This window comes from Caretta caretta, chromosome 1 (assembly GCF_965140235.1).
Source record: "Caretta caretta isolate rCarCar2 chromosome 1, rCarCar1.hap1, whole genome shotgun sequence".
Lineage (NCBI taxonomy): Eukaryota > Metazoa > Chordata > Testudines > Cheloniidae > Caretta > Caretta caretta.
This window is the reverse complement of record NC_134206.1, coordinates 159,588,176-159,649,123: the sequence shown is the minus strand read 5'-3', so window position 1 is coordinate 159,649,123 and position 60,948 is coordinate 159,588,176. Positions and strand designations below refer to the sequence as shown.

At 41.7% G+C, this 60,948-nt stretch overlaps 1 protein-coding gene across 2 annotated transcripts; it reads right to left on the bottom strand.

Annotated features, from left to right (window-relative positions):
- Positions 1–2,892: 2,892 nt before the first annotated feature.
- On the bottom strand, positions 2,893–56,991 carry C2CD2 (C2 calcium dependent domain containing 2). 2 transcript variants are annotated; one of them, XR_012670044.1, is made up of 15 exons: positions 56,228–56,991; positions 53,169–53,267; positions 40,247–40,366; positions 39,282–39,386; positions 34,962–35,087; positions 34,514–34,634; positions 31,156–31,264; positions 27,731–27,792; positions 24,770–24,897; positions 23,887–24,058; positions 19,476–19,589; positions 14,621–14,748; positions 13,092–13,404; positions 10,168–10,302; positions 6,405–6,506 (listed from the first exon to the last, which is right to left on the bottom strand). XR_012670044.1 is itself a non-coding variant. In XM_048865980.2 (14 exons), the coding sequence occupies exons 1-14, from the start codon at positions 56,492–56,494 to the stop codon at positions 6,280–6,282; spliced, it is 2,091 nt and encodes a 696-aa protein (XP_048721937.1). In that variant the 5' UTR covers positions 56,495–56,987; the 3' UTR covers positions 2,893–6,279. The 2 variants fall into 2 exon arrangements, 1 of the variants encoding a protein (XP_048721937.1); XM_048865980.2 differs by lacking the exon at positions 10,168–10,302 and having other exon boundaries at positions 2,893–6,506; positions 56,228–56,987.
- Positions 56,992–60,948: the final 3,957 nt, after the last annotated feature.

Here is a 60,948-nt window from a genome sequence, read left to right as displayed (position 1 = left end):
CAAGTGGTGGGCGGGGGAGGGAGAGCCAGCGGGCTGGTGGCGGCTCAGTGCAAGTGGAGCAGGCTGGGGCCTCTTCTGAGCATGGGCCTGGCTCCATTGTAAACCCACTACTGACTTACCTGAACATGCTTAACCCTGATGTGAAACTGGATGTGCTGGCTTTTTGGAACAGTCATCAAGACACTTCCCAATTTCAGCAAAGTGACATGGTGAGCTCTGAGTGTACCCCGTGGGTGTCTTGACACAGGGTGCTTATTTTCAAGGGTGGACTACCTCCAGGACAGCAAGAGGCTCAACAGGAGTGAGGATGCTTTGAAGAAAATTATGTAAGTGTACGCAAATCAGGATTTCTGGAAAAACTATTTGTGCCAAGTGAGACAAAAATATCTTTGTACATAAAAAATGTTTCAATTATACTGTAGTAAAATGTGTATATTATGAATGTGTTTTTCTCCCCCCCCTTTTTCTGTTTTTTAAAACCCCAATTTCATCCAACTTTTAATATTTGGAAAATGAACATTGAAAAATTCCAGGATTTTTTTTTCCCTCTCCGCACACAAATAAAAATTAACACACACAGAACACTCAGTATCCTTTAGGCAAACAGCTCCATTCAGTTCATCTAAACACCACTGCATCTTGACATCCAATACTGCTCCACTACTACATATACATAATCCTGCCTCAGTGCAGGGGGCTGGACTACATTATCTGCCAAGCCCTACTTTTGTAGGATTCCACACAAGGTGACATCTGGACATTCTGTTCTGCTAAAGGACCTTTTCTGACAAAAAATGGTGAAGTGATAGTTGGCTTTGGGATATAACAAATTGTCCATTAAGAGCTGGGCATGTTCATGAACCTGGACAAACAATGCAAACATCAAATCTTAGGCTCAAATTATTCATTCGTCCCTCAGTCCCCTCCAATAGGCTGCCTCCCAGCACAGTTTTAGAATGCATCCCAATAGCACAGCAAGGGATCCTTCCTAGATGGGCTCAGGCACAATAAGAACGGAGCAACACAGGGTCAGGCACAGCTAGGAGGAGCTTGCTGCTAAAAGAAAACAGGTAAAGAGGCCCTGAAAACATGGAGTCGTCTTATTAATGCAGATGAGCAGACAAGCAATGCGGTACACCTGGAAGACCAAGGCATATATGACAGGATACTACACAGAGACAATCGGTGTTTATTATTTTATGTACAGCAGTAGTTCTTTCTTTTTAAAAAAAGACGACATCCTCTTTTCATGCTTATTAGTGATAGTCTAATAAATCTGTACAGCATAGTCCTCTTAATTACACCAAGTTATTTTAGTGTACAAATTTAAAAAAGTTATCACAGCTGAGTGCTAAGAGTAAATGTTTCACCCTGTTTGGAATATGCGAGCATATTACACCCTTGGTAAACAGCTACACTTTTTATATAGGGATGTTAAATAACAAGATTGGCAAGATAACCAGTTCCATATACGCCAGCTACTTTTGCAGCTCGCTAGTAGCTTGCACAACAGCAGTATAGCTGTCCTGAGTAATACATCGCTCACCCTTAACTGAATGGTAGGAAGATTAACTGAATGTATTCAGAGTTTATTTATCATTAAGTCCCTGATTCAGCCAGGTACCTAAGCACATGCCTTACTTTAAGTACATGAATCGTCTCACTGAAGTCAATGTGGATGTCAAGGAGTAAATGTGAGGCCATTGGTTGCTAAAAGCAGTTTAAAACAACAACTCTGCTCTTTACATCATAGCTTTTCCAGTAGGGCAGCTACATCTAAATATGGACTGTACTAATAGGCTCTGTTCCCTTCGAGCAATCATTTAATCCTATGCTATGGTGTACTTGGGTTTATGATGATACCCTGCTCGCACATATCTTAACTTTCGGCTTTATATTCAATGAGACACAATCAATAAAAAAAAGAAGTCACATTTATATGATTCCTCCTCTACCCCTCAAACCCCATAGTACTATTGCTCTAACATCTAAGGGATCACTAGAACTGAAAGGGACTATTTGGCGTGAGGGTGGGGAGTTGAAGTGCTGTCAAATGCACAAAGTATAGTTAGTTTCACCGTTTCCTTCTGCAAATTTTACATAACAATAAAGAGAAAACACATGGGGGAAAAAACAAATAAACCAATCCCTGTATACTTTCTTTGGCTTACAGAATGCACGGATAAATAAGAATTAAAAAAACCACCACAAAAAGATTTCATGAATTATTTCCACAATACAGCTTTGAGATTATATGAGAGAGAGAGAGAGAAAACGAAAACATAATGCAAAGGTTTTGATACGTGATGTGATATTCCTTCTCAAATGCTGAACTACTAAAATCATTAAGGTGTGTGTGTCTAAATTACAACCCCTGCCCTTCCCCAAAGTTAGGGAACCATGCTGGATCTGATCTTGCAAGGTGCAGTGCTGCCCCAGTGCCCATTGATATTCTTCACAGATTGCAAAAAGAAAAGGAGTACTTGTAGCACCTAAGAGACCAACCAATTTATTTGAGCATGAGCTTTCGTGAGCTACAGCTCACTTCATCGGATGCATACTGTGGAAATCCGATGAAGTGAGCTGTAGCTCACGAAAGCTCATGCTCAAATAAATTGGTTAGTCTCTAAGGTGCCACAAATACTCCTTTTCTTTTTGCGAATACAGACTAACACGGCTGTTACTCTGAAACCTTCACAGACTGTGGCAGGAAGCATTTAGCACCTGAGAGGATTGGACCCAGTGTTAATGTTAAGTGCCGTGCCCAATCTTGCTGAACTCTGTGGCAAAACTCAAGTTCACTTAAATGGGAGCAGGCTGTAGGTGAACTACTGGTATGTGCCCATCTATTCCCATAGGATTGAGTGTTGCTAGCTCTTGCAATTTTAACGGTGAGCTTTCCAATATGAGATTTTATTTAAAGCCCCAGTGCCTGGAAACAAAATTACATGAGAATCTCAGCTTTCATTTAAAAATAAGAGTAAGTTCCTAGCCCTCATGGTTGCAGAAGAAAGCTTGAAAAACATGACTAAGTTCACCCTAAAGGCTCAGAAACCAGAGGGCATATAACCCCCTCACATTTATTTTTAATCTCATAATTTTGGAGGGTCTGGATCATGATTTTGAACATTTGAAATACTGAGGATTTGAACTGTCAGTTTGGGCTCACAACTAATGACTATGGCTAACATGCTCTCAATGCTATCTACAGTGATTTCTAGAAGAGGGGAAAAATTACCTAGCCACATGCGGCAAATCTTAAATCACTATCCATCTGAACAGGGCTATTTTGGAGGGGCCCATTGAGAAGCTTTTAATTTATTAACAAAAATTAATCTTTTATCCCAAATGTCTTTGTCCCCTCCATCTTGAGAATAGGCTACACTCCACCTCAGTTCCCCACCACCAAAACTCAAATTTTGGCAGTCATCCAAGACTTCCATAAAAATCAAGAGTTACTGGTCTACTGGGGGTGGAGGAGAGAGCCTCCTGCTTGCATTCTGCCAAGATGAATGTAATCCCTCACACCAATTTAAAAGATGAGCCACACAAGGTTTTGTACACAAAAGTCCCAACTCAGTAATTTAACAGACTTTACATGTTTAGTGTCAAATGTTTTGTTCACAATCAGTGATACTTTTCACTCATCAGGGCCTAATCCTGCACTTCCTAGGTTCTTGTATACTATGGTGATATGCACCTAAGGAAAACTTTAGTTTAGAAAGGCCACGACATTTAGGGTTTAATTTTGTTTTTCCTCCTTTCAGCAAACAGCATCACTAAGGGCAAGTTTACACTTAAAACGCTGCATTGATGTAGCACTGAGTTGTGTCACTGTAGTGCTTTAAATAAAGACACTCTAAACTGACAGGAGAGAGCTCTCCCACCAGCATAATTAATCTGCCTCCCATGGGGGGCAGGATGTAGGGTGGTATAACTACATTGCTCAAGGGTGTGGATTTTTAAACCTGAGCAATATAGTTATACCAATATAAGTCTGTAGTGTAGACCAGTTCAAAAACTTTAAATAGGGAAGGGATCTCTCTTTTACCTACCATTACATGCCAACACCTAACGAAATCAAGGGGAATTGTGCGTGCACCAAAGGAGTGCAGCCTCAGCCTTTTAGTGCTGATGGCATCAGCTGTTGTACAGTAGATATGGAATCCTAACCTCCGTTTTTTTGCAAGTTAGTAAAAAAGGAGAAAGTCTCAAATATGTGAAAGTAGGATTTTAACCTAATCCCAAATCCATAATGATTTCGGATTTAAAAAAAGACAACCCAAAATAAAAAACCCACAAAAGCTGTAGAGTGTTGCATAGTTATATTACAAAAAACTGCAACTGCAACAAACTTAAGATTTTTTTAAAATAGTGTTTAAAAATGCCTGCAGGTATTTATAACAACAAATACAGCAAGACTGTTGACAGTACATATTTTTTTGCAAAATGGTATGCATGACAGTACTGCCACAGTGCTATTACTAGGCCAAATAAAATGTATTTGGAACTAGAGGCTCAGTTAAAAGCATTTGGTGGTTCATTTCTTTGGATATTTGATTTTTTGCTGAAGATTCCCCCACCCCAGTTTTATACCCTTCAGTACATCTTTGCTAAGGAATCTGGAGCCTACCAAAAGTATTGAAAGCTCTTAGTTCAATTATTCCAGAGTTTCAATTTTTGGAAACTATAACTTTAAGGCTAAGGCACAATGCTGCCATCCTTACTCAGTCAAATGTCTTATTGAAGTCTTTGGGCCAAATTCACTAGTGACAGAAGCAGGCACAACTCTGTTTACTTCAATGGAATTGTATCAGTTTAGATTCGTGGTGATACTGGTGCAACGCAAGTGTCTGCCTGGGTAAAGACAGCAGGATTGGGTGCTATGTTCTCAACAGGGAATGCATACATGGCAAAGGAATGTGTAAACAGGCATACATGAGAAAAATACGTTATCTGTAAAATGCATATAGAGATTGAAGTTTTATTCCCCTCTTCTTAGACAGTTTAACTAAGTGAGAACTATAATTTTTCTTTTACCAGATTTTAAAGAAAGGAGCCAACTGCAATGTATTTTAAACACACACTAAAAACCCAAACAAACCAAAAAACTCCCTTACCATAGGACAAAACTTGTAAACTTGTAACTGAAGGAGGGGAAAGAGAAACTTTTCAAAAATTCTGTTTTCCAGGCTACTGGTAACTGGCAAATCAGACCATGAACTAATACAAATCTAAGTAGGATTAAATGTGATCTACACAAAATTTATTGCTCCTAACTTTGCTTTTGATACGACTGCTAGTATACTGGTCTACAAAGTACTGTAGATAAGGGAGTAGAGTCCCCAACATAACTTTTGCATTAGCACTTTTAGCTTCTCATATAGTGGGGAAATAAAAGTAACAGTAAGATCTTTTAAATACTTTGTTTGCAAGTGGGAACAAAGTAAACCTAGAAAAAAAGGGTTTTTAGCATAATATATGCACAGAATTAAATATTCTAGGATACGTATTTGCATAATCATCATTATGGCTAATATCAAAGGTACATGTCTATCTACACTGATTTAGCAGTTATTACAGCAGGATGTCTTAATCAACATTTAATTTACTTTTTCAGAAACAAAGCAGTTTCCAAATTACAACAGGAACCAGATCAGGGTCTCTCGGCTTCCACTTTCAGCATGTCTAGAAACCCAAGTTGAGATCTGCACTGCTACTATTGTTTCATATTACAGAAGCAAAAACCACAGTGGTACATTACCTCTTCACAGTAGTCCAGTCATCTATCTGGAAACCAAGAAGTCATGTTGTCTAGAAGTTAAATGTAAACTAGATTTAATATTCTAAAAAAAAGGTGAGCCTCCCCAGTCACACCACTTCTACAGTACGACCCATCTTCTCTACCCCCATCCCCCCCAAAATAAAAATATCATCACTAGGAGTGGTAGATTCAAACCTTCTGCAAATCAGGATTGAATGCAGAGTGACAACTTGGATTGGGGTGGGGAGGCGGGGAACATGCTGTCAACATACAATCAACACTATTTATGCTAGGGGTAGGCTGGTGAGGACGGGATTCTTCTTGCTTAAAGGCTTTTAAAAAAAAAAAAAAGTGTTTTGGAAAAACGGAAGCCAAGCTTTGTCTGCTTATTCCAGAACCACTGCATTTGTGAATATCATTTTATGCATGTCACAATCTGTGTTTACATCTTCTAGTATGGTTTTGTAAACAGCTGATCAATTGATGTGCAAGTATCATTCAGAGAGCATTAGGTTTTATACACATGGCTCCATGGAAGTGCAATTCAGCTTATTCTTGCTTTTGTTCTTAGAAAGAATTTTCTTGTGAAGGATGCGTGTTAGCGTTGCTCCCTTCCTTCGTGTTTCATCAGACGTTGGCTGCTGCAGGTAAACAAGGTCATTGTGCGACTGGCTCATTCCTGGATCCTTCTGATGATGCCGCCGACGGAAAAACAGCTTTGCACTTTTTTTCAAAATTCCACCTACAGAGGTGAACGAGATGGAGAATTTAGATATAAATACGCTTTTCCCGATGGATCATTTTATTTTGTTTTTAACATTCTATTAAAAAATAATCGTCAGTTTTAAGTTATGCCCTCTGAAATACTTTAAGTGTGAAAGAAACTAGGAAACCAAGAATGTTCTGTACTGGAGCAAGAATATTATGAAAGTTCTCTAGGTTAGATAACATCGATGCTCTATCCAAGTTCTGTTTTGTAGCTAGTCTCAATAAGTTAAGTTTGCCTGTACACGATCTGTACTGTCAACTAGATGCTCACGACAGAATGCATCTACATTGTATGCTACTGTATTTCCAGCAACATTCAGACATATCCTCCCTCTGCCCCAAAATGGAACAATCTTGGGAAAGGTTTCAGAGTAACAGCCGTGTTAGTCTGTATTCGCAAAAAGAAAAGGAGTACTTGTGGCACGTTAGAGACTAACCAATTTATTTGAGCATGAGCTTTCGTGAGCTACAGCTCACTTCAGCGGATGCATACCGTGGAAACTGCAGAAGACATTATATATACACACAGAGACCATGAAACAATAAGGAGAGTGGTCAGTTTGGATGAGCTATTGCCAGCAGGAGAGTGAATTTGTGTGTGTGTGTGGGGGGGGGGGGGTGAGAAAACCTGGATTTGTGCTGGAAATGGCCCACCTTGATTATCATGCACATTGTAGGGAGAGTGGTCACTTTGGATGAGCTATTACCAGCAGGAGAGTGAGTTTGTGGGGGGGGGGGGGGGGAGGGGACGGAGGGTGAGAAAACCTGGATTTGTGCTGGAAATGGCCCAACTTGATGATCACTTTAGATAAGCTATTACCAGCAGGAGAGTGGGGTGGAAGGAGATATTGTTTCATGGTCTCTGTGTATATATAATGTCTTCTGCAGTTTCCACAGTATGCATCCGATGAAGTGATCTGTAGCTCACGAAAGCTCATGCTCAAATAAATTGGTTAGTCTCTAAGGTGCCACAAGTACTCCTTTTCTTTTTGCGAATCTTGGGAAAGTCTAGCCTCTTAAGTTAAAGAGCGTGTGTGTGTGTGTATTTTTTTAAATTTTTTTTACTTCCCCTCAACACCATGGAAATAGCACTTTTCATTCTAACCTAATCACTCAGATTCATGAGGACCTACAGCAATTAGAGATCTCTATCTATGCACAGACACTTACAGGTAATAGAAAAGCCAAGGAAGAAAATATTATCTGAAGCAATGTAGGCATTCACTGTTATCGTTAAGAGGAGCACTAAAGAGAACGTCAGTTTTCCTTCAGTCCTCGAAAAAAAGAGCGTGGTTGAAAAGGACAGAGATGCTGTTACAGAACAAGGTACAGATGAGAATTTGTTAATACTGGAGATCCTTTGAATTCTCCAACTTTTCAAGGCCAATCCACGAATACTGTAGACTTCTCTTCCCTTCCATTTGCTTAGTTTCAGTTGCTCTCTTAAAGCCCATGATACATGCATAGCATTCACTGTCGGCTGCAACAACATTCCAGGATCTTCGAGTTCTCACATCCCATTCAGGTGGATTTAATCCTTCCAATACACTAGGAAGGACAGTATGTGGTATGGGGGAAGAGATATGCAATGAATGGGTTTCAGAGGAACAGCCGTGTTAGTCTGTATTCGCAAAAAGAAAAGGAGTACTTGTGGCACCTTAGAGACTAACCAATTTATTTGAGCATGAGCTTTCGTGAGCTACAGCTCACTTCATCGGATGCGTGTCCGATGAAGTGAGCTGTAGCTCACGAAAGCTCATGCTCAAATAAATTGCTTAGTCTCTAAGGTGCCACAAGTCCTCCTTTTCTTTTTGCAATGAATGGGATGACATGTTCAGAAATACACACACACTCTGCCCTCTTCCCCCCAGGTATCTAGTGCATGGATTGCTGCTGAAACATCAAGGAAGCTGGGTGGGTGGGTGGGGGGAAGAGTGTATACAGCTAGTTTATGCACAAGATGAAGTTGGCATTTAAATTCCAAGTTCAGGATCCCCATTGGCATCTGTAAAACGCTAATCTATTAAGAGCGCTACCTACCATGTGCCTTTACAAGTCAGTGTGTATTATAGATGGAGCTGGTAGTGCCACCTACAGTTAAGTTGCCCAACACTTGCCATTATAAGGACCTGTTGTCAGGTGCTTATAACTCTGCCTAACTTTAGCTGACTGGGCATGGCAAATTTCCAGCAGGTGTCTGCCTCAGGCTAAATGTCTTCGTTTTTAAAATTTCGGCAGAAAGGATTCAGCTGTTTCAGAAAATGAGGCTAGGGAAACATACATTGTTTTTAACGTGGGCAAAACAAACATTCTTGCAAGTGTTTAAGACACTCTAGTGCCTTCGCATTTGGCAGGGAGCCTGCTGTCAAGGATGTGCCATTTGCTGTTTCCGTGAGGGGAAAAAAAGCCCAAATCTGGACTAGTAATAAATCTTTGAAAAATCTCAGTTTGCACCTGCTCAGACAGACTTGTTAGAATTTAGCCGCCAAACTCTTCAAAATTCCCCAAACAGGGTTTTTAAAATGAACAGACATAAGTAGTTATGTAATAAATTAATACTCCAGGATTGTATTAGTAAAAGTATTTTTCATGTCATTGATGAAAAGGCAACTGTGTCATGTGTTATGCGGTCATGCCAACTACAGCCTGTCTCTCTTCAATAAATTTGCATATGCAACACAAGTCATCAGTAATCTTTTCTTTCTGTAAGAAAATGGATTGCTTTTGGGAGCCAGCAGTCCCCCACTTTTAAGAATTCTCTCTTCTGTATGTGATCCTGTTTTGTGTGTGCACATAGCCTTAACTGTGAGGCAGAAGCATGGAATTAGTCAGTGACTGATACAAAACCCTGAAGTTAAGAGGAGAGGTCAGCCTACATTGGTATTAAAAGGATAGTCTAGCAATATAGATTTAAAATGACAACTTGGTTTTGTGTACAGTGGGGTGGTGGCATTTTCATCTCCTCTAGAGGGTTCATGCAGATGGGAAATTGGCAGTGAAAATGAAGAACTTGGAGGGGAGTGCAGCTTAGGACCCCAAACAGTGAGCATCAAGTAGTCATGATCTTCCTCTCTGGAGCTCACACTAGTACAAGAGAACAAAATGTGGTCTCCATTATTAACTTGCCAGTGCTGTACCTTCCCACTAGCTTGTAACCACACCACTATCTCATCTAATGATTCTAGCTAGGTTCTTTTATTGGCACCCATCACCATCTTGATGCCATTCGCTTTGCTTTGTTGTCATTACCTATGAATACAGAAACCAAGGCAGACGGGGAAACTTTTTACATTATACTGTCCTGGAAATTGGAAATGGCTACCATTATTGTCAATGGCATCTCCTGTCAAATGCATCATATAAAGATAAACCCTAATGAAATTCAGTGCAATATCCTTACTGTTAATACCAGAATAGTTGTTGTCCTGTACAACATTGTTCCCCACTCCCACTCAAATTGGTTATTGAAGAATTGTGTTTAAGTACTTTTTTTTTTTTTTTAATTAATGAGTTTCCTATCCCATGTCTCCACACTATTCATGGCTTCAGACTAAAGCCCCTCCTTCTCCCAGTCTTCTCTATTTCACAAAAGTAGCTTTCATTTAAGAAGTGCAATATAGTTATTTAATACATGCCTCTGCTTTCACTCTGGTAAGGCTTATACTTTAATGTTCAATCTACACTTCTGGAAGCAGGAATATCTTTCTTTCAGGAGGAGCTGCTGGTGAAACAGCCAGGTTAGCTAGGCATTCGGATGGACGGACAAGTGACTGGAAACAGGTGAAAGCAAATACGAAATCAGCGTGTATTCTCATGCAATCCTTTCGTTATTTCTGGCAAGAGAAAGGGAGTGGGGCACGATGAATCCTTAGCAAGCACTCTGAAGGAGTTCAAGTCACGTTCAAGTCTTAATTTTTTGCTTGGCTCCATAAAGGCAAACAAACGTGCACTATGTATGTAATGAATAGTACGGTTTTTGAAACAATATTGCAATATTTTAAATATAAAGATATTATAGCTCAAATAATTGAGGATTGTTAGGAAAGCGTAAGAAACCCATAAACAATTTGTAACACACACACACACACACACACACTATTCATGTAGGGCTATGTAATCATCTGTAGTTTGCACATGCATGTCTTTGGTAGGCTCCTAGTTACTACACGAATGAATGCCATAGAAATATCACAAGATGTCAGGAAAATTGCAGTAATTATCCAAGTTTCCCCAATCCGTTATCTTCAATCTGGACAGAGGAGAGGGGAATCTTCCCTGCCCCAATTCAATTATTTGTAACGGTAACACACCTACAATTAGAATGACTTGCTACTACAGACTAAGCTGCTAAGAACTCTCTACATAAATGAAGGCATTGCGGAGAGAGGGAAAAAACCCAACCCTGACACAGGGAAGAGGATAATAGGTGAGAAAACAACGAAAGTTTTGCTTCACTTTTGCAATAAGTGTCTCTCGGTAAAGCTACATTTTCTTTAATAAAAGTAAAACAAAAATAACTTACTGTGTAGGCAATTAATTCAGGTTGGCATAGTAGTCCTCTTAAGTTTACAAAAGGCATGAGTAAGAAAGATGAAGTCAGAAAGGTAATAAGATGTAAAAAGCAACACATGCAAGAGCAAAAGTAATAATGAAAGACAGTACAAATTGTGAACCATTAACATTGTACTTGAAGGATTTTTTTTTGTTAAGTAGAACATTTGGCAAACGCTTCCCCTGCAAAACGAATGCAGATATGAGTGTTTAAACAAACATCTTGTACTAGCGTAACTTAGCCAGGGGCTGATGAGGGAAGGAGGAAATATTCCTATCTTGCTTCACAAAAGCCACGATGCTGTCAGAGAACACAACATACAAGAGCCCCACAGTTAGACTGTGAATATCTTTTTTTGGACAGGCTTTTGCGTAGAACAACATTGTGCTATTTGTGGAATGTGACACAAACATCCTCACAATATGTAAGAATCGGACACCGGATGTATTGTGTTTTTTTTGCACTCTTGTATTGCATCATGAACTCAGACTGTTTCTACTGAAGAGTTAGGAGATGGTGAACACAATTATTTTAAAAATAGACGAGAGAGTAGCATTTAAGTCTGAGCAGTCAGCTTGTACAGAGAAAGAAAAGAGAGTCTGTTTTTAATGTAACTGCATTTTTAACAGCCATCCCACCCAAACAGCTACTCAAATACAAGACTGTTTTCCAAGGTAAATGTTGAAATGAGTCCAGAGGCTTAGTGACAGTGCCACCCTGGAATCACGTATTTCCTAATATTCAGGTCTCAAAATATGGGACAGTTAAGCACAGACAAAACTATAATGCACTTCTTAATGGCCAGCTTATGGACACATTTGCCAAACTGCTCATTTACCTCGACAGCTTCAGGTAAGTTGCTAACAATAAGTGACTGCCAGGAAAGACAAGATGGGAAAAATCACGACAGAATGAGAGAAACCTCAGCACGTAAAGATCCACGGTATATTTTACGGCAGAGATTATGAATTTAAAGCACGAGAGATAAAAATTTTGTGGTGGGGTTTTCAGTACTATTCATGAAGGCCATTAAAAAAAAAAGGCAGAAGAGGTCTTGAGGGGGATGGCATACATAAGAACTTTGGCAGCTACTGGACAGTGGCCCTTAGACTTGCCTCTCTCCTACACTAGTAACAGGCAAGTGGGTGAGTGGAGTCCATTGAACAGAGTGTTCCCAGCTGGCTTCTTTCAGGTTCAAAATCCCACCAGCCAAAGAACAGAAGAAGTGAGACTCAAATGTGTCTCCAAAGTTAGTTTGAGGACAGGGGGGAAGAAAATCTAATGAGCCACAAGACATGCCCAAGTCATTTGCAGCCTGCAGACACACTCAGGCAAGTATCAGTTGTGATAACAAAACAATTTGTCCCTTATTTAAAGAAAACAATCACATCCTGTGTGTCACTCTCTTTTGTAAACACTTGTATTATTGAAAGAGGCAAGAGGGGAGAGGGACAAACTGTTCAATGGGTAGTTTAATATGCACAAAGAGTAAAAAGTTAATCAGAGACACAAATCTCCTTTTGTGGGGAGGGGAGGAGGAAGGGGAGGGGTTGTGCACAGAGGGGATGATGGAGGTGATTGTGGATTTGTACTGGTTTTCTCTCTTTATTTGGGCCCTCACTATTGATCTTAATTTACCAGAAAGAATTTGCATCAGTGGATTCGCAGTTTGGTCACTGATCGCCTCAGAAGCCAGATGACTGAATGGATTTGGAGCAATTTACCCTCTCTCTCCTGGAACAAGTCTTTCCATATCGTGATGGAGGGGCACAGTGTGGGGAAGCCTGTACTGTATTTTTTGTGGTTAGCTAGAGGATTTAATTCTTCAGGGTTATCAGTCAGGCATTTTTTACCAGCACCAAATCCACTTGAAGTTTAAGAGGGGAAAAGAAGGTAAGAATAGAAAAGAATCACCTGATAGTACTGCTTGACAAAGACACTGAAGTTCAGCTATAGAAATCAGTACTTCGATACAATTCTAGGCAAGTGTCAAGAGAGCTCATATACCTTTAGATTTTTTCACACTCCCAGATTCCGAGACACTTAATGAACTCCCGGTCATCTCTTCACAGTCCTGGTCTAAAATTGCATTGCTGTTCCATTGTTGGCTGCTGTTATCCAAGTCCCACACATTATGGCTATTTTCCTCTAGGTCAGTTGCAGGTAGCATTTGTGAAGCAGATAGTGGTAGTTTTTTATTGGAGGGGACTTCTGTGGTAGGCTCCCCCACCAAGGAAGGAGCCTCCTCTTTACATGAGTCATCCATGGCTGCTGCATAGTCCATCATCAGTGTAGCTTCACTGTCCTGAGATAAGGAGGTCTGCCACAGTGAAAGAGATAAAAAAAATAAAAAAAAGACACTATTTGCTGGACAAACCAGTCTCCTCCATTCTTTGCACCGTGTCTGCATTGCCCAGATACTGCCAGAAATCCACATTATTGCATATTCTCTTTGCTCCTTTTCTTAGCAGAGCACAGAGCTAAATCAAATTTGGCTTTAACAAAATGATTTGGGCTTGATTTAAAAAAAAAAAAATTTTTTTAAATCCACTGCAGTAATCACTACTGGTCAGTAGAAGACCTTCCTTTGCAAGTAAGCATCTGTGTGGAAGGAACTAAAAAGGTATCAACTTCCAGAAAAATCTAAACTTTGGTTAAAAAGAAAGAAAGAAAAAAAAACAATGTTTTAGGACCTTATGGTGGCAAAGGAACCTTTATGAAAGTCTGCTAAATGCAAGTCTATGTAGTGCCATCATCCCCATTTTGCAGACAGTTTCAATGCTGCTGCTCCCAGCTTTCACGCCAACACAGCACAGTGCAGACAGACAAGGGTCATGTCAGCTTGCACTGCTTCTCCTCAGAATCCTTCAAGTAGCTGTGAAAAATGACAAAACAGCAGTAAATTTCACTGCCCGGCAGCTTGGAAAAGTGAGAAGCAGCAGAGGCCTTGGAGCTATTCGGTAGGGAGAATGAACAAGATGGGGGTTGGGGGAGAGCAGCCAGGTGGCTATATGGGGATAGGGAACATAAAGAGGCAAAAAGCTTCTTTTCTTTTCCAGCAGCCAGAGAGAGTGGTGGGGCTTTAAAAAAACCAAAACCAAAACAAAAAACAAAACAAAAAAAATACGACCTCTTTTACAGGGAGCTCGGTCTGAAAGATGAAGCCCCCATTCTCAGTCTAGGGACTATAGCTTGGTAGGAATTCCAACACCATCTCTTGGACTCGCAGCTGGAATTCTCACCAGGCTGCTGAGTCTGGACAGGTCTTCCCCAACTCCAACCACAGCCCCACCTCCTAAGAGAACAGCCTCTATCTAGTAAAGTTAGTCATCTGGCTAAATTGTGTCTGATTAACTCTCTGCTTTTAGGCTTAACTTGCAACACTTAATTTCTGAAGCAACAAGGATATAAAACCCAGCTTCTGCAAAAATTGTCAAATGGGAGAGAGTAGAGTGCGAGTTCAAGTATCATACTCAGCAAAGCAAAGCGTCTCTTCAGTGTCGCGCATTAAAAACATGTGTGATTTTGAACTCTACCTTGGACACTCCTGATATGATAATGGTGCTTTTCTTTCTTGGAGATTTCAGCTTCTGCTTTGCAGACTCACTTAACTGTCGAATGGCTGCTTCAGCAACTGGATCAGTGCCATTCAACACCAGCAGCTCTGAAAAGAAAGGAAAGTGCTTTAAGATAAAAAGTATGTAAGGGTTTAAGTGCTGAGCAAAGCGTAAGAGGAGGAAAAGGAAGACAGCTTGAATTTTAAACACAAAAATATACAGATCTACAGCAATCATGGAACTAAACACCACATGAACCAAGTATAAGCCAAATGATCATTTTACTATTAGTTTCCATTCCATGCCCACATCCTTCCTTTGTATCCTGGAATAGGTATATCATTCACTCTTCCAAGATTGTACATGAAGCTTCAGAGTCTCTCTGGGCATAGAATAATAGAATCATAGAACTGGAAGGGACCTTGATGGGTCATCTAGTCCAGTCCCCTGAGCTCATGGCAGGATTAAGTATTACCCGCTCAGTGGTCCCCAAACTTTTCACAGTTGCTCCACCCCTACCCCCGCTTGAGCCAGGGACAGGACACGGACAGGGTAAGGAGGCCAAGGCTGAGGGCAGGTTTGGGACCAGGAACGGAGCCACAGCCAGGGGCCAAGGCTGGGGCCAGGAGTGGAAGCCACGGTTGGGCTGCAGTCGGGGACTGTGATAAATGAAGGCGGGGGGGGGAGGGGGGAAGGTAGCTCCCTTTTATGGACACCCAGCCAGCTAGTAGCTATAAAATCCTGTTAAGTAGCTGTTCTCTAATTGCTCTACCCGTAAAGTCTCACTGCTATGCATAGGTAAAAGGCAGTGAGTGGGCACCTGGCCAAAAGTGCGAATGGGAAGGCTAGAACATTTTAAAATTGAAAAACGACTCCCCTTTTGTCTGTCTGTGGTTGTTCTCCAGTGGAGAGGTGGACAGGGCAGCAGCTATCCTGTAAGAAGCTTGGGCCAGGTATGAAAAAAAAAATCATCAGTATCCTATCTAGAAAGTACTCATTTAAAAACCCAGATATGTAAATAGATCAGGAAATGTCTAGGAAGACACAGTTAGGTTTATCCCTTTTATTTCTTTATGGCTTGTGGATTCCTCTGTGCTAACCCCAAGTGCTTTTGTTTTGCTGGTAACCTTTAAGCTGGACCTCAAGAAAGCTATTCTTGGTGCTTAATACTTGTAGTGCTCTTTTAAGATCTAGCAATAGCCTGAATTACCAGATGTACTTCCTTCTTTTTTTTAAAAAATAAAATTTTACCTTTAAGAGCAGAATCGGATTTCTGTGTCTTAAGAGGTTGATGCACACATTGTTTAATTAGCTGGTGGAACAGCTGATTTCCCTTGCGCCCCGCCCCCCCCCCCTTCTCAGCTCTTCCCCTGGGGTGGGGTTTGAAGGTACCCCCACAGGAAGTAATTCCCAAGTGCGCCTTCCTGGGCTCTCAAAGGGGTTCTGCACTTGAGTGGTAGCAGCATCTACCAATCTCAAGGTCAGAGAAAAGCTGTAACCTTGGGAGTTTAATACTTTCCACTCCAGGCTTGTATTAATTTTTAGAATCCTTGCAGGCCCCCACCTTCTGCACTGGAAGTGCCAGAGTGGGGAATGAGCCTTGACAGGGGCCAAGGCTAGAGCGGGGACAGAGCAGAGCTGGGGATGGAGCAGGGCTTGGCTGTGCTCCCTCACCACCCCCCATGGGAGCTAGCCCAGGCCCCCCCCCCGAAAGGTTCCTCCATGACCCCCTGGGGGGGGGGAGGGGAGAGAGCGCCCCACAGTTTGAGGTCCCCTGATCTAGACCATCCCTAACAGGTGTTTGCCTAACCTGGTCTCAAAAATCTCCAGTGGAGATTCCACAACCTCCTTAGGCAATCTATTCCAGTTCTTAACCACCCTGACAGTTAGCAAGCTTTTCCTAATGTCCAACCTAAACCGCCCTTACTGCAATTTAAGCCCATTGCTTCTTGTCCTATCCCCAGCAGTTAAGGAGAACAATTTTTCTCCCTCCTCCTTGTAACAACCGTTTATGTACTTGAAAACTTATGTCCCTTCTGTCTTCTATTCTCCACACTAAACAAACCCAATGTTTTCAATGTTTTCTAGACATTTAATCATTTCTTTGCTCTTTTCTGGACTTTCTCCAATTTGTCCACATCTTTCCTGAAATGTGGCTCCCAGAACTGGACACAATACTCTAGTTGAGGCCTAATCAGCGTGGAATAGAGCGGAAGAATTACTTCTCATGTCTTGCTTACAAGACTCCTGCTAATACATCCCAGAATGATGTTTGCTTTATTTGCAACAGTGTTACATTGTTCACTCATTTAGCTTGTGATCCACTATGACCCCTAGATCCTTTTCTGCACTTCTCCTTCCTAGGCAGTCATTTCCCATTTTGTATGTGTGCAACTGATTGTTCCTTCCTAAGTGGAGTACTTTGCATTTGTCCTTATTGAATTTCATCCTATTTACTTCAGACCATTTCTCCAGTTTGTCCAGATCATTTTGAATTTTAATCCTATTCTCCAAAGCACTTGCAACCACTCCCAGCTTGATATCATCTGCAAACTTTATAAAAGTGTACTCCTATGCCATTATCGAAATCATTGATGATGATCTTGAACAGAACTGCCCAGAACTGATCCCTGCGGGCAATGTTCCCTCTATTTTCTCCATCCACGTGCGGAATGAATTTTGTTATGTGCACCAATATCACGGTAATGTGCGGATGTGCGCCACCAGTAGAAACAAAAAACCTAGGTATAATTTTTTTTTTTTTAAAGTTACCATAGGGATAATTACTCCAGCCAGGACAGGTTAGGCATTTTAGAACTCACTACTACTCAAATAATTAAATTTAAGCATGAGAGAAATAAAATTATGAAATGCACAGACCAGTCAAAAAACGAAAAGAATAAAATTACAGAGAATATGTGCACATTTCAGGAAGTACCAAGAAGTAACAACAACAAAAGTATGTGTTGGAAGGTAAGTATGAAAGAGACTGTGTGTGTGTGTGTGTGCGCGCACTGTCTCTTTAAGGCACTCACTAGAAGGCTCAGACCACAGCAGCTGCCAGCAGCTCTACTGCTCCTGTGCCCTGTCCCCTCTCCCCTGCTCTGTGGAGATGGCCTAAATGGGCCGGGGGGAGGTGGACACCCTGACATCAGTGCCTCTCCTTCTCCCACCCTCCCCAGTTCTGCACAGCAAGCAGGAGGGTCCCAGGAGCCGCTGGAGGAAGGAGCAACGCGGCTGCAGAACAGTATGGAGGGGCACCTGAACACACACTGACATGTGTGGTTCTGCTAATCAAGTGCGCGGCACCCAATTCACTCCTGGACTGCCACGCGACCACGCAGCTCAGAGGGAACACAGCTTGCGAGACCCCAATCGATATGTCCTTCAAGCTTGACTGTGAACCAATGATACCTACTCTCTGGAAATGGTTTATTCACCCACCTTATAATAGCTCCATCTAGGTTGTATTTCTCTGGATTGTTTATGAGAAGGTCATGCGAGACAGTATCAAAAGCCTTACTAAAGTCAATAAATACCATGTCTACCGCTTCCCTCATCCACAAGATTTGTTACCCTGTCAAAGAAAGCTATCAGGTTGGTTTAAATGTTACAAATGAAGTAAACAAATAGACCTTAAAGAGGCCTACGCGAAAACAAACAAAAAAAATATTTAAAGTAATCTGCATGAACTCCAGTCCCTGCATTGATGTACAACAGCCTACCTACCATAGATCTTTATCCTTGGGCCAGCAGAACTTCATCATCCAGCAAACCCTCCGTCTGTCTCAGGAACTGTGTGAATTGGCTCCAGAGAGTGTGCCGTGTGCTCTAATCTCTACCCCAAAGGAGCAGTAAACTCCACAGCATGTGCCATTTAAAGATGACATAATGAGTCTCTACAATTATTAATTTCCATGATACTATAGTTCCAAGAAGGGAGTGATGTTCACTGTGACACAAGGAGTGAAGGACACAAGGACTGTGGATAAAGGAATTTTTTTTTTTCTTTGAAGTGCATTTTGACTATTTTCAGACTGCAGGAAGACATCCACAAGACCATATAAATAAGGACACTGAAGATTCAAAATATGGAGGGGGAAAAAAAAAGTGTTTGCACTTATATACGCTTGAAAGGTTTGGGTCTATATTTAAATACATTAAAAAGCATATGTAACCACATGCCAAAAGTGAATACAAGAAGAACGGTTCTACCACCATCACTACCTAGTATTTTAAACACACTTAATCTTCTATCTACTGGGTTATTTACAAAAGGTAGAGAAGCAGGCACAGTGAGATGCTTAAGGTCACAAAGTGAGTCAGTGGCAGAGCTAGAAGAGAATCCAGTCTTCTGACTTCCGTAGGCCATCTTTCTCTTCCTCTAATTTAGACACAAGGGAGAGCGCACCTCCTCTGACAGGAGGACTCAGCAGCAGTCCCACTCACAGGGCTTTTGTGCACTGTCCCCTCCGGTGGAAGAAGTTTAGGAATTGTGGATTAGGGAATCTTTGCACCTTCCTAATCCCATGGAGCCCAGGGATGCATAGGAAAGAGATATTCAGTTGACAAGTAAAGAGGAGCCAACCTGGCTGCTGCTCCATTGGCTTCCCTTCTCTCCCAACAGCACAGCTCCTTGGCAGATTTTCAGGAAGTTAGGAATTAGTTACACTCAGACTTCTACACTAACTGTAATATTTGCTAACAAATGCTAGGATACCTGCCAGAAGGCATTAAGGCATAGGTCCTGCTGTTAATTTAATGTTTTAGGATAATCTATGGCATAGGAGAGAAAAAGGGATATAGATACAGGCTTTGGAAGTTTCTCTCTTACCTGTATCTGAAGAGGATAACACTTTGCTGACCGGAGCACCTTGACAATGGATTGCTTGAACTGAGAAATCCTTTTCAATCACCTTCACTTTAGCTGGCGTTTTCACAGGAGAATCTGAGAAGCAAGTTTCTCATTTATTATCTCTTACCTAGATACTCTGGTGATGAGTATTTTAGAAATGTGTATAACAAAAATAATGGGCATCTGAAAAAGTGCTTTTACGGACACAAATTAGCATTTGAAAAAACCTGTCTAGTATAATTCTGAACAAAAGTTCTGTCACTGGTAAATGCCAAATCTTCAGTCTTAAAATGAGCTCATTTTTCTGTTTATAATTTTGATTTTAAAACACTCTAGACAAAAGAGCCACGTAAATAAAACTAAAAAAAGTTTGTACAATGATTTGACGACTGTAACTCATATCTACATTTACACAAAGAGGGTTTTAAACTTTGTGCCTGTCACAGAAGGGCTAACAACACTAGTTACAGCAAGGCACAGTCTGGACCAGCACTGGACAATCTTCCTCCCACAACACTGCCAATCCACTTTAGAGATAGTTATAGCGATCAGGATTAGAAAGAGCCAGTCAGGTCTGTACTAAGCACAGACTCTGGCAGTCTCATCAAGTTGTATGGTAGTGTTGTAATTTGGACAAGTACCCACCAGAAGCCAAACTCATTTCCATTGTGATCTAAGCCAAAAAGTCTAATATTATAAATAAAGTGTAGACATTATTGAGTGCTCTGAGAGCAACAACAACTAACCTAAGGTAAGCGTCACAGGGAGCTCTTGGTGCTGACTAGCAGAATATTATACGGTGTTAAAGGGATTCCCCTGGGCTGGGTATCTGCATAATAATTCACCGAAGGGTGGTATGTGAGGTCTCCACCAAGAGTTGGTAGCCCACTGGTCATCATAATCATTGAGAAATGTATGTGCAGATAATAATTAAAGGAGTTATGTATTTATACTGAAAATAATGTTTTTCAGGTCTTGGAGTTAAGGGAGGTTACCAGGAGGTGACATACCTCAGAAATATTCCCTTCATGCAGGAGGTAATTAACACCTACCTCCCTGTCTGTCCTATTGTGTATTGTAAGCAGTGAGGTTGCACTATATATGATTTGATGAAAATATGCTAATGAGTGAGAATATAACATAACTGGAATATACTTCATGCAAAAGGTCTCTTGTAAGGTATCTTTACAAAGCTTATAATCTACTGAATGTGGTCATCCTAATTGTATGTATGCATCATTCTTGTATCTTAAACTAGAAATATGAAATATAACTCTGAGGGCATATTATAATTATGCAAAGTGTGGGCCATTAATGGTGGTTTGGAATCTTGATGGCTCCCATTAACCAGGACAATTGACTGTAGATGGCTCTGTTTACTTGTAAGTCTTCCTGTATACATGTATGCAATGAAGTCTTACAGTAACTTGTGATCATGTCACCTGAACTGGAATCCATCTTTAACCTGTTGTTTTTCCATTTAGAAGGAGGGGTGGGAACCCAGAGAGGGACAAAGGATTCCCGCCTTATGCAAAAGATATATAAGGGGGTGGAACAGAACAAAGAAGGCTGCAGTCATGAGAAATCCCCTAGCTACCACCTGAGCTGGAACCAGGACTGTACCAGGGGAAAGGATCGTGCCCAGACTAGGAAGGCGTTCAGTCTGTGAAAAGCTTATTGAAATATCTCTGAGGGTGAGATTTTTATCTGTATTCAGTTTTCTTACTGTATTAGGCTTAGACTTGCGTGTTTTATTTTATTTTGCTTGGTAATTCACTTTGTTCTGTCTCTTTTTGTATTTAATAAAATCAATTTTTACTTAATTAACCCAGAGTATGTATTAATACCTGGGGGGGCCAAACAGCTGTGCATATCTCTCTATCAGTGTTATAGACGGTGAACAATTTATGAGTTTACCCTGTATAAAACAGATTTATTTGGGGTTTGGACCCTGTTGGGAGTTGGATATCTGAGTGCTGGAGATAGGAGCACTTAAGCTGTTTTCAGTTAAGCCTGCAGCTTGTGGGGGACATGGTTCAGACTTGGATCTGTGTTTGCATCAGGCAAGTGTGTCTGGCTCAAACCAGGCAAGGGACTGAAGTCCCAAGCTGGCAGGGAAAACAGGCTCAGAGCTAGTCTAGGCACATCAGGTGGCATTCCCAAAGGAGTTTCTGTGATCCAACCCGTCACATATGCCTCATGCTGTAGGCCTGTTTGTAGACTCAGTCCAAATTGAGAGATTGTGAAATTGAAGAGAGGAAATCTACAGGAAGAAACAGTAGGGGGTGTCCTGTTTATGAATAAAGACCAAGGACCGGTTTGGTTTATCCTGAGCCAGGTCTACACGTACAGACCTGCATCGGTACAACTATCTCACTCAGAAGCGGGAAGAATCCACTCCCCTGAGCGATATAGTTATATCAACCTAACTCTTCATGCAGACAGTGCTAGGCTGACAGGAGAGCTTCTCCTGCGGACACAGCTACTGCTGCGCAGGGAGGTGGATTAACTCCACTGACAGGAGACGCTCTCCAAGCGGTGTAGTAGCATCTTCGTTAAAGCGTTACAGTGGCGCAGCTGCATGAGCACTGTACAGGAACACAAGCCCTTGGAGTGCAAAAAAAACACACCAAATTCTTCAGGTAGACGGCAAACTGACAGCATACAGGTCTCATTAAAGAAGAGTCAGTCAAAGCCTGTCTGGCTGTAAAGTGCTGCACGGATTTTGGATGAGCAATACTTTATTATTAGACATGAGAGGATCTTGTTAAATAAGTCCCGTCTCCAAAGTGAGAGAGTTATGATTCTATTTTATATGTAATCATTTGTTTATAATACTTCTCTTTGCTACTACCTGAATCTCTATACTTGGTTAAATAAACTTAGATAGATATGATCTCAGCATAAACCTAAGTGCTGTGTGTTTGGCAGAGCGGTGATCTGAGGTGGAAGTGGTAAGATGGCATATACTGTTTTTTTGGGAGAAACGGATTTGTGCATACTGCAAGCAACCAGTGGACCAGGGGCTGGCCGCTCCAGGGAGATGCTCAGTGGGTTTAGCGATAGGCACAGTCCAATCCCTGATCAGCAGAGTACCAGCGGTGCCTGTGAGGCCTAGAGGGGACGGCTTATGTTGCCCGTGGCCAGCAGAGTTAGGAAGCTGACCCCAGCCAGGCACAGACAAGGCTTCTTCATGCTAAAGGCAGGGGGTAGCGAGGTGCCTCTCAACCTCAGGTTACCCCTGGGAAGCGTCACCACGTAATCAAACTGTTTAATAAGGAGGATCCCCTTCAGGTGTGAATGGTAGCTTAGAACAACACCAATCCATACTAAAGAGTTGGGGGCAGAGGAGATAAACAGATCAAGAAATAAAGAAGTCAGAAGTTAATAGTTTTAAAGCTATGAAGTGAGCTGTAGCTAACCAATTTATTTGAGCATAAGCTTTTGTGAGTCTTTAAGGTGCCACAAGTCCTCCTTTTCTTTTTGCGAATACAGACTAACACGGCTGCTACTCTGAAACCTTTCATATAGGTATTATCATTTAACTTATATCCTCTCTTGTGGGTACGTATGCATATGAGGATGTGGGAGGGATAAACTGGGTGGAAAAAAGTGGGTGACTCCACATTTTATTCCCTTCCCCCACGATCAACAACAAAAGTAATTACACTGAGCTTCAAGAAAGCATTATGGATGTTAAAGCAAGGTACCCCCACAATTTCAATTTCTGCTCTGGTAATTCTGTCCTGTGTCTTTTGCACTTGGTCTATTTTTTTTTTTCAACTTTTCTATACAGAAAATCTGACATGTCATAAGAGCGCCTACTTTAGCAGCTTGTTGCGTGATTGTAGAGGATCACGTGCCATCTTTTTGCAAGGGCAGATGGAGAGATGATCACCTTGACAGGGTGCAAGAAACGCTCCAAATACAATGGATTTATATATTAATAGCAGCATCATACTATCTACTCTACCCCACTCAGAGATTCATGTTTTCAAAGGGAATACTCAACACACACACACACACACACACCCCCCAAAGAGAGACACCTAACATTCACAGTACCAAGCAAAGGAAATCATGATCATTTCTCACTTTACTTACCAGGATGCTGATTCTGCTCCCACTGAAGTCATTGGCAAGACTTTCATTGACTTCAGTGGGGCAGGATCTGGCTTCACACAAAAGAAATATTTTATCCAAGACTACACTAAAAACAAAAACAAAAAACCCAAAATACCCCTGCCCCCCACACCTAAATAGATCTACACAATGTTCTTTTTTCTTTCCCTGTCCCCCATTGGAACTATACTACTAAAAACCAGCACAAACAAATAAACAAAACAAACAATCTTGGATTTGCATTTTAAAGTTTCACTGATATCTTCACCTGGGCTCAGTGCAGAAGGTTTCCCTTCGAGTCGAGGTTTGGTTTTCACAGCAGTGACAGTAGTGACTACAGTCCCACAAGGCATTACAGTGCACTCCTTTTCTATTTTTGTGGCAGGAAGCTGAGCAGGAACTTGCCAGGATTTTGACTCATTAGGTTCCACGTAAGAGAACTAGAAAGAGAAAAATTGGTAATTAAAGTAATAATTACACCTTGAAAGGAAAGAGACACCACTTTGAAACAGCAGCTGGAATTGTAGAGCAGATTAGATCAAAGCACACTGACGAGTTGTTAGTGCATGTTAGCAAGGTACCCACAGACCTTTAAGCATACACCAGGGTAGTGTGGGGCAGACAAACCCCAGCTTGCCACGAACTAAGTGTTCATGTAGACAAGCCCTTAGAAGACCCAAATTATTCCTTAAAGCTTTGCCCATAACAGTCACAGCTTTTGCTTTAAGTAGGTAGGGTACGATTCACTGTTTGACTGCACCTTATGCAGTCACTTACACAAGTACAAAGTGAGTTCACAACACTACCATTTTGATTACGTAGCATAACACACAGTTGGCACTTCTGTAAATTGTTAAAAAACATGCAGGCAACAGCGTATTGGGCCTGTATTCTTAAAATGGACAATCTGACCATACACATTGTAAGGAGAGTGATCACTTTAGATAAGCTATTACCAGTAGGAGAGTGGGGTGGGAGGAGGTATTTTTTCATGCTTTGTGTGTATATAAAAAGATCTTCTACACTTTCCACAGTATGCATCCGATGAAGTGAGCTGTAGCTCACAAAAGCTTATGCTCAAATAAATTGAGCAGTCTCTAAGGTGCCACAAGTACTCCTTTTCTTTTAACCATAAACTAAGAATGTGATACCTCTGCATTGATCGATCCTAACACAGGGCTATGGCTGTTGGACCTGCTCTTCAGTGCAAAGCTTTGTTGTCCAGAAGGCTGTTTCCTGAACAAGTCTAAAGGTACAGTTGCCCATGCTGAAAAAGAACCTAAAATAAATGAAAGTGACAAAGTAAGGTCTTGTCTGAGCTGTTAATATCTTTGAAGTTATTTTGAAAAGGCGCAAAGCAGAAGCCATTGCTACTTCAAACTGCTGAGGCACCTAACATTGCAAGACATTATCTCTTCAGCACAATAAGGTATTTACTTTATGAAGAGACAGGATTATTTGCAGAGAAAATTTTTGAAGGATCTATAGTTCTTGAAGGCTAGGTTTTTATAATAGTTATAACACTGCTTGACAGAAAAGAAGGCAGATACTTAATCACAAATAGTTCAGCTATTTTTCTTTTTTTAAAATAACTTTTCCTCTGCATCCTGGACACGTGGAGGAAAAAAAAATAAACAAACCTCTAGAGATTCTGAACACTGATTAAACTGTTCAAAAGACAGTCCAGCTGAATTCTTTCATTTTTTCCTCTATTGCCCTTGTCTTGTATTTCGTAGAGGGTGCTACCTGGATTCATTTTGGATTGGCATAGCCAGCTAAGAGTACTTCCTTCTGTGGGTCTTAGAGTGCAAGTTTAGATTCTCTCTCTGATATCTTATAGTTAATGTTAAAGAATTCTATTGTTAACAAAATTAACACGATGCTAAAGCTTTGTTATGCAGGTCCATGCGCAAAATCTTATCCCCTTTCATGTTAATGGGAGTTTTGCCACCGATTTCAATGGAGTCAGGATTTCACGCCACTAAGTATTAAGAAGTCAGGATTTCCATATTTCAGAGCGACAAGCATTTATGATTCTCCTTACTATTGTGCTAGAGCTTAGCTTCTTCAACTGACATAGAAAGGCCCTTTTAGATTAGTCTACTATAAAAGACGCTCACAACACTGACACCCCTTCTATCCAATAAGCCCCAGCCCACGCAGAATGTTCACCGTGAGAAGGGAGAGCCATTATTTGTCAGTGTTGTTATCTATTTTACATGAAAGGCACTCAGATGCCATGGTAAAAGGCAGCAATATAAAACTCTACGATAGATGGACCTACATTTAAGTTAGATGACTGCCAGCATTTCCCACATTCCTCTTACTAAGATTTAACAACCACCACCACCACATATCCAACTAAATATTACTTTTTCAGAAATTTTAAGTCTGTTATTTTATATTTATTGTTAGACTCTTAAGCAAGTCAAATAAAGTAATAAAAATGTGCCATTAAAGGTGTATGGTATGTGTAGTGGTTGACATCTTGAAAGACCATTATTAAAGACACCCGGGCAGGACAGATTTTTTGTAGGTAAGTGATAATACATACTTTTCCCCCTTACTGAGAGGTGTTATTAGAATATGGCTCTACATTAGAGCGGTGTGAAACTTTTTTATTTTTTTTGCCATTTCATTCATTTCCATCATCCACATCTCTGTAAATGTTTGACACAATGGCTATTTTCCCCCTCACATTTGTTTGCTGAGAAAAAAAAAAAAAGTTACTGATACACAACCATTTCTCCCCCAAAACTGGCTTATTTCCACTTAAAAATCTGTGGCCCAACAGAGCTTTTAAAAACAGCCCCAATTACCAGAAGTGTAATGAAATTCAAAACTCACTCACCCTTGCATGGTTTTATGATAGTTTTGTAATTCCTTTTTGCCAGCCTTGAATTTCAAAACACATTCTGTGTGACTAACATAGCACTCTAAGTTATTAAATATGGCATACATAAGTTATATTGGATAAGGGCTTAGTTAATAGGTAGGAGGCAGAAAAAAAAAAGTCTGCTCTTCTCCTGACCAAGTAGAGAGTTACTCTGCAACAGAAACATCCTTTCTTGTAAGTAGGGATAAGGAACTCTAAGCTGGGATGGTAGAATCAGGTATAGTAGTTTACAATTCCCTATAGTCAAAGTTTGATTATACATAAGTGGGATTATGTGCTTAGAAACAGCCAGTTTGGGGCAGAAAGGAAGTCAGGATTTCTTTCTATTCATTCACTCAGAAGCGATGGATGTATTTTTCTTTTCTCTGGTACAAGAAGTTTTATTTGAAGTTTTATAAACACAAGACTATTCAGAGTTGTTAAGCAGTTCCATACACAAGTGGCAGAAGAGTTTGTTTCTGGGCTATGGTAAGCAGTCAAACTTTTGCACTCTGTGTAGAAGTGCAGCACTGTTCTGCTGACCCGCCAAACAGAAAGTGGGTCTCATAAGCCCATTCAGGAACATTAAACATGGGAAGTCTAAGGCAAGAGAATATTAGAGGGTGGAACCATAAAAAACACCAGCCAAGCTCAAGACAGCACTCAGACTCAAGTCTGGTTTGTACATTCAGTCCTGCCTTAGGGCTTTGTTAAAGAATAAAGCAAAACCCAAGAATATGGAAAAGCATTTGCACAATGTCATCCCTCGTGTCAATGTTTGGGGACAGAAGAAAACAGTGAAAAACCCATACCCACTTTGCAGCAGGAGGTCATCTAAAACTGCCACTGGAGTTAGCCTTTGATCTTTAATTTAAGTAGCTAAGCCCTAAAGCAGAACTGGGCTTACAGACATTTAAAAAAAAAAAAAAAGGCAACCCAGGAAGAATTTCAGAATTAATTTTTTTTTTTTAAAATGGTCCAAGCCAGCAAAACTCCTGGCTCCTCTTTCTAGGACTTTCTTTCCCCAGCGACTATCAGCCTTCTTTGTTCCTGGAGTTATTGAAGCGTACCTGATCTGGCTACCAAGGTTAGTCAACAGAACAGGTCTACATTAACTACCAACTTCTGACAGCTTCTTAAATGATCTTATTCAACTGTGTAAACGAGAGGATTTGTTTCAAGATCTCAGTAACGCCCATGAGTGGACCATGCAAAAGAATTCAGTTGCAGTACTTACTATCCAATTTCCCATCTTCCAAGATCTGCAGTTGTAACTCTTTTGATTTGGCATTTAATTCACTGTGGAATAAATAAAATGATGTCAAGCCTTCAAAGAGTTTTCATTCCTTCTCCAGTTATTATACTGGGAATGTTTCTCACCTCTTCATTTTAAAATTACTCTTTACACAAGGCTTTTATTATGTCTCACACCTTGTATTTGCAGATTGCACCACACAATGCAGTTTTATTGTTCAGCCAGTGGAAAGTGTTAGACAGCATTTACAGCACCCTCCCTTTCAAATACTGGAGAGAAAACGTGTGCCACCTCTTGAACTCAATTAACTTGAGGGAAGGGAATGCTGGGGTGGAGCCTAACCTTGGATCCATCTAGCTTCCTCACTAGATTTAGGATTGCTGAAACATTTCCATTATAAGAGTGCCTTTTTTCAGTTGGTTATAAACTTTGCCTTTCAGGATGAAGTTTTCCATGTCTGTTCTCTACCAGAAGACTGAGAAACAATTCCTTCTGCGTACAGCTGAGACAACATTCCCAAATTCATAAGTCTGAAAATGGAATAGATCCAGTGGTCTATTAAAAGTGGAGGTGCATCCTGCCAATGTAAGATTTTAATAAAGGAGGTAAATATTAAATAAATAGTTTTCTGGCATAGATATCTGACCACTGACTGTGAAACTTCCCGATTTAAAAATCATTGGTGCTTCCCCCTGGTATTTTCTCTAAAAAGGATCCATGTTACAGTATTTTGGCACAAAGTTAGATTGAAGGGACACTGTAAGAGGATAAGAGTAAAGAACCACTTGCTACATGACATGACCAACACGAATCATTAGACGCAACTGCTTTGGTACAACCTATGGTGCTTGATGCAATAGACAAAAAAAGACAAACAAAAACACCACATCCAAATCTATCAACTAGGCTGTTAAAGCATATGGATATTGTGCCATTTCCTCTAAACTTTATACTATTCCTTCTGCAATAGGTATAAGAGTTCAATGGAGAACTTTAATATTGGAAACATGTTTTAACACTATGCTTCTATTCAGGTGGGAACTTTCTCAGCGTTGAGCCGCAGGAGACTTCCAAGGAAGACACAGGGCGCAGCAGGAAGGGCAGCGGTGTTGACAATTCAGTAGGTGGTACTCTTCCTATTGAGCCAATGCCCCAGCCTGCTGCTAGGGACAGTGGTCCTGAAAGTGTTTTCTTTTGGAGGTGAGGGAAGATGTACAACCAAGGCTAGGTCTACACTAGCACTTTAGTCGGTAAAACTTTTGTCGGTCAGGGGTGTGAAAATAAACCACCTTGCAGGGGGTGGTTTTATTTTGTCGGCGGGAGAGCTCCCTCCTGCTGACGAAGAGCGGCTACACTGCGTACCTTACAGTGGCACTGCTGTAGGGCACAACTGAGCCGCTGTAAGGTGTGCAGTGCAGACATAGACCAAATCCTGACTACTTATTGTTAAAGATCTCATAGGACTTTGCAAACTTATCTACCTTAGGCACATCTAGAGCACCCATCACCATGGAAAGCATACCATAACTGTGGTGTAATGGCCAAATTTCAGTTAAAATAGTCATCCCACTCACCTGAACTCCCCCTGCACTTTCAGCTGTAGAAGAATACTCTTTCCACTTCCTATCCTAAAACATAGGGTAGCGGCTGCTGTGCAGCGTGGAACAGATATTCTGTTCCACTAACAGATGGCTGAAGCCATCTGCAAATACAGTATATGAAGTTGGTAAAGCACTTAGCATCTTTCATCTTGAAATATCTCAATCCAGCTGGTTTATTTCTATTACTAATGCAAATGAGTTGCATCATGCTCATTCCAGCAATGGGGTGGCAAAGAATCACATCGTCCTGGCAGAGTGTCTAGTCTGTGGCCTACAGCACAGTACACACAGCAGCACCTCTTTTCCTCACTTATTAGGACAACCTGCTTCTGCCTCCTCCCTTCCTTTTAGCCAGTAAAGTAAGAAGCCTCTGGCCCCATCAGTGGCTTCCTCCTAAGCACTGAAGCGGATAGTGATCACCTAAGCAGCTGCTGTGTCAGGGTACTGTCAGATAGCAGCTTTATCCAAACTGTCTGTATTCTCTTTTTCCATTCCCACTCCACAGCACATCAGTCTGTGACCTGCACTTACAATATAACTATACCAGATGCCCTTTTAAAGGCTAAGCCTTGGTCTGCACTACATAGTTCGGCTGACATAAGGCAGCTTATGTCAGTGTTTCCATTACAGTCTTGCTCCCGCTGATGCACGTGCTCTACTACACCAGTATAATAAGTCCTACACCAGGGGTCGGCAGCCTTTCGGAAGTGGTGTGCCGAGTCTTCATTTATTCACTCTCATTTAAGGCTACGCGTGCCAGTAATACATTTCAACGTTTTTAGAAGGTCTCTTTCTATGTCTATAATATATAATTAAACTATTGTTGTATGTAAAGTAAAGAAGGTTTCTAAAACGTTTAAGAAGCTTCATTTAAAATTAAATTAAAATGCAGAGGCCCCAGACCGGTGGCCAGGACCCGGACAGTATGAGTGCCACTGAAAAATCAGCTCGGGTGCCGCCTTTGGCACGCGTACCATAGGTTGCCTACCCCTGTCCTACACCTTGGAGGTGGAATTATGTCAGCGTAGTTAGGGCGACACAGTGTCTGTGTAGACACCATGTGCCTTACGTCGGCTGTCTTGTCAATTTCACAGCTCAGCTGGAACTGTGAATTGACAGGAAAGCCAGCTCCCCAGTCCTGCTGCCAGGTCTCTGCTCCAAGCTGGGCTGTCACCCAGGTGCCTGGCTTAGGCTGCTGCCCAGGATCCCCACTGGGAGCACGGCAACTGACCGGACTCAGGGCATGGGTCTCCTTTCCAGAGGTGAGAAGCCCCATGTGGCATCCCCTCACTCCCAGGTGGGAGCAGGGAGCAGCTGAGCTCCCAGCAGGGAGCTGCGTGGAGCTGCGAGCCCTGGCTCTCAGAACGCCCACACTACCCCTCTTCAGTAGGCGGAAGCACTCATAGCGAGGACGCAAACCACTGACAATAGGAGGGTAGGGTGGACATCAGCCACCACAGTAATTACTGTGATTGCTGTAAGCTGACCTAACATAGGTCGACTTAAGATTGTGGTGTAGGCATGCCCTTAATTACATGCCGCCATCCATTTCTGTGAGAAACTACACATATATACTTCCCCAATCCCAGGCCCAGCAATCCTCAATTAAAAGTAAAAACGACTGAAATCCATGTTAACACTTGCTATAACTCAGTACCAGAAAATTGCTTTAAAAACCACAGTTATGCCCTGCCAGTGTCAAATCACAATAGGATACGTTCAAAACACAGTTCCTCTTCCAACATCTTATATAAATTGAGACTGTAAAAACATTTAATAGAAAATGTTATGTGGGTGGTTACTTACAAGATGAAATCCTCTTTCCAAGAGAGGTTAGTGCCATTTTTGGCTACAGAGCTGGAAAATTTCTGCAGAGGATCATTCAACTGAGTTATACACACTGGATTTATGCTGCCTGTATTGGGAAAGGAAAGGAACAAATATCCAACTGTTGACTTCAAATCATCAATAAGTGTATTTTCTCAAGAGAAATAGGAGACACCTTTTTGCTTAGGCCACTGAGGGGAAAAAAAAAAAAGCCACCCCACACGCTAGCATTATTCCTTCCTCCTACCCCTTTTTGTTTGTACTACATTAGTATCCGGTCAAGACTGGGGCATCGTTGCCCTATGTGCTGTATAAACATACTGAAAAACAATCCAGGGCCCAAAGACCTTGGTCTTTAAATTAAAGACCAAGAGCTATGAGTGTCAGTGTAACAAAATCACAAGAGCTAGAGAGAGGAGGAGGGTAATAACGATAGGAAATGTAGTTATCAAGAGAAGTTATGGGAACAGCTACATGGTTTCAAGTCACTTAAAACAAAAATTGGATAAATATTTGAAGTCCTTAGTGATTGTTTATCTAGCTGTTTCTTGAGGAACTACTATTTCTTGTGGTAACAGATATTGACCGCTATATTGTTAATGAACAATGGATTTACAGACTGCTATTTTTACAGAGATCATGCCATTCAAGAGCATTGCTCTACTAATGCAGACATGTGTACTAACAAGTTGAAGGTAAAAAAAGTGAATAATTTTACTATTATTCCAAGTAGGAACAGTTGGTATTATTTATAGCTTCTAAAAACCACATTAAAAAAAAGAGAGTAAATTTTACAATGTCAGAAGTCACTATTTTTCATATTTGGGGCTCTGGAGAAGGACAACAGGCAAGAACATATACAAATCTGCACTGAGGTTTGTGCACAGAAATAGACAAAGTTATATATATATATATATAAAAAAAATTACACACACACAAAATTTGCTATATTAGATCAATCTAAGATGTGTGTTACCTGAACCCCATACACACAAAAGACCTACATAAAAACACATATAGAGCCTACTAGCAAAATAATTGTAAACATTGGTTATTTACCAGCTAGAACTCACTATACAAACTCATACAGGCATATTAATGTGGCAAAACCCTATTATGGACAGGTTAAAAATTCATGTTTTAGCCTATGTAGAAACATAGGCAAAGAAACCAGCTATGCTGGTTAATCAATCATGCTACAGAGGGCTCCAACAACACGGTTAGACTCAGCTTAGACCTGCCCACAAATGGCGAAAACAAACTATGATCCAATAACTGTCGCTTAAGAAAAAAAAAATCCCTAAGCCTGGCAGTACTAAGGAATCACCCCAGTCACAGCAGCGAGCCAAACCCAAGCACAGGGTTTAATGACTGTTGAATTCTGGCCTATTTACACTACAAAAGTCATAGAGACCAAGACTGCACCCAACCTGAAGCACTTCAAAAGGGGCATCTGTTTGTTTGTTAAGTAACTAGCAATTCTGGATGCTCAGACTGAGGCATGTTAAAAGATTTTCAGAAAGTTCCTATCACCCATACTGGGGGGAGGAGGGGAGGAAAATCTACATTAAAAAAACCAAACACCCTTTTGAAAGGCCTCAAGTTGGGCACACATAAAATTGAGGCACCCAAAGGTCACTGATCAGACACTTAGAATCATAGCATATCAGGGTTGGAAGGGACCTCAGGAGGTCGTCTAGTCCAATCCCCCACTAAATCATCCCAGCCAGGGCTTTGTCAAGCCTGACCTTAAAAACCTCTAAGGAAGGAGATTCCACCACCTCCCTAGGTAATCCATTCCAGTGCTTCACCACCCTCCTAGTGAAAAAGTTTTTCCTAATATCCAACCTAAACCTCCCCCACTTCTGAAAAGTTTAGTTGGTGTTCTAGGCCTGGAGCAATGAAGCAGGCGGGCTTGATCATGAAGAAGCTTAGACGCTTGAAAGACAGGTCGAAAGCCTACGCCCCAAACATAAGCAGCACAACTTGCTTTAGTGGGCAGTGACCTCCTGCTTGGCTTCACGCTCCATGTGCCCCAATGACTGTTTTTTTGGAAAAAAGTAGATCTTTCTTCAATAAAGTATCCCTGCCCTCAATAAACGTCTCATGGAAGGTTCTAGTGTTAACAAATTACTCAGAGCACAGCTAAACCAGTGTCATACCAAGTAATATTCAACCAGATAGAAAATACCGTGAGTTGGATTAGAACACCTATGTTCAGAGGGCTTATGTTGAGTCATCCGTTGTTAAGCAGAGCTTCCAAATGATTTAAAGTGGAAAGTTGTATTAAGAAGTGACAGTACAACAAGGGTATTTCAAGGAGTTTTACTTCCTTTTGTTGCCTCTCCTCTCCCCCAAATGTGACGTTTCAGACCATACTTTCTTGGAAATCTCTGGACATAACAATTCATATTGGGCCATATCCAACCCCTTCCCACCAACAGACTTGCAGGTGAGGGGCCCTGACTGAGGAAAAAGGACTCTAAGGAGGTTTCCTTTAGAGTTCCCTCAACGCCCCTAACAGAATGATCACCCCCACCTCACATACACACAGAACTGAACACAACCAGTGTACTGTATTCTATGTCTGCCTCTTCCCACACCACCCTGAGGACTGTGCATCTCTTGCCAAAGGACAGGGCCATCTCTAGAGAAATCCTATGCCTTCACACTGGCAGCAGAGCCCTCTGCTCCTTGGCAGTGCAACTCCATTATAGCCATCTTATCAATGACTTCATCTTCTGCTGCCTTAGAACGCCTCGCCCCCCTTAATTGCAAGGTGCTTCATGGTACCTAGCAGTGCTACAAACCAGTTTATTGACCGTAGTTTTCTGGGGGCGTAGAACGAGAGTGTCATGATGTGCACAGTGCATAACCCCTCTTGGTTTGAAATAGCCCAAAACTGGTGACCTGGGCAAGCTGCAAAGGAATCTGCTCCATGGGGTTTTGGGGGAGGGCTGAGGGTCCGCTTCCAACAATAATGGCAGGATGGAAAGGAGCTTGGCAGGATTACTTTTTGGAATAATTAAGTAGTGCTTCTGGGGTTTTGTTTTGTTACAGTATTACATGCCAGGACACCTAGCTTTGTGCATGAGTCTTTTAATTATTCAAATTAAAATAAATCAGTTATTCCACCCCACCTACAGGTTCTTGGAAGTGGAGAGGACAGAGAGGAAGAAGGCCCACCAGCGCCACAGAGGCAGCAGATCAGAAGGAGGAGTTATCTGATCCATTCATTGTATTTTGTTGTGTCTGAAAGTATGACCACTACAGGTTTAGAGTCACCCTCCTTACAGCTTTGAAGCAGAATATCTGTCGGCTTTAGCTTTTGTTTTACCTGCAGCACTGTGATCAGTCAGTGTGGCTACAATGTTCTTCACTAGCAGTTTTAGCTCATGAACCCTGGGAGGTTTCGGAGGGCTGGTGCCCTGGGGGAGAGTTCTTATGTTTTGTATATTCTGTGAAAAGGAAACAAGACATAAGGAATCATCTATATAAAATATGGAATACATTGTATGCTCACACAGATCAACATGGTAAAAGTCATTTGATATTCAAAATTACAGGGCAGCATTAGCAACAAAGTAGTCACCTAGGAATTCTAAGGTCAAATCCTCCTGTACCCGAGGCTATGTATTTTAAAGTGTTTCCCTATGGTTTCTGATCAAATAGCACATTATTAGCCTTGCAGTTCATTCACGGGATCATGAGTGTCCTCTAACCAGACATATTAATATTAACAGAAAGCAGGTTGAAAAAATGATTTAAATGCATTCAAGACTTACCTGTACCTCCTTTATTACATCTGTAGGTTTTGTACTCAAGATTACAGATGGTGAAACTAAACTAATTAGATTCTGGAAAACATCTCTGAACGGCTCAGATATTGCACATGTCTCAGCCATCTGGCCCTAGTAGGAGAGAAAAAAAGAATCATGCTTCTAATTAATCAGGAGAATAAACATTAATGCAGAAATTCACTGGACAGCTGACTGTACAGTCTACCACTATGTCATAAAGCAAATGTAAGAATGACAGCAGGTCTAGCGCCAATAGCCAGACATACGGAAATGTCAGACAAATAGTCACTTGATCTTAGTTATTAAAAACAAAAAACCCACATTCACAATATACGCATTACAATATCATGCGGTTCTGAAAGAGAAATGGAAAGAGTAGAGTCATTACTCACCTCAAAAAGAACCTGTGTCATGATTTCATACATATTTGTTATGCTGTTAAAGCTCTTTTACCACCTCGGCAACACCAGGATAGCAATTCAGTACATAGAGACAGCAGGTCAGATCATCAGTCTAGCACCTTTGACTTCTATGGAATATGCTGACTTCAACTAGCTGAAATTTGGTAACTTCCATTCAGCACACAATGATCATTATGGTATTCCTTAAGCCCAAACCTCAACCATGCCTAAAATAGTTCTGTATGAATGTTCATGTAGCTCCAGTCAGGAAACTTAAGCTATCATTCCCATCCCCTCTTGCCATCCAAGAAATGCTTTCCAGATATTTATAGTTCATTGCAGCATTCATTTATGCTCTGTCTTTTATATTACAGGCATCAAAATGCATTGCAAAATTTTGCTTATACATGGTAGCTTTAAAGTTACTTATAAAGCGCATCAATGCAGTAACTGTTTGCTTGCCAGTGATCTGATAAAGGAGGTTTACTTTTAGCTATAATCAATCAGTGGCAGCATGCTATTCTATGCTTCAGTTTTCTTCAACAGTTGGAATTGAGAGGATATTTAATTAAATTATTGCACACAGACAGCAATTAGGAAATTCAAGAGCACTGGAAGTGGTCCAGGGAGAATCTAGAAGAGGTTCAATTTTTAATGTACAGAGATGGAGACACTGCATAGACCTACATGACAGAGAATACCTACAGATGAAAATATATAGAGGAGTGTCTCAAACTGACATCTCATTTAGAAAGATTATACTGTTACAGACCATAACTTTTAAAGGAATGGAGCCAATTTACGGAGTCTTATATGAAACATTCATGTCTCCTGATTCTTACAGTAAGATGGAAATAGTATCTTGATGTGTGCTGTGGTCAGGTGGGAATGCACAGCCATTTTGTACGCAATCGGAGGACTCACATTCTCTGGCAACAAGATAGAGACCAAAAAATGGATATTAACCAGGTCCTGTTGCAGAAGCCAAGTTATTTAGCTGCATTCCTGGCAGAAATATCCCAACAACTCACTAGCACAACTCAAGATGATCATCACAATGGGGATGAAAGGCCTAATCCTGGCAGATGATGAGCGTCTCCTGAAACATTCTGATTGAGCTCCATCAGCTCTCAACAACTTTGATGAGAGCCAAGAATGCTCAGCATATCACAGGACTGACCACTTCATTTTGCAAACCTACACTGTGTTTTAGAACTAGCACAAGTTAATGCGATATTCCTGCGCTGGAGCAAGTGACAACCAAATCTTCACCACAGGCCTAATAAATTTAAAGTCAGTGGTCAAGAAGGGACTAACTTGTGGAGGGGTAGTATTAGGTGTGTTTGAACAATCCCAATCTGCAATGTATATAAATCTTGTTTCACTACCCGCTTTATGATGCCACACTCTGAAGATGTACAGGTTTCAGAGTAGCAGCCGTGTTAGTCTGTATCCGCAAAAAGAAAAGGAGGACTTGTGGCACCTTAGAGACTAACAAATTTAGATGCATCCGATGAAGTGAGCTGTAGCTCACGAAAGCTTATGCTCAAATAAATTTGTTAGCCTCTAAGGTGCCACAAGTCCTCCTTTGTTCTTTTCGAAGATGTATAGATATTGTTCATATAAAGCACGCTCCACCCTTCAACCTTATTTTTCTCATGTTGTACTGCAGCTTCTCTATTGTAACCTATTTAAGGGGCCATATTTCCATAAGTTGCATGTTGTTGTGATCCAATATTTTAAAAAATACCCCAAAAGACTGCTACAATTAAACTTCCAGTGCCCACTTTGGCAGTGTCACCTTATCAATTTGGTAAGTGCATAGATAACAAACCTGTGTTATACCTGCTTGAACCACCTCCATTCTCCCCCCCCCCAAAAACACACACCCCCTCTTTTTGGGTGTTCCCCCCACCCCTGCTCACTGCCCACTATCAATGAAAATTTAGTCTGATGGAAAATGTTGGTTGGAATTTTTCAAATTTTCAACCAGCTCTAAGTTTGCTATGAACTAAGTTATGCCAATTGTTATAATTGGCCTGATACTCATTGACATTTAGCCTGATGCTTTCATGTCCATGTGTGAAGCAGTTCACTTAAAACAAAAAGCCTTCACTCACCCAAATTTAGTTCCAAATGTAAAGGCTTGGAAAGACGGATACCCAATGTCATGGACATTTGGGATGGTGGGTGAATTAGGTTTATATAAAAGTTTTTTCAAAGTTATATTCCACTTCCTTGTTGGCTTCAAGTAGAATATAATGTTTGAAAAAACTTGAACTCCATTATCTGTGCCCCATCTTCAATTGTAAACGTTTACATTCAACCCTCTTTTTGGAATTCAACACAGGACACATTAAAAAAACAAAAACAAAAAACATTAAGACTACATCTGAATAAGTTACTTGAAGAACCTTTAACACGTCATTTTTAGAATATGCTAGAACGGTCGTTCCCAACTGTAAAATATTATTTTTGTGACTGGGTAGTGCAGTTTCTATGCAAGGCCATATCAGCCGCAACACTAAGAGTCAGCCAAGTACAGCATGCCAAGTGTGATTCAGAGTGATCCAGCTTTTGTCAGTGTAAACTGGAATCTTTTTATTTCATCCAGTTTAACTGACGTGTGTGTGCAGCACTGTGAAGATAAGTTCTTTAAGTGATGATTATTATTATTTTTGCATGTAAAAGTATTTACTTAAAAAAAATAAGGAACAGGGGAAAATGTAATTTAAATGAAGGAGCCGAAACAATTTCCAAATTGTAGTTCATTTACAAATGTCAGTATTTTAGGGGTTTTCAGCTCTAGAACTGTAAGATGCATACTCAGGTCCCATTAACGTTAAAAAGAGAATGAAGCCTTTAGTTACTTAGATCTTACAGGCTCTTTTCTTTTTAAGAGCCTGTACAACACCCAATGCAATATAACTACACTTGTAAATCCACAGTCAAGCACTTTTCAAAAAGCAGAGTTTTTAATGCAACAGGCACACTGTTTCAGAGACATTATGACCTGTCAATAAGTACTTAGTGACTGTTTAATACATGGATATTAGTCGACATTCCCAGTGATTAAGGTCATTTAGGCTGCCACACATGCAAAATAAATCTGTTGGGGTTTTTTAAAGTGTTCTGAAGAATGATTTGTTATACATCAGTTTTTAATACGTTTAGTTGTATATCCATGATAATAAAATTAAATAGCCCCCGCTCCCCCTGCCCTCAGGTCATCATTCAGTCGATACAACTCATCAGTAGAAGCTCTAACATGCACTGAAGTCAACTTTTTAAAACGGGGAAAAAACACTACACACTTTAGAGTGCAGGACACAAAAGAGAACCATTTCTCATTGTTAAGGTACAATTTCTCTAATCTGATAAATACAAAGCGGAGTGAAGAGAGGAAGGTCCCAAATAATGAGAAAATTCATTTGTAACTTGAAAGATAACATATGCAAACCAGAAAGCACAAGTCAAGTGCTTAGCACTATGGAAACCCTTAAGATGCTTAGTCCCTACCCTGCCACCGCCAAACATTTCAGAGTCAACTTGACAAATGACTAAAGGTCGTCCTCTTCTAATACTAATGCAAGTGATCCAAACAGTGACTTAAAAAATTATTTTGGACTGGGACACTTATTACAGATGTCCAAAAATGCTTTGAGAAATAATTTAAGAAGCAGGAATTTTTTTCATCCTTTAAGATTTGGATTAAACCAATGACCCAACAAAAGATTTCTCTCACAAAACTGGTCAACTCTACCTTAACCTAGATTTAACATTTTAGTATCCATGTGGGATGCTACTGTGCTTAAGAGGGGAGTCAAAATATGTCCTTTAGTTTTGTTTTAGAGGACTGGTTAAGACAGACAAACAAATAAAAATAAAAAACTTACTGACTGACCTCCTGCACTGCTGTTGGCTGGATTTTAATATTAGTTTCGGGAGCATTAAGGAAGGACCACACAACTTCAATGTCTTCTCCTTTCTCTTTCAGATAGAGTTCCAGCTGTTGAAATGACAGAGGTTAGTTTTTGTCACCTGCAGACTTGTGAATATCTTTTAAGAGAAGCACGGGACGAAGCTCATCACTGCTGTAAACAAGTGCAGTATCACTGAAGTCAGAGTGATACCAGCATTTAATTTCATAAATCTCAGATGATAGGTGGTCTAAGAAGAACATAAGAAATTATTTCACCTTTTAGCGTATCCTGTGAGTATAGCCTAGGCGAGGGGGTCTCCATTCCCCCCCACCCCACCCCCCCGAGCCCCTGCTGCCCAACATATGATAAAAACCTCCATGGCCCACCTGTGCCACAACAACTGGTTTTCTACATATAAAAGACAGGGCTGGCATTAAGGGGTACCAAGCATGGCAATTGCCTGGGGCCCCATGACACAGATGCCTCTGCGAAACTACGTTGCGCAGGCTTTGGCTTCAGCCCCATGTGGTATGGCTTTGGCTTTCTGCCTTGGGCCCCAGTGAAACTAATGCTGGCCCTGAAACCTGCTTGTGGCCAGACCCCTGGTTGAGAATCACTGGCCTAGGGCACTGATAAAAGTCAGACTCATTTAAAAAAAATTATTTTCATGGTCCACAATTATAAATGCAATATTATTTATTTGAATTGTCTTCACAAATATTTAGTTTTAATTATACAAAGAATTGGGACAAAAGTACCTTAAAAACAACAACAACAACTTTTGTGGACTGCGCTAACAAATATTTAAGCATTTTGTAACTATGAGGTTCAAAAGTTAAAACAATCTTTCAGTTTGACTGCAGTATATGTAAAAAAATTGGTCCAATTAGTCTTTTTGAATCTGAATATAATATTTAGCAAGGGATATCATTAAAAAAAATGTTACCTGTAAGTGAAGTGGAGACAGTTTCACACTGTACGACTGACATTCTGTGGTAGTAGGTGAAGTATGTGACACATGAACAATAAATTGAATGGAGTCTCCCACTACATTACAAGAAACCACCTAGCGGGGAATAAATAAAATAAATCAATTTTTCATTCAAGGAACTTTCTACCTTGATCAGTTAGAAAAATTACGAAGTTCAGAAATGCAGGAGACAAGGACACTAGACTTTCGTTTCTGGAGACCAAAGTTCAAATCCTGACTGTAGTTTAAAGCATTTACAGCCACTACCTTTCTCGAAAATTGGAGGTTTTGACACAATCAAACGCTCCAAGTAAATTCCTTGACTGTCAAACATTCTCCACACCCACAAACTTAAAAAAAAAAAAAAAAAAAAGCAAAATTTTAGTCAAAGATCACATTTTCCCATCAAAACATGATGGGACTCCATTTTTTCATATTTTGATGTAAAACTAGCCATCTTGTGAAAGTTTCACAAGACATTAAGATTTCTGGGTCACAAAATGGTCCGAATAAAATAATGAAGTCACTTTTGTGAAATTCCACAAAAGCAACGTGTCATTTTGGCACGCTGCTATCACGAAGGTGAATTTTGTTCCATCATCCTAGTTTCCCTGTTTGCGAACAAAACAAAAAGCCATCATATAATTTGGCATAATTAGCCTCCTTGACTTAAGAGATCTTTGGTTGAACCAGAAAAGGTGTTGAAATTTAGTACTGAAGTGCATTGGTAGAGTTTGGGGTGAATATTCAAAAGACAAAGCTTGTGCAGTGCCTGCCTGTCAGCAATACATCTTGCTGCTTAACCCAAGGTAGCCAGTCCATTTGCTTTTATGAACAGTAACTTTATTTATATACCTATAAATGCAAAATCTCATCCTGCCTCCTCCCCAAAGCCAATTTGGTTCAGGAATTGACTTTCTACATTCAAATAACTTGCAGTACACGTTTCACAACACAGAGGAGCCCCAGATAAAGAAAATAATTCACTAAGGAGGTAGAATCACATCAGCAATCTTAAGTGTATAGACATCACAGTCACGCTCTTATAATGCAAGTACACTAACTCAGCATGAAGTCATCAATTTCAATTTCAGCATGAAGTCATCAATTTCTGATTCAGGATTTGTTTCATAGGAACATTTTAAGTATACTATTAAAGCACACAAATAGAATTTGTTACCTACTCATCTGCTCTGCAATCAGAGCTTAAGTTTTTAAAGTAAATCAATGTATCCTCTGGAAGAATGTGGGAGAGAAAACATGACAGCTCTTAATGTCTTAACCAACATCAGAAGAGCCCTGGAAATCCACAGATATCTGCTTTATATCCACAGGTATCCGTATCCACGGCTGTGGATAGCCATGGATCATTTTTGCAGATCGGATGCGAATACAAATTTTGTATCCATGCAGGGCTCTAAACATCAGTCTCTCCTTTGATGCACTTCATCTCGAGGGCTCCATGGATCAAATCATGGAAAGGACAGGAACAGGTTTAAAAAAAAAGTTTAAGACAAACTGGTGCAACTCCTGCACACAAGCAAGGCCTAAATAAATAAATACATTCTGTCCCAATTCACATCCCAAGATGCTTACAAATTGATTGTTTACTTTGATTTAATTAGATATTAGGAAAATACTTTCTAACTGTAAGGGTAATTAAGCACTGGAAAAGGTTTCCAATGGAGGTAACTGAATCCCATCATTGGAGATTTTTAAGAACAGATTAGAAAAAATACATGTCAGGGATGGCCTAGATTCAGGGGTTCTCAGAACAATTTTTTGGTGACCTCAGAGTGTGGCCAGCAACCCTTGCTGGTGGCCGCTCTGACAATTTTTCCAAGCCCAAGCTCCATCGCCCCAGGCTAAAGCCCAGAGCCAGAGCCCAGGCCCTGAAGCCCAAAGCTTGATGGGCGCGCACACTGGACCCCCATGTGTCTGCAGAGGCGCTGCCTGGAGCCTCTGGGAGGTTGCGTGGTGCAGTGTGCTGATCCCCTGCTGGCGGTGCCAGCAAACACCAAGGCAGCCAGGAGCAACAGCTGGGTGCTGCAGGGACGGACCACTGCTTTGCCTCCCTCCACTAGGGTTGCCAATTCTGGCTGGATGTATTCCTGGAGGTTTCATCTCATGACATAATATTTAATTAAATATTAATCTTTAATTCCTGAAGACTCTAGGACAATCCTAGAGGGATGTCAACCCTACCCTCCATCTCTGCCCAGGCGGCTATTGTGGGCACAGAAAATTCCCCTGCTGGCCACCCGTGACCATGGTGGCTGCATTGGAGAAAACGCTGGTCTAGGTATACTTAGTCCTGCCTCAGGGCAGGGGGCTGGACTAGATAACCTCTCAAATTTCCCTTCCAGCCCTACATTTCTATTTTTAATGGCCTCAGGGCCAATCCATTAAGGCCTAGCCTTAACCATGAGTAAAGTCCAACCAATATTTCCCCTACAGTCCCTTTCCACCACCTCAAAAATATTCTTAAGAGGAGAAACAACAAGGAGTCTTTGTGGCACCTTAGAGACTAACAAATTTATCTGGGCATAAGCTTTCGTGGGCTTTCATCAGATGCATGGAGTGGAAAATACAGGAGCAGGTATAAATACATGAAAAGGTGGGAGGTGCCTAAGTGTGAGGTCAGTCTAATGAGACAATTCAATTAACAGTAGGATACCAAGGGAGGAAAAATAACTTTTGTAGTGGTAATGAGAGTGACCATTTCCCTCTCTTTCCCCCAAGCTCCAAAAAAGTCTGTTTTCTTGAGAATTGATTTACAATTCTTATTTTCATTACCTATTTCAACAGTTGGTTATATAGTCCATAGGGTCACTAGCACAACTCCATAATAAAAATAAATAAAAAAAACAGTTTAAAATAAACAGCAAGCCAAACAAATACACTCAATTTGCTTATCTCTCTCAGACTCAGCCCAGAAGTCCTTGGTTTCATTCTGCTTCAAACAGAAACACCATAACACTTCTTTCAAAGACTGAGAAATTTCTTTATAAAAGGTCATTCCTTCTAGGAGGTCTAATGTGTATACAGTTACCTACACAGGTAATAAAACTGTTTCCTTTATCCTAAAATGTGAAAGTCAGGCCTGCTTAGTTCTACACCCCCTGGAATGGGTGCTCCATCTTTTCATTCTGTACCTTGTCTCAATGGAATTAAAGCTAAAATAGCCAGTATTTGTATGGTGAATTTACACATTAAACAGTGTTCTTATCTTCTAGCTCTGGTTCTTTTCAGCTAACAAATCATCTTCCCTTATCCCCTGAGTTGTAATCAACAACAGTGGTTCTGAGCCACAAACTATTAAGTAAAACAAACAAAAAAACAAAACTGTTAATTTCAAGCTCCATCACAGACAAATATTTGCAGATTTGTAGTTTTAATTCAACAAGTTTAGACACTATTTTAAGGAGAATGTGTCTATATAAATAAGAGTGTCTAAACTATTTTAAGTTTTCCCTTTCACTATTCACAGAAATTTTATCTCTCATTCTGATTTTAACTTTTCCCTCAGGCTCTCCAGATAGCTAAATTAGTAGGGGAACTTGTGCCTCAGTTTCTGTTTGCTCCCTCCTACCTCTCTAGAGAGCTATAAAATTTCAGCTACTCTTTTCTCCTTGAAGAAGTGGCAACATGCAGTTAAATAAATAAAATAAAGAGGTTTAGGGTTATTTTAGTTCATATTTTTGTTTTATTTCAATTAAATTCACTTGTTATGTACTGGTACTATATAAACTCACACTCTTCACACATTGTTCTAAATGTTTCCCACTCCTCCGACATTCTTTTCTTCTTACCCCCTCTAAACGAGTGGGTCATAGCCCATAATGAAATGGATTTTTAAGTGGTAAATTCTTATCTTCCCAGTAGCAATATATTTAGGGTTTTTAAAGATGGCTGGCTATACGTATTTATTAAAACTCTCAGTGCAGCGATAACATTGGCTGGCCTTTTCTTTGAAAGAAAAGAAACAGGTGCTACTATATAACACAATTTTATTCCCAGATAAATAGCTTAATGAAGGTTGAGGGCATATCAGTAATTTAGGAATAAAAATCCTTATAAGAAAAAACACACCACTGGAAAGCCAGAAAATTAAAGTTAAGGTTAAATTTACAATAAACCAGTGTTTGAAGGTATACCAATTTATTCTTAGGTACCCAAACTATCTTAACTCTGCACCCAGAGTAGTGACCGGAGAAAGACAGGACTCTCTTCTTCATCCACAACAGTTTCATCTCATCAGGGACCATACAAACCATTTTTACCTTTAAAACTTGCTAATATGTATTCTCAGCCTAAAACTTTCAATGTAGAGAACTTACTTCTTTTCTTAAAATTGTCTTAGCATCTGACTGGTGAGAAAAGGGAGACATCCAGGAGATTCACAGGAGTAGAACTATGCTTTGGTTATAAATGCTTGAGGCTTGCCAAGGGGTTAATGCCTACAAGGCTTTTGTCATCCTGTAACAGGGTGGGACTCACAACCGTGGCGCCTCCTGCTGGCCCTCCTGGGTATTAGCTCTCCATGGTCTGCCTTCAGCTAGCGGGATCATGCCTGCAGTCACTGCTGTCTCCACTCTTTGGACCCACGTTGCTCCCTGTACCATAGCGTCCTCTTTTGGGCACAATCCTCCGGCTGTATCTCCCCACTTCCGGGGGACCAGCAGTCCTTAGTCCCACCACATGCCTCAGTGGCCAACTGCAGACCAAGGTCCAGCCCCTTGCCTCAGGGGCAAACGGCAATCTGGATACCGGACGCTCTTCTCATTGGCAAGTGAACCAGGCCTGCCCGCTACTCTGGGTCCCGACCCAGGGACCCTATAGTCAGCAGCCATCTACTGCCCTCCTCCAACCTGCTGCCTATTTTCCCTGGGCCACTTCCCCCGTAGCCCTAGCACCCTCTCAGCCCTTATTGCTAGGCCCCAGCCTGGCAGTGGTCAGCCAGCGGCTCACCATCACACTCTGCTGCCTCTGCTCAGCACTGCTCTATCTATGGCACTTCTTCAGGCAGCCAGCCAGTCCTCCCCCCTTGCCTTCCAGGGAGAAACTCCTTTCTGCTCTGCTGAGCCGCCCTTTATATATGGCCCCCGCCAGCCCTGATTGGCTGCTCCAGCAAGCCTTCCTTCCTTCCTATTGGTGGGCTCAATAAGCCTTTTCCTGATTAGTGGTTTCTGCGCAGCCTCCCTGGTGCTGCTTTTAACCCCTTCTTCTCCCTGTGTGGGGCAGCTGCCCCACCACACATCCTCAATGCAAGGGATGCCCTCTCAAAGAAAGGTGTTGAAAAATCTCATCCAAACATTCCCAGCTGACCTTTGCCAGGGAGAATCCAACTCACAGCTAATAACCCAGAGCTCACCCAGCAGCTTACTGAATGACACAAACAGACAAACAAGCAGAGAAGTCTCTGCATTTGTCTCCCCCTTCTAACTCAGGCCCACCTCTGCTATTCCAGAGGCAGATTTTAGTCTGGATTAGAGCAAGGTTGTTGGCAAAATAATTAGAAGACATCCCAGAGCGTGGCATAGTCAACCTTACTGATTAAGGACAACACAAATTAATCAGGCTGTTCACTGCCCAAAACAGTTCTGTTGATCAGGACTTTGTGGATATTCTGGCAAAAGAAAATAAGCCTCTCTTTGGTTCTTACGCACCCACAACATAGGGTTTTCAAGACTGTTTATGCTATAACCATATCAGATTTGGCACAAGACCCATGACTGGAATTCTAGCCATCTTCCCTCTCACATGCAAAAGTCTTCTATCATGGAAACTTGTGAGGACAAAGTGTGGGGTAGAGGGGTTTAGGGCCGTACTATCAATAGTCATAGACCATGGAATATAAAGTCCTACCAAGCTTCAGTGCCATGTTGATTGAAGAGCATCTAGTCTAAGTTGTCAAACTGATCACTTCTTTAAGTCACAGAAGGTTAACGATTAAAAATAGATTCTTCACTCTAAAGAAAGTGCTTCCCACACTCAAAATGAGAAACCAATTCACTGCAGGGATTTGATCTCCACTCCTCACCATCAGAAATCCTAGCCCAAGGATTCTGCGCATGGCCCAACTGTACTAGTAGAGGCAGAAGACACCTGGGACAGTCTCACGGTAGACAAGAGAGCCTAAGCTAATTCAGAGGAATCACAGTCTCCGTGGAAATTTACACAACTTTGTTCAATCAACACTGACTGGTGTAATACTATCACAGAGCAAAAATCAGTCCGCTCCACCAGGGATTCTTCTGTGCAGCAAGTAATCTATATACCAATGCCAGTTTTTACACCAACTCAGGACTGTTACACTCTAGATTAACACACTATTTAATCAAGCTTTGGAGCTGAGGGAGATTTATTAGATTCAGATGTAACCAAAACAGCCATACAATCTCTCCAAACTTATGCTCAATTAAGAACCTAATAGAAAGCCTCCAGGTTAACATGAGCCTAGAAGTTTCAGAGTAGCAGCCGTGTTAGTCTGTATCCGCAAAAGGAACAGGAGTACTTGTGGCAAAACCTTAGAGACTAACAAATGTATTTGAGCATAACCTTTCATGGGCTACAGCCCACTTCATCGGATGCATAGAAGGGAACATATAGTAAGATTTTTTACACATATATATACACACACAAGTTGGAAGTTACCATACAAACTGAGAGAGGCTAATTAGTTAAGAGGAGCTATTATTAGCAGGAGAAAAAAAAACATTCGTAGTGATAATCGAGATGGCCCATTTAGACGGGTGACAAGAAGGTGTGAGAATACTTAAACTTAAGGAAATAGATTCAATATGTATAATGACCCAGCCATGCCCAGTCTCTATTTAAACCCAAGTTAATGGCATCTACTTTGCATATTAATTCAAGCTCAGCAGTTTCTCGTTGGAGTCTGTTTTTGAAGCTTTTCTGTTGCAAAATTGTCACCCTTAAATCTTTTACTGAGTGGCCAGAGAGGCTGAAATGTTCTCCTACCGGTTTTTGAATGTTATGATTCCTGATGTCAGATTTGTGTCCATTTATTCTTTTGCATAGAGACTGTCCAGTTTAGCCAATGTACATGGCAGAGGGGCAATGTACAAGGCACATGATGGCATATCTCACACTGGTAGATGTGCAGGTGAACGAGCCCCTGATGGCATGGCTAATGTGATTAGACACTATGGTGGTGTCACTTGAATAAATATGTGGACAGAGTTGGCCTTGTTGCAAGGATAGGTTCCTGGGTTAGTGTTTTTGTTGTGTGGTTGCTGGTGAGTATTTGCTTCAGGTTGGGGGGGCTGTCTCCCACGATCTGTGAGAGTGAGGGATCATTTTTCAAGATAGATCGTAAAATCTTTGATGATGCACTGGAGAGGTTTTAGTTGGGGGCTGAAGGTGACGGCTAGTGGTGTTCTGTTATTTTCTTTGTTGGGCCTGTCCTGTAGTAGGTGATTTCTGGGTACTCTTCTGGCTCTGTCAATCTGTTTTTTCACTTCAGCAGGTGGGTATTGTAGTTGTAAGAATGCTTGATAGAGATCTGGTAGGTGTTTGTCTCTGTCTGAGGGGTTGGACCAAATGCGGTTGTATTTTAGAGATTGGCTGTAGACAATGGATTATGTGGTGTGGTCAGGGTGACAGCTGGAGACATGTAGGTAGGAACAGAGGTCAGGAGGTTTCCGGTATAGGGTGGTGTTTATGTGACCATCGCTTATTAGTACAGTAGTGTCCAGGAAATGGACCGCTTGTGTGGATTGGTCTAGGCTGAAGTTGATGGTGGGATGGAAATTGTTGAAATCATGGTGGAATTCCTCAAGGGCTTCTTTTCCATGGGTCCAGATGATGATGATGTCATCAATATAGCGCAAGTAGAGTAGGGGCATTAGGGCATGAGAGCTGAGGAAGCGTTGTTCTAAGTCAGCCATAAAAACGTTAGCATACTGTGGGGCCATGCGGGTACCCATAGCAGTGCCGCTGATTTGAAGGTATACATTGTCCCCAAATGTGAAATAGTTGTGGGTAAGGACAAAGTCACAAAGGTCAGCCACCAGGTTTGCTGTGACATTATCAGGGATACTGTTCCTGATGGCTTGTAGTCCATCTTTGTGTGGAATGTTGGTGTAGAGGGCTTCTACATCCATAGTGGCCAGGAGGGTGTTTTCTAGACACCGATGGATTGTAGTTTCCTCAGGAAGTCAGTTTTGTCTCGAAGATAGCTGGAAGTGCTGGTAGCGTAGGGCCTGAGGAGAAAGTCTACATTGACAGCAGGATTGTCTGGCTGAGTGCCAATGCCTGAGATGATGGGGGCGTCCAGGATTCCCAGGTTTATGGATCTTGGGAAGCAGATAGAATACCCCGGTCGGTTTCATCCAGCCAGATCTCAGAAATACAAAAAATCAGAGACCTCATCCAAGGACATGCCTGGGTTAACCTTATTAGGCAGTGACCTTCAATAAGCAGTGTGAATCACAGATCATGTTTCTTTCCTGCCAGTAATCTGGAGTCTCTACTCAGGAGTTCAGAGTAAGAAGATGGGATGGATCTGAAACACCTCAAGTGTGTTTTAAAACTAACGGATTGTCTTTTGCATTACTGGTCTTTACCTGCTCCTTATCTCTCTTTGTCAGCTCCAAAAGGGATTGAAAGTCTCCAACCCCTACAATGGTGCTACCCTATGCCACCAGCTCTTGGCAACATTGCTCAACTCTCCCAGGCAACCTACAGAAGCGGCACAGTTGCAATGGCAGAGTAGCTGAATAAGGCCCTCAAGGGCAGGCTGCAAAGCCCAGCTGAAAAAAATCACATGGCTGATTAGCCCACTAAATGAAGCTTTCCTTTCTCTAAACCACTTCCTCTCCCCCTCACCCCCGGCGGAATTTTTAGGGTATGAAGAATATGTCAAGCAGGCAATGTCAAGGAGGAAAAGGAGGGAGACTTTTGGTTGTAGCTTATAACCAACTAAATAGATTTCAAAACTTGCTCTTGCCTAGGCCAAATCCTTATGTGCCAAGTTCCAGACAAGAGGAAAAAAACCAAAAGCAAACCACAAAACTTTTACTGTCAAGCAAAAAGCCTTCTGGAAACAGGTGATGGAAATGCTGACCAAGTAAAGCAAAGCAATGCAAGTATTTCTTAAAAAAAAAAAAAAAAAAATCACTTCATTCTATACATTTAGGCCCTGTCCAAACTATATTTTTTAATTGATTTTGTAACTGGTTAGAGCCTTGGTCACCTTAACTTGCAACAAGTCACATGGTTCAGTCTGCATCCACACAGCCATTTTTCTGCCATTACAACCATGTTTGCCCACATGTTTGCTTCCTGGAAAATGCACCCATTTCTTAGATTTTAACTCTTCAAGGAAGGAACGAAGTGTGTTGGGTTATGTTTGCACAGTGCCTGGCATAATGGGGCCCCTATCCTAAGTGGGATCTCTGAGATCTACTGCAAAAATAAAAACAACAACATTCTGGCCAGATATCCACTAATAGCTCAGTAGGAGATATAGTGCCCTGGTAGACTTGTTCACAGAGTAGAACCAGCATCATATGTACTAATGCACTCAGGTATGTCCTACTGCAGAGAGAGCTGAGAGGAAGGAGGACTAATCACACAGAGGAGAAACCATGGGGTTCTTTTTTGTGTTGAGTGTGTTTATGCATAATATTATACATACATGTATTTACTTTACTGTCATTTTGTCCTTTCACTCTAATTCCTCTGTTGCATCCACTGTTGAGTTGTCATAATCCTAGTTGTGAGCTCTGAGGAAGGGACTGGTTTTGGTTTTTTTTAAATTAGGTTTGTAAAGCACATGGCATAATGGAGCCCAGATCCTTGGCTGAGGCCTCTGGATGATCTTTTAATACCATCATAAATATAAGGGCAACCAGTTTGGCACAAGAAGACAGCCATGTGCCAGACATTCCTCTGGCAAAATACTCTTGGCTGCCACAGCGTTGATAACGTGGGGCCTGGTCACACACCAAATTTAGAACCACCGATGCTAATAACTAGTTACAAACTCAAGTTGAAAGTTGCAATGTGGACAGGGCCTAAAAAAACGTTTCAGTTATGTATTATAGAATTTCCCATTCTAATTTAATGTATTTGTATGGACAGACCAGTTCCAAGAACAGAACAATACAAAAGAGCTACTTATTTCTCCATGGATTTACTATCAATGCTCTTTGGATTTTCAATTAATGTCCTACAAGGAAACTACCAGAGTTTGCTAGAAAAAAAAAAACCCGTGCATTTAAAAAGGGAGAGAAAGTACCTATCAAAGGGCTCCTTCTTTAATTTACAATTATTGTGCATAGAGGCAAAAGATATTTGAATTTCATGCAGGGTGTGTTTTAAGACAAGAAGAGTAAAGAAATTCATAGATAAGGTTGAAGTCATTTCCATAAAAACCTGCCTATATGATTAAGACAGCATTCAACCCAGTCTTGTCTGTAGCTGACTTTTTCGCCAAAATGTTTCTCACTGGAAAATGTAGATCTGTCAACACCAAAACTTATCAGTCTCAACTGAGCTTCCATCAGAAAGGTTTTTAGATCCAGGAGGTTTTCGTTTGGGGTATTTTTGGGGGGTGGGGGGAAGAGAAGGAGGAGAAGGAGAAAAGGAGGGAAATGGAAGAGACCCAGATGAATGCCTAAATGGGATATGGGAGACCCAGGTTCTAGAGCAGGTACATCCCATGGGAGTGCCCTAATCACCAGGCTATTGACTTTTCTGGTCTGGCTGGTTCTCCCTCCCCCTCCCCAAAATCCCGCAATCTCCATTTTATGTTTGTTCCACAAAAAAATATTTATATAGATTCAGAGATTAAGGCCAGAAGGGTCTACCATAATCATCTAGTCTGACCTCCTGTATAAAACAGGCCACAGAGCTTCCCTGATTGAATTAATTCCTGCTTGCACTAAAACATCTCTTAGAAAAAAACATCAATCTTGATTTAAAAGTTTAAAAAAGGTCTCACTTTGGTTCTGATGCAGAACAAAAAACAAATGTTGAAACTTCAAACCTTTTTGCAAAATGCAATTGTTGTTTTCTTGCAACCCCTAGTCCTATCCATATAGGTAAACCTATTTCAACCTATGTTTCTAAATCATGCTACATTAATCATGCTACATCATCAGTGAGGTCCAACACCACAGCATGATTCTGTAAGTCTTGGTCCCATCTACACAGGCAAGACCAAAGCAGATTTTAACCTCTTGGGAATACTACCATGTTGTAAGTGAGTCACCCAGCACAGCAGTTTTCCCTAGTACAGACAGGGCCTTGCTCACCCTGTTTTGCTTAGGCATTGAAGATCACATGAAATGTAAGGCCATCTACTACAGTAGATCCCTACTAATCATCTCTCTCTCAGACACACACACCTGCCCCCAGTTCTCAAAGTATTAACAGCAGAGCGTAATACTAAAAATATTATGATGTATCTTAAGTATTTGAAATTAGACTACAGTTGTCAGAGGAAGTGAGGAGGTATACATTTTGCAATGCACTATTTGTTCACTTGCTAATTTTTAAAGTCAGAAACTTGTAATGGGTCTCCCAGGCATTAGTGCAAGTCAATGACATTCTGTTAGACATACACATTTTAAAGTCCATGTTAACACATACACAGTAATATATTTCATTTGTACAAGGGGGCCACATTTCAGTTGACATGGCAACCTTAACTTTAAATAGCAAAGGATCTGATCCAGTGGTGGCCCAAAGCAGTCATAATACTGGCAGATCCAGCCTCTATAGGATTCCCCCCGTGTTGGGGAATCTAATGTGAAGCCAACATAATAACAACATTATAGCATCCTAGCCCCAACTGCTGGAGAAAAAGGAGATGTTGGAGGGCATCTTGACATCCTGGGAGTTAAGACTCCCCTAACTTACTTTGTGGACTGGCTCAGTCATCAGCTAGCCTCAGGATTAGGGGTGTACAAACACTCAGGTCTTACTCTGAATGCAGCTCTGCCATATCAAATGATCTGGGCCCTTCCCTTCCACTCAACTAAGAGTTTATTATTAAAAAACAAACAAACAAACAAACAAAAACAAACCTACAATCGGGGAACCTAAAGCTAGACTACTCTGACATATGTGCATAGTTCACAGGACTAATAGGAACAGAAAATTAATAAGAGAGTGGGTGCTTAGTACCTGTGAGAATCAGGCCATTTTGTGTCAGGGGCCTAACTGTAGGCACTTAAATTTGAAAACTTAGTCATTAGCCTCTACAATTTTGTCCAAATTATGCCACCCCATGCAACTTCCACTGAAGTCAGTAGAGTTGTGCTTGTGCATCTCATGGAAAGAATGTACATATTCCAATGGCCACATTCGGTCTTGTTTTAATGTTGTGTGCTTCCTTAAGGAAAAAAAAAAAAAAAAAAAGTGTTCATATGCTAGTTCTCACTTAATACCTACTTAGGGTGACTTTCCGGACCCATTAAAGACCAGGACAAAATTCCCATTGAATTCAACGGGGCCAAGATTTCACCCTTAGACTTTGTACCTACTTGCCCTATTCTTATCTGGTTGCAGTTAAGTAAAACTTTTAATCAACAAAACAGAAGTGAGTAAGAGCCGGTTAGAAGTACTTTATTCTCCAGAATGTTCCTTTCCTTCCCCACCCTAAGCAGACTAACAGTAATGAGAGGGGGAAATAATGGGAAAACAACATTTGGCCATGTGACCTTGACAGATGCATAAAACTAAGAAGCAGCTCAATTTTGTGGTCAATTGCTAGCAGCCCTGAAACACACTCTGAAACTTATAATTGGCTCATATAAGCATGCACAGGGTTTACAACAGTCCATAACTCAGAAAGTCCATTGCCAAGCTTAGTATTTTAAAAAGGAGTAACGATTTTAATCTATTAAGAGAAAACAAAGTTTACCTTCTCTTGGGCTGACTTTACAACACTTACAACCCGTCTAACTGCTAGCTCCAGTGGCTGAGGAGTTGTGTCTTCTTCAAATGTAAGCAACAATGAATCCTACGAAACAAGTAAAACGTTTTAATTAAATTATTTTCACTTGAAAATAATAGAGACACTGTCATTAAAGTTTTTGAAACCATCAGATAGTGTGAGTTTTCATATATAAAATTGCAGGGATTTTTAATCTTATCCACTATGCTCCACTACATAATGCAAGGAACGTCCTGGAAAACTTGTGCTGAATTTCACTCTCATAAGGCCTGATCCTGACTCATCTTGACAGCAATGGGAGGTGAGGGCACTCAGCATATTGCAGGTAGTTCTACTGAATTCAATGAAGCTACTCTCATGAGTAAGGTTCTCTCACAGCTACCATAATATAAATATTTAAAAATAATAGTAACAACTGTTTTCAGGATTCAGCCTAATAACACGAATACTATTCTACAGCACGTTATACGGCTGGCTGCATGATCTATCCCAAAATGAAGAGATCTTTCAAACAATTGTTTGAAAGATCTTTAAACACACAACAATATTTCTGCAAAGTATTAAAAATAAAAAACACCCCACGCCTACAAAACTGACCAGAACCTAGGAAGAAGAATATGATGTAAACGTAACACACACAAAGAGGGGGAGAGAGAGACCCCTAAAATCCACTGCTTTGTGAAGTCATGTTTTCAGAAACAACAGTAATTACATTTTATTCATGCTGTGTGTGCTCATTGGCTGCTGCTGCTGCATTAACAGACTGCCCAGGTTAAGTTTTGCTTTGGTATAAAAGAGTACACATGGAGGAATTTCATTAGTGTTGTGATGCTGACTGAGCGTTTGGGAACCTAGCTGAGGTGTCAGGCAGCGAATTCATCAAAAGAAAAGGCTACAGAGGCTCTTTTGGGGAGGGGGTGTGAGTGAGAGAGAGAATGTTGTTTTCTGTATCTGTCTGCCTACAGTGTGATGTTAATTTCTGTCTCCTGGAACCTGTCCCCAATTCATTACAATTCTTAAAACATTTATTTTTGCCGAACTCTGTCCTTCATCTATCATAACACCCATAATTTCCTCACACATCACTGGTATTTTAAGAGGACAATCAAAGGTATTTCCAGTCAACCTTCCCCATTTACAATAATGCCTGGAGAATTTTAAATTTCATACACACATACGGGTTGCTTAGAAATAATAGATTGCTAACAAAAGAACACTGGCTTGAGGAGATGGTGCTGAAAAATACACATAAAAATCTACTCTCGGAAACATAACATTTCCCAGATGGTTAGAATTGGGTATTTCCATTGACACAGCAAAGTTTCAATTTCAGTCCAGGAAATTACAGTAGGTTGTTGTGGCCCGACCTACCCTTGCATCCTCCCTTCAGATCCAGAGTTTTGTTTTTTAATACTATATATAAAGTTTTACATCCTTTACACAAAGATACTGGGACTAGAAAGGTAGGTCAAATATTGTGCATGCCAATTCAGACAATTTTTTTTAAGTTTCACATAAAATCCAAACATAAGTTGCATGACTGACACAAGGTTGAACATTATCTTATTTTACTCTATTCTGCTCCACTCTACAAGACTGAGATCTGCCAGACAAACAAAAATAAGTTAAACAGAAGTAAACATCAAAAATCTGAAATGTGTTCAAAAACCATAAATGAGAGGGGCTGGAATTGACCAGTTTTGAGAGTTCTATACAAGGGGAAAAAAGTCTGGCTCATGATTATGCTCAAATAAATTTGTTAGTCTCTAAGGTGCCACAAGTACTCCTTTTCTTTTGGCTCATGATTGACATTAGAGTCACGTGACAAGTCAGGAAGTTTCTACTATTTACCTCAGAGGTACAGGACAATGTTATCAATTGCATATGCAGAGTCTATCTTGATTGGTTGAGAGGTCAGCAACACCCTCTCTCCTGCACTTCTAGCCATCTCCCTTCTATATATTTTTTTTAAAGGAAATAGTGGCTAGAACAGGAAAATTTCTAGATTTCACTGGTAAAGATATTCTGAATAAGTGTCCCCATACATATATTTACTTCTTGTTTTGGCAAACATGGTAAATAGTGGGCAGGGCAAAGCAGGAGTCAAATAATGACATTCACTGCAACATAATCAAATCAGGTAAACATTATATATGTTTTTATTAACAAATGTTTCTACAGTTAGCGTTTTTCATAGTCCCAAAAAGACTTGATTCATGGTTAGCAAACATAAGAATAAAACCAGAGTCTGGTGAAGTTCTAGCATTTTATTGGGATAGACAACACTTATTTAGCTTTCGTGGCAGACTCCGCAACCACAAGAGTGCTCTGCAGGGGAGATGCAAGCCTTTGGGTCAGATTCTACTTTCACTTACACCAGCGTACATCCAGTTCACTGATGCTTTATACTCCTGATTTGTACAGATGTAATGGAAAGCAAAATTTGGCTCTTGCATTTCCAAATTCATATGTATTTACCAAAATAGATTTGCCTTTTTAATGGAATGACAGTTTAATAAAGTGGAAGGAATCGTACTGATTTGGTAGGAAGTGGGAAGAAAGAGATTTTAGTTTAAAGCTTCCAGAAGGCAACTATGAGGAACAGTGAGTATTGTAAAACGTCAACATTTGGAAGGGAAAAATAACTTGATAATGTCCTTACACTGTAATCTTAAAAATCTGAGGCTCGGTTTTCAAAATTACTCTCTAGGACTTTAACCTACACAAAAGTGCAGAAACAAAAGCCACAACAGTATTTGAAAGTCTACATATAGGATCCTTTTGGAATAAGAGTTATAAAGCCATTTCCCCACCCCCTTTGCACCAGGTTCACTTCGATTTGAAAGTGATCAACAGGGTTACAGTCCCATGAAACAGATCTCCATTCAAAACCATGCGATCTCAAGGAACACATACTTGCAATAAGTGCAGGTGCCCACATTATGGTATCACAGACGATCGCCACGTCGTTTTCAGTGCAAGATTTTCACGATTATTTTTCCCCCCCAGTATAGACGGCCACTTACCCCTCTCACTTTGGCTTCTGCATTCAGGGCTGTTATCCAAGCTTTCTGCCACTGGGTCCTCCAGCTGTTCAGAGACAGCACCCAGGCCAACAGGGTGTCATTTCCCTGCAGAAGTTCATCCGACGACGGCGGTTCCCTCCGGCTGTTCCGCAGAGCCACCAGAGCATATTGCACCAGGTAGATGGCCAGAGTGACCAGGGCAGCCACAAACAGAGTGACCAGGGTAAACCACTGCATCTCGTCCACCCAATACGCCGGCCAAGCCATGACTGCACGGAACCGGCCAGCTGCCCCTCTCTCCGCCCGTACGGGCTCCCCGTGCCAGGGTCCCGCCCCGCGCCGCGCCGCGCCGGGGGAGAGACGCTCAAGGCATTTGCTTCTCCCGCGCGACCGCAGCCCGCCCGCTGAGAGCCCCGCGCCGCGGCGGGGACGCGGCTCGCCCTTCGCAGTGCAGCGGCAGGCGCTGGCTGGCGCAAAGTCCGGCCCGAGGACGCGCCCGGGCAGCGCAAGCCGGGAAGACCCCGCCCCGCAGCCCCGAGCGGAGGGAAACGGCCGCCAGGCCCGGCCCGCGTAGGCGACGCCCGCAGGGGCCACTAGGGTCCCGCGCCCCGCTGAGGCCCAGGGGCCCCTGGCCGGCAGCCTGCGCCGCTGCGTCCTCTGCGCGCTGCCCAGCCCAGGCCGCGCGGGGCCGGGAGCCTTGCAAGGGCCGGGCCGGGCGGGCACCGCCGTCGCATGGCGCCGCGGCCTCTCCGGCGGGCGGGGCGGGCGCTGGGCAGGACCAGAGCCCCGCGCGCCGAGCCGAGCCGCTCCGCCCCCGCTTCAACCTGGAGCCGGTGGCCGCTGCCGCCGCCCCTTCCCCGCCTGCGCCCCCTCACAGCCACCGGCTCCTTCGTCCTTAAAGGCGCCGCAGCCCCCGCCTGCGCCCTGCCTTTGCAAACCCACAGGCGCATCGCCAGCCCAGCCAGGAGCCGCAGCCTCCCAGGCGCTTGGGGTGACAGGGTAGGAAATGGGGGGGCGGGACGGGACGGGACGTGGGGGGGGGGCTTCGGAGGGGCGGCGAAGTGCGCGGCGATGGGCTGCCGTGGTGTCGTTCGTGCAGATGGGTAACAGAGATGTCCCTCCTGTGAGGTGAATGCCGCAGACATGGAAGTGCAGTGAAGTCACCGCGTTCATTGCTTTCTTCGTGCAGCCCCCTCGGCTTGGACCAGCTTCCCCGCGCCACGTTCCCCCTGCAGCTCTTAAAAAAACCCACTCTTCCACGCTACTCTAGAAGCCACCCGGCTGTAGTGACATTGTGCCCCTCTGAGCCAGCTCTCCTCCTGTTCCTTGGGGTGAAATTATTGACCCACCCTCTCCCTGGCTGGGCCAGTCCATCTCAAAAAATTGTGGAGATTTATGAGAATTTTTAAAACATTTCTGATACAAAAACTGTGGTTGAAATGTCCAACACTGGAAACATTTCAAACAGCTCTATATAAACTGGTTTTTAAAACCCAGCAAAAATGATTTTGAAAAGATTGAAATGTTGACCAGCCCTGGTCAGAATGGAGTACCACCATGGCAAGATCAGAAAGCATGGAGCCTGCTCACAGACTCCTTTGTCCCGTGCAAGCCATCCAGCCAGCTCTGCAAGGGCACAGGGGAGTTTATGATGCTGGCCAAGGGTGTATAGAGGTCAGAGCCAGTGGGATCACAATTCGGACAAGGTATTCTTAGTATTATTTGTAGTTCAGTAGCACACAGAGATCCCAACCAAATTTAGGGCCCCATTGTGCTAAGAAACATACAAAATCATAATGTAAAAGACAGTTTCTGCCTGAACAGTTTGCAAATTAAATACATAAGACTAGTTGGGAGGAGAAGCGGAGAAACAGAAAGGTGAAGTGACTTGCCCAAGATCATATATCACACCCAGGAACAGAACTCTTGTCCTCTTGGGCACAGATAGCTCAGGGGTTTGAGCATTGACCTGCTAAACCCAGGGTTGTGAGTTCAATCCTTGAGGGGGCCATTAAGAGATCTGGGGCAAACATTGGGGACTGGTCCTGCTTTGAGCAGGGGGTTGGACTAGATGACCTCCTGAGGTCCCTTCCAACTCTGATATTCTATGATTCTATGTAGATCATGTGTGTGGGGCACAGTGTTCGAAAAAAGCTGTCTTGGTGCTCTGAACTCTGAGTTGGAGTATTTGGGGAAGGGTTTAATTTCCCCCATTGGCTCAAAGTGACATTTGTTTTCATGTTGGATTTGTAATTCTCCAGTTTTACAGTTTGTTTTTCTGTCCTAATTCCTGCACAGCTTGATAGGACTTAGTGACACATCCTGGTGTTTGCTTCTCCCTTCCACCAATTACACTAACTTGAGTAGTTGCCATTGTTTCCTCCCTCATTCACTCTCTGACCATGCCTACGCTAGTTAATTAACTGTTTCTAATTGAACTGGTGGAACAGAACCAACTGAAGTCCAAGTAAATGAGTGTGCCCACATTAGACACGGTGATTTGTGTTCTGTGCCATTACAGTTTTGGTTCATGTTCTAACTGGTACTGTTCTAAATTGCTTTAGTTGCAATGCCTTCTGGGTATCTATCCCACAATTTCAAGCACATCTTCCAGAAGCAAGGGATTCTGAGAGATTTCAAAGGCCACCAGTGCAATATTGGATAGTAGTGGGAGGGCTACTTGAACCATTGTCCATCTACTGTCATTAAACATTACAGACCGGAACCATGCTTATTCAAACACTATTTGGCTGTTTAGAGCACTTGTTGCAGAGTGTTTTACATGCCTGCTAAGTGGACCAAACAGTTTTTAGAATTGCTGTAGTGTAGACAAGTGCTTTAGGCAGGGTGTGTGATGAGAATAACTGCTCCAATCTATGTGGAACAGATGGGAATCTAAATAAAGGTACTGGACAGGACACAAATTGGAGGCAGGTGCCCAACTTTCTTTGCCCTTTTTGCCTTTGAAAATCTCCCCTGAGATTGCTGTATGACTGGTAAACAACATTTTGGAAGGGATCAACCCCCATTTCTCTATAACAGCATATGAGCATTTTAGGGGGAGAGCCCCCATAATAACACTTTTGAAAGAGTAACACTCCGCAATAGCATTTTTGGGGAGAGTAGCCCGCAATAGCTTTCCCACCCATCCATTTCACAGGATGCTTTTTTTTTTTTTAAAGCAGGCAGGAAAGAGGGAAGTGTACAAGAGTTTACTATAAATTTCCTCTTCTTCCATCATCCCATGACAGAGGGGGGAATCAAGGCTCAACTGTTCTTTCCTCCAACCTCAAAATCCTTAACCTTTATGGCAGGGGTGTCAAACTCATTGGAAGAAGAGGGCTGAATTCTACATTTAATTATGATTCATGGCCCAGGGTATAAATTCAGGACTATATACTCTCAATAAGACATTGATGTCAATTGGCAGTTTGCACAGATATCAAGGAAAGGATATGGTCTTTATGCAGTAACTAAATGTTTTGTTGTTATTTGTTCAGTACCTCATTGTCTCATTCATCTTCAGTATGCACCCTTTTTGTTTTCAATATGTTTCTGTTTAAGCCTACTGCTGTTTATTTCTCCTTCTTCTCCATCTTCCTTTCTCAATTTCTTCCCCCTCCCCTGTCTTTGGGAATCTCCTCTGTTCTCTGAATTCCCTTCTTCCCTGCAGCAATTCCAGGTTTCCAACCATGTGGGCTGCGCTCCCATCCTCTTCCTAATCTACCCACTAAAATGATGAGTGATTAAAATATTAAATATTGATGTTGGCACTGAAGTGTCACCAGAAATCTGGGGGGGAGGCCACAACCAAAAATTGCAGCGTCACTCCAGAAGAGAGATCTCCTCCTACCATCAGAAGGGGTTGCCTCACAGCCATTGACTCCACAGGCAGCAGCTAGCCAAGGAGATACACCACTGCTCTGCTTTGCTGCATCAACACTTCAGAGAGCAGGGCCAAATGGAAGGCACAAATCTGGTGTGTGTGTGGGGGGGAGGATGTGACCTCCTGTGCCCCCTCCCACATGTCACCTCTGGTTGCTGGCACATTCATGGACCCCCTAGATTATACTGGCAGACCCCTACCTGCATGCAGACCACAGGTTAAGAACCACTGTAAAGTCTATATTCCAATCAGCTTTAGATGATTACCAGTGCAGACAGAAAATCGAAGCTGAGATTCTGGAGAATCTGAACAGGTCATGGAGACCACATAAATAAATTATGTTCTAGCCACATGTTTGACACCCCTGCTCTCTGTCTCCTCCAGAATCAGCTCCTTGTCTTTCTGAGAAAGCCTGCAGGTAGCAGCAGCTGCGGATTCGAGGCTCTGCAGCCTCTGCTTCATGTGCATGCTCTCAGGCTGCTATTTACCCTCCCACACCCGAGCCTCTTAGATGTTTATCTGCCACAACTGTCCATTTCCAAGCAAGTGAAAAGTGAGAAATAGAGACAGAAGGGCTGTGCATGGAACAGGGATACATTATTTAATACATTATTTTAAAAGAGCAAACATAAGTTGCCAGGGTCCTTAAGTCTATGGGAGATTTGCCTGAGAAAGGACTGCAGGATTTGGCCCTACTGTACTTACGTATAGCGTAGTATCCACTTGTACCTTTAAATTTGTCAGGGCAAGGACGTGTCATTTGTCTGGCCCAGTCAATTTGCTGTATGGGGATGGGAAAGATGGTGTAGGACACAGGACACAAGGGTTCAATTCC

What these genes read in the sequence shown, in the direction of transcription:
- C2CD2 (XM_048865980.2), bottom strand. Translation starts at nt 56,494, where the DNA reads ATGGCTTGGCCGGCGTATTGGGTGGACGAGATGCAGTGGTTTACCCTG. An exon ending in GACTGATCACAGTGCTGCAG is followed by an intron (nt 31,265 to 34,513) that starts GTAAAACAAAAG and finishes TTCCCAATACAG; the next exon opens with GCAGCATAAATCCAGTGTGT. An exon ending in ACCTTCTGCACTGAGCCCAG is followed by an intron (nt 19,590 to 23,886) that starts GTGAAGATATCA and finishes CTTGCTTCTCAG; the next exon opens with ATTCTCCTGTGAAAACGCCA.